This window comes from Microtus pennsylvanicus, chromosome 18 (assembly GCF_037038515.1).
Source record: "Microtus pennsylvanicus isolate mMicPen1 chromosome 18, mMicPen1.hap1, whole genome shotgun sequence".
In the NCBI taxonomy this organism is placed as follows: domain Eukaryota; kingdom Metazoa; phylum Chordata; class Mammalia; order Rodentia; family Cricetidae; genus Microtus; species Microtus pennsylvanicus.
Window position 1 is genome coordinate 33,964,427 of NC_134596.1, and position 72,089 is coordinate 34,036,515.

At 35.4% G+C, this 72,089-nt stretch overlaps 6 protein-coding genes across 6 annotated transcripts; all 6 read left to right on the plus strand.

The window, feature by feature from the left end:
* The first annotated feature begins 7,496 nt into the window (after positions 1-7,496).
* Positions 7,497-8,500, plus strand: LOC142837461 (olfactory receptor 14A2-like). Its single transcript, XM_075952544.1, is given in 2 exon segments — positions 7,497-8,436; positions 8,439-8,500. Coding segments are annotated over 2 exon segments (1,002 nt in total).
* A 9,440-nt stretch (positions 8,501-17,940) lies between these two features.
* LOC142837462 (olfactory receptor 14A2-like) lies at positions 17,941-18,945 on the plus strand. Its single transcript, XM_075952545.1, has one exon. It carries the CDS (start codon positions 17,941-17,943, stop codon positions 18,943-18,945), a length of 1,005 nt encoding a protein of 334 aa, XP_075808660.1.
* Positions 18,946-29,832: 10,887 nt separating this feature from the next.
* On the plus strand, positions 29,833-30,837 carry LOC142837463 (olfactory receptor 14A2-like). The gene has a single exon (XM_075952546.1). It carries the CDS (start codon positions 29,833-29,835, stop codon positions 30,835-30,837), a length of 1,005 nt encoding a protein of 334 aa, XP_075808661.1.
* Positions 30,838-45,993: 15,156 nt separating this feature from the next.
* LOC142837464 (olfactory receptor 14A2-like) lies at positions 45,994-47,001 on the plus strand. The gene has a single exon (XM_075952547.1). The coding sequence runs from the start codon at positions 45,994-45,996 to the stop codon at positions 46,999-47,001; it is 1,008 nt and encodes a 335-aa protein (XP_075808662.1).
* Positions 47,002-52,528: 5,527 nt separating this feature from the next.
* Positions 52,529-53,536, plus strand: LOC142837629 (olfactory receptor 14A2-like). Its single transcript, XM_075952816.1, has one exon. The coding sequence runs from the start codon at positions 52,529-52,531 to the stop codon at positions 53,534-53,536; it is 1,008 nt and encodes a 335-aa protein (XP_075808931.1).
* Positions 53,537-62,375: 8,839 nt separating this feature from the next.
* Positions 62,376-63,302, plus strand: Or6f1 (olfactory receptor family 6 subfamily F member 1). Its single transcript, XM_075953148.1, has one exon. It carries the CDS (start codon positions 62,376-62,378, stop codon positions 63,300-63,302), a length of 927 nt encoding a protein of 308 aa, XP_075809263.1.
* Positions 63,303-72,089: the final 8,787 nt, after the last annotated feature.

The following is a 72,089-nucleotide window of genomic DNA, read 5'->3' on the forward strand; positions in this document are numbered from 1 at the left end:
GATATTACCCAGAGTGAATCTTGAAAATCACAATTTGAGGCGATTAAGAGATGAAAATAAAGTCACAGCTCTTTGTACATGTTCACTCTTGAAATGTTTCAAAGAACTCAAGCACAAAATCTTTCTGGAATACATAGAAATTAGAATTATACCTATACTCCTTAATGTGTTTCACAAAATAGAAACAGAAGAGTCATTGCCAAACTCGTTTTATGAAGCTACAGTCACCCTGATACCAAAACCACACAAAGACTCAACCAAGAAAGAGAATTACAGACCAATCTCACTCATGAACATCGATGCAAAAATTCTCAATAAAATACTGGCAAACCGAATCCAAGAACACATCAAAAAATTATACATTATGATCAAATAGGCTTCATCCCAGAGAGGCAGGGCTGGTTCAACATATGAAAATCTATCAATGTAATCCATCATATAAATAAACTGGAAGAAAAAACCATATCATTTCTTAAATGCTGAAAAAGCATTTGACAAAATTCAACACCCCTTTATGATAAAGGTCTTGAAGAGACTAGAGACACAAGGTTCATTCCTAAATATAATAAAAGCAATATACAGCAAGCTGACAGCTAACATTAAGTTAAATGGAGAGAAACTCAAAGCCATACCACTAAAATCAGGAACAAGACAAGGCTGTCCACTCTCTCCATACCTCTTCAGTATAGTGCTTGAAGTTCTAGTAATAGCAATAAGACAGCATAAGGAGATCAAGGGGATTCGAATTGGAAAGGAAGAAGTCAAACTTTCGGTATTTGCAGATGATATGATAGTGTACATAAGCGACCCCAAAAACTCTACCAAAGAACTCCTAAAGCTGATAAACACCTTTAGTAACGTGGCAGGATACAAGGTCAACTCCAAAAAATCAGTTGCCCTCCTATACACAAAGGATAAAGAAGCAGAGAGGGAAATCAGAGAAGCACCACCTTTCATGATAGCCACAAATAGCATAAAATATCTTGGGGTAACTCTGACCAAGGAAGTGAAAGATCTATTTGACAAGAACTTTAAATCTTTGAAGAAAGAAATTGAAGAGAATACCAGAAAATGGAAGGATCTCCCTTGCTCTTGGATTGGGAGGATCAACATAGTAAAAATGGCTATTCTACCAAAAGCAATCTATAGATTCAATGCAATCCCCATAAAAATCCCAACAAAATTCTTCTCAGTCCTTAAGAGAACAATAATCAACTTTATATGGAAAAACAAAAAACCCAGGATAGCCAAAACAATCCTATACAATAAAGGATCTTCCGGAGGCATGACCATCCCTGACTTCAAACTCTATTACAGAGCTACAGTAATGAAAACAGCTTGGTATTGGCACAAAATATTCACTTTATATAGGGAAGAAGTGTAAGTCAGTTACAATTTGTAGGTGAAGATGATAAAGAGAAGTCACCCCTAATTCCTAAATATAGTAGTCCAACTAAAGAGATGGAACATAATCTGTCTTTGGATGACAGCAAGAAAGATCTGATGGCAAAACCTTGCCTATTAAAGGCTCCAACTTGTAAAAATGCAAATTCACTTCATAGGAAATAATTTGAAAAAAGAATGCTATAGGATTTCTGTATTCACAGAAGGCCATCTAGGACAGTGTCTCTTAGATGTTCGCGTCAAAAGTATATAGAGAATATGTAAGCATATGTAAGGAGGCTAACTTGACAAAGTTCTACTTGTGGTACTGTGCTGAGGAAACTCCTGCAACCAATTGCCTTTTAGATACCAGCCCATTTGGGGCATGATCTCAGGTACTATAAGTGTAGATGAAAAATATATGTGGACCCTTTTTCTTCTGGATTCAGTTCCCAGTTTCCAGTGCACGCAGAGGATTGCAGATACCTACCCGTACTATGAGTTTATACCCAAGTAAATAAAACTTTCTTATACTCTATTTCAAGCTATTGTGTAATTCTTTGATATGCCTATATTTTGGCACCCAACATGGCCTGAGTCTATGCCTTTGCTCCCTTCTCTGCCATATGAAGCTGAGCTATCATTCTGACAGAGCTGTGTGCTCTTTGCTTTGCCAGACCTGCCCTGTGGCTTAGCAGTTTACTGCTGTACCATACCTACGTGGAATACCACACAATCATATAGTTCAGACAGTTATAGAAGGATCAAATTGGACTATAAAGTTTATGTTAAATAAACAAAAAGAAATGATAAATAATCCCAGAAATAGATTGCATAATGCTTTATTAACCTTGAATTTTCCTAATGCTAATGAGAAAGGAGCAACAGCTGTGACGACACATAGGATAAAAGAAAAAAATTCTGAATTAAATCAGCTGGTGTAATTCAAGAATACCTTGACCTCAGAATGGAAACCAGGAGTTGTACTACTTGGAGGAATGGGATTTACTCTTGCTTCCACAGGATAAGAAAAGCTGTGGATATCATAAAAATTAATCAACATCCAGTTTGGAAAAAAAAGCCTCTTGATAAGAAGAAATGGCAGCTGATCCACAAAGATGAGAATCCTACTGGTCAGAAGGAAACCTCATAAAGGTTGGGTCAGGGTTGTATTCCTGGCTTTCCAGGAAAATATTCATATTCAAAAAGTCATGAGACCCTGGAAATCTAATGTCTAAAGAAGAAAAGATATCTATCTAGAAAAAAATATGTTCAAGCTAAGAGAAACCTGACTTATGATACCAGTATCCTCTGCAGGGTAAAATTCTCACTACCTAAGCATAAATGTAATGGAGGTCACGACTTACTAAAAAAATCAAAGCTGTCTTTGCAGTTGGACAGTGGCTCTCCTTCTCTAAATTTAAATGTTTTTAAAATAAAAATTCAGAGTTTCTGTTCCATATCAGAAGCCACATGGAATGGGACCAAAGAAAGATAAAATCTATTAACGAAGGTTATCAAAACTCTTTTCAAAATTTTTCCTTCTTTCCTTACTTTTGTCTCTATGGTATTTTTGTTTAAATACATGTCTCTGGAAATCCAAACTTTCTATTTTTATATGAATGATGTTTAAGTATCCACGATGAATAAAACATTTTTGTATAGTAATCTTTAAGTGTCCAGTAAGAAGACAGGTCCCCACAACAATAATTCTACCTGCTTCATATGATGCCATTATGCTGGTAGCACCATTCTAAGCTCAGGTTTGGACTACAAACTGCTCAAGAAGATTTCAACATGACAAGTGCAGATGGTGCACGTTCTTACAATAGTCTGACTAGAACTGCAAATAAGAACTTCATAAAAACCATACCGACTACTCAGAGACTATCTGCAATTGTAACAGACAGTAATCTTGAAACTTAATCATCATTTTAGTTTTTTGCAGAATCCCATAGAAATAACATCACCTCCATGACAGGTAGAATTCAAGAAAGCGATATCCCCTCTTAAACCAAGTTTGTCCACAGGGTTAGGAACAACTGTCATCTGTTAGGGGTTGGTTATATGTGCTATAGGGTTGGGTGTGAAAATGAAGTAGGATCGGGGTTTTCTTTTGTATATTGATTCAATTTTAGGATATATTTATCATATTGCATGACACATTTCTCCCTCTGATTAAGAAACTTTATATATTGTTTACATTTTGAGGTCATTGACCTCATTTGCTGAACATTTGTTTAAAGATTGTTTAATAATTTTAATGTGAAGCCTTACTCTTAAAGCTATATAGGTATAAAGAAATACAGGTCAATTGATGTGGGATTCCCCTCCACGTGCTGTGAATATTATTATTTAATAAAGAAGCTGCTTTGTGCCTAATTACAGCACAGAGTAGGGCAAGATGGGAGTTCCAAGCTGATAGAGAAGGAGAGAGTAGGCGGAGTCAATGAGAAGCCACGTAGTCACCACAAGAGCTAGACACCGAATGCTTGAGGGAACCTTACCAGTACATCACAACCGCACCACATGGCAATACAAAGACTAATAAAAAATGGGCTAATATAAGATATAAAAGCTAGCCAAAAAGAAGTGTGGGCTAATAGGCCAATCAGTGCTGTAATAATACAGTTTCTGTGTGATTGCTTCAGGTCCGGGTGACTGGGAAGCAAACAAATAACCTCTGCCAACTGAATAGTACCCAAATGACTAGGGCTAACCCATGCAGCAAGCCACACACGTTGGGTACGAGTGCTTGTATGCCTGCTAGGGGTTAGGAGGAAAGTAGCTGAGAACACATCTGCCACTAAAAATACTGTCTTGGTCAAGCAGCTGGATTGGGTCTGGTAGGTGTGCACAGGCAGGAGGGCATGGTGGATTCCCAACACTATACACTGGTATTTTTTAGTTCACACAGTGTGCTGCATGGCAGATTTAGATTTTCCACAGATAAAAAGGATATGTATGCAACACAGTGCTATCCAGAGATGAGCTAGTGAGGACAGCTCCCGACCAGTTGTCCCAGAACTGACAGCTAATGACCTCCACCATTTTAAAAGGCCAAGAGAGGAGAAACTAGCATCCAGGGATGTGATGACCAAACTAAATACCATTTTAAAAACGCATTCTGTCAAAAAAGGATTTTAGATACACAATAGGACAGATGCATAGATAAAAAACCTCTAAATGATACACAGTCTTAACACGTGTCTTCTGGGCTTCATAATAGGTACAATGTGACCAGCCACCCCAAACTCCTGGCATCATGGAATCACTGCCACCATGTACTTGTATACTCAAAAAAACATGAACCCAGATAAGCAGTGGTTTCCTTAAGTTGTGTTTCACTTTTCAGGTATCTTTTTACAGGAAAATAACTAATAACTTGAAAATATGACAAGAGTCCCTAGGCAAGTTTTCTGCTTATATTCTAATATTCTACTAACTACTATAATAATATTGTCTATAAATTTATAGTCAGTAAAGTATTTAGTTTAATATAATTCTCATTTACTGTGAGCCATGTTATTCATGATCTATTCTGGTGTATTTTTCAGGGAACTTATCAGTTCCTCCTAGATAAAGCTCTAATTATATAACACTAATTGTCTTAAGAGAAAGTAAATAATAAGGAAGTCTATTTGGAAAGATTTCCTTTGGGTAATCTTGAGATGGTAGCCAATTGCTTTAAAAGATCTGCTAGAGACCTTTGTATTACATGCAGTTTCAATGGAAAGCTAGCCAAAATTTATAAGACGGTAAATGGTTTTTAATCTTTGTATTTGTTTTATTACATTTTAAGAAGTCATTACAGCTTAGCAAAGACTTTTGACTCTTAATCAGAAGACTAAATTTTAAGAGCATGTTATGATTACAAAGTTTGTAAACTTTAGGTGATCCATTAAATCATAATATTAAAGTGTATGAAAAAAGTTTCCTCCTCAATTGGACCTGCAGGAAAATCTTCCTACATCTCTCTAAGGACCAATCCTTTTCCTTGAACTTTAGGGAATCTGAATTGTTTTAAAGTACAGACTGCAATTTTCAGTTGATAAAAATACTAAAATATTCTGCTAATATATATGTAATGTTGTATCCCTTTGCAAGGAAGAATAAGTCAGTTCCCTAAGCCTAGTAAGCAGCAATGTGCCAACCAATACAACTTGAATATACATAGGAGAACACAATATTTTGTACATTACTAAAAAGTGATTTCAGAGAAATATTGAGGAAATATTTTGATGTAGTGGTCTCTCAAGTTTCTTTTACAAACAAAACACCAGAAAATCCTGACATGTCTCTAGTACAATGTGTAACTTAACGATACAATTTTTTAATTCATCTATTTTATTTCTTTAATATGCAGCTATTATTTTATTTCATATTTATTTTTTTCTGCATTTATGTTTATTGACATTGTGCCTTCATGATTCAGAGATGAGAAATAGATATTCGGTCTTGTAATAAGAGTTATGGAGCCACAGATAATTTTATGCCATACATGTAGATTGTGAGAAGCAGGCTTACATTATTTCCAAGAGGACTAATGGGTTTTTTTCTTTTTGAGAATATAATATAATTACAACATTTCTCCTTTCCCTTCACTTACCCCAAACTCTCCCACATCACTCTCTCCTTTTTAAATCCATGGTCACATTGCTGCAGTTGTTATTTTGCTGATAGGTACTGCATGCACATATGCTTGTGTGTATGTTTGTACTCACACACGCACACACACACACACACATATATATATCATGTATATATTCTCTTTACTGGGGAAGGCCACATTCCTATTCCTCATGAGGTCCCAACCCTCATTTCTTTACTCAACAAACACAGTATAATAGTTTGTGACCATATAAATTTGAGATGATATAATATCGAACAACAAATATATGTTTATGTTAACTTAGGTACACACATTATGAGAGAAATATCTATTTGTATATGTTAAAAGCTGTTTAATATAACCATAACTGGAACATTACAAATACAACACATGACTATTTTATACATAAATGGAATGTGATGGATAATATTGTTCTCCCAGACAAAAGAATTTGTATTATTTGTTGTGAAAATATTTTGCCATGGGAAGCCTCATTTTGGAGAGTTAAAGCAAACTAAGAGATGTTGATCACTGCAAGAAAACAAAATCAATTGTAAAGATCAGGAATGGAGTTTGATAAATAAAAGCATATATGTTAACTATATAATTTAAAGTAGTGAGAAGAACTCCAAGACTATTAGGAAAAAACAATAAGAGCTATGGATGCTCAAGCTTCTTTTCACACTGTGACCTGGTTAATTGTTGCCTCAATTCTGAATATATAGAATCTTATCAGTAAGAAAAAAATGGCTTAGGTTCATTTAGGATCAATCATCATTTGATTCAGAGAGAATGCTTCTGCTTCAAAGGTGAATGTTCATTTGCAATGCAAGGTATTTTTCTATCAGATATGTGATCTGGAAAGGACCTAGGAGATGATCATTTCTGTACAGTCTCACCGTTAAAGGATTTGCTTGAAAAACCTCTGTACAAGAAAGATTGGAGCCAATGAGTATAGGTATCAGATGTCATTCAAAGGATCCAGAACGCACGATAAATTGTGGAAGACAGCACACTTTTGAAAATATTATAGGTACTCTTGTCTTTAGCTTTGGAGAATAATTTTTATTAACTTTAGGTGAAATCCCTTTGCATTATAAGTGTGGCTATGAGAGGTTAAGCAAAGGAAATAAAACAATGAAAGATGAGACACGAAGGTTTTATTCTGCTGTTTGTTATCTACTAGACAAGTACAGTATCAAGTGAAGAGTCCATTCTATTAAGGAAAGCACCACATATTTCTGTTGTTGTTTTTTTTTTCAAATTTGTTGCACAACATGGTACAATAATTTGCCATACATGATAAATTAGTTCAACATAGTATCAAATGAAAGTACTACCTTATGGTAATATAAGGTGGGTGCAAAAACAATGGAGAGCTACCTAGGTACTCTCCTGGCTCCTTTTCCACTGAGCATTCCCGTACATTAGTGTAAGTGTTTGGGTCTGTGTCAATGTATGTGCGTTTCTCCTACCAGGCAGGTCATTTGAAGAATCTAGAATGCCCAACTTCAGTAGAATAACAGGATTCATTCTTACGGGATTTTCAGACATCCAAGAGTTACAAACTGTCTGTGGAGTGTTCTTCCTGGTAATGTTCCTAGAAATCCTGATGAGTAACTTTCTCATCATCACTCTTATCACCCTGGATCTGAAACTTCAAACGCCCATGTACTTCTTCCTGAAGAACTTGTCCCTGTTTGATGTCTTCCTTGTGTCCGTACCAATCCCAAATTTCTTTGTCAACAGCCTAACTCACAACAATTCCATTTCGGTTCTGGGCTGTGCCTTTCAGATATTTTTCATGACTTCTTTTTCAGCAGGTGAGATATTTATTCTTACTGCCATGTCCTATGACCGCTACGTTGCCATCTGCTGTCCCCTGCATTATGAGGTCATTATGAGTAGTGGAACTTGTGTGCTGATGGTAGTTGTTTCCTGGGTCACTGGGGTACTCTTTGGAACTGTATACACAGCTGGCACATTTTCCATGTCTTTCTGTGGCTCCAATGTGATCCCACAGTTTTTCTGTGATATACCCTCATTGCTAAGGATTTCATGCTCTGAAACACTTGGTGTAATTTACACAAGTATTGGAATAGGCATGTGTCTGTGTATGTCTTGCTTTATCTGTGTGATTATCTCTTACTTTTATATTTTCTCTATGGTGCTTAAGATCCCTACTACTAAAGGTCAATCAAAAACATTTGCAACATGCATCCCCCATCTCACTGTTTTTACTGTTTTCATTGTTACTGCTTGTTTTGTCTATCTGAAACCACCCTCAAATGTACCATCAATCACAGACAGGTTTCTTTCTGTGCTCTATACTGTGTTACCTCCAGCCTTTAATCCTTTAGTCTACAGCCTGAGAAACAGTGATGTCAAGTATGCTATGAGGAGGTTGCTACAAAATCACTTCCCAAGTGGTTCGTGTCATTTAACATCTCAATCTGTCAGTGATATAGTGCCTCACAAGTTACAGGCAAAATTTGTAGTTCTTGACATTGGAAAGACAAGGGGTTGATACTCATTTTTCCCAGAGTAAATAACCACTCGGAATAAAGATAATATGATCTAATATCAGAAAATTAGATTGTATGATACTAACATATGAGATCATGGTAGTGTTTTCTGCTCTTGTATACGAAAGCTGCTCTCATTTGGAAACAACAACTGTACAAAATTATTGGTCATGATCTTCATTGTTAGGTTAAACAACTTATCATTTGATAACCTCTTACACGATTTATTTACCAACAAAATAAGAATTACAACAAGAAAATAACTTAAATGGTAGAGGCATGTGAACAGTCAAGGTAAATTCACACCTGCTTTCTGTGATAAACTTTCTAGTAACTAGAAAGAATAGGCAAGAAGTTAACCCAATTGCCCTAGTGTCTAATTGGCTTAATCCTTAAAGAAGGATCAAACGCTTAGCAAAGACAAACATGGAGGAAGTTCATGTGAAACAAATTCTAAAAGAAAAGTAGTAGCCACTCAGGTTGAGGGCATTATTAGAAAGACACTGAAGAGGGTGACATTTCTGTGGATGATTTTCTGTAGTTCCTTCTGCATTAAAACATTGTGGGTGAAAGAAGGGAGGCTCCTGAGTCAAGAGAGTGCTTCTAAAGAATCTTATGTGATCTAGTGAGTTTACAAAAACAAATTCCATTTCCAATATTATAGAAGGATTAATTATTTGCTGAGGAAAGAAGACTCTCTGGTTATATTATCCTAGAGGCCTGGAAGGGGACTTGTTTTAAGTGAACCTATTTGAACTTCGTTTATCAAGCAGTAGGCATTCAACTACTGTGAGTTGTCACCAATCCTGGGAGTTGAAGATTTGAATGCTGCAGCTGCCTCTGAATAATCCATGTTTTTGTAAGTAAGTAATCTCAATAAATACATTGGTTTGCCAAACTGAACTTTGGTCAAGTTACTTGGGTCTTTCTTTCTTTGACAAGTGTGAGTAGGTGTATCTCTACAAATGTAAACATTAAAATCATCCACGCATGTTTCTCGGCTTGACTATAGTGCAGAAACACATGACTTCTAACTACTTGCAGGCGAGTGCTCTCATCGGTGTCTTGGAAGAAATTATGGAACCAACTACAATTGCAAATAACAAGAATCTCTTGTCTATTAAATATTTCTCAAGTTGAATTTACCAGTGTCTTCCAACACGAAGTCTTTTCTTTGTCATGTCTTAAATCTCTCTGTAGATTCTAAAGTTTATCAGAATCATAATCTTTCCTTTATATTTATTTAGTTTTCATTACTAGAAAAACTAAAATATTTTTCATGAGGCTTTCATGATGTACAACCTCTTCATAGTGATTTATAATCACGTTGACAAAAGTTACTACAAGCGAAATAAGAAGTGAAGCAATATCCACATCCCATATAGCCTACTCTATTGTACACACACACACACAAACACACACACACACATACATGTGAGAGGAGGGTTAAATTAATATGTAAGAATTAGCCAATAAGAAACAAGAACTAATGGGCCAAGCAGTGATTTAATTAATTCAATTTCTGTGTGATTATTTCAGGGTTAAGCTAGCCAGGCAGCCAGGAAGATCAATTGGGTCCCCTCCTCTTACAATTGGCACCCAACATGGGGCAGCAGCCCTCTCCTTGCAACACATACATTAAGGCAAATTACTTAACCCTCTCATTCAAACAGGAAACAAATATACTCACCCTGATACTATACACTCTGTAATCCTTAAAACCACTGCCCATATGAAATCTCTTGAGTAATGTGCAGTTCACTAAAAGCTCCATTCACTGAGAAATATATAAAGTTCTAATAGAAAAACTTCATAATAATAAGCACAATACAGAGAAATCTAAAATGGCTGAAAGACACTTAAGGAAATACTCAACATCCTTAGCCATCAGAGAAATGAAAATCAAAACAACTCTGAGATTCCCTCATACACCTGTAAGAATGGCCAGTATCAAAACCGCTGATGACAACTTATGCTAAATATACTTTTTTTTTACAGGGGGCCTAAAACAATAAAAAAAATTACAAGAGTTTCATCTCATTGGTCAAAAGCACATTTCTTTGGGTGAGCAACAGGGGCAGAGCCCTTTCCCAAGACAATGCAGAGTTTCAAGTTCTCTGGAGTAAGAGTGTTACCAGAGGGTAGGGTTAAATTGCCCATTGAGAGATGCCATGAGAAATAGTTCTTTTATCCTCTGGACAAGGAAAAGTAAGAATTGGCATGATTTTTCAGGCTTCTTTGTGTCGATGACTTTGGTCACACACCTGAGACTCTTAACTTTGTATCAGTGTAAAGTTTTAAACTTATGCATTTACAAAATCCTATAGGTTAGTTTGACATTATTCTGAGGTAAAAACAAGAAAATTGTGTGCTGTTTGTCTTAGACTAAGAAGAAATTCTTATTTTCTTGTGTTAATCTGAGAAAAAAATGAACAAAGAATGCATCTAAGTGTCTCACAGTCCTCACTGGACAATAGATCTAGTGGCAAAGCATATCCTACAATATTTTTATATATCAGAATTACACAGAAATATGGAAAGCCATCTTTATGACCATCAACAGCTATATGTGTGTCAAATAAGTGTAAAATAAATTCCAAAGGGATGTGGATAGAACTCTACAGTTGTTCTTATTAGGGAGATATAGGAGTGGCACATGAGAAAGTTGTGGACAGGAGCAACAAGTCATGTATCATTAATAACCCCATGGCTTTTCCACGTGGGCCTTCCCAACAGGATGTACACAAGTGGCGGGGTGACTTCTTCAGTACAAATTGTAAATGCTGAACAATCTCATGGCCTCTTGCAGTTAGAATCTCTCAGCAATCCTCTTCATATACAAATGTAATTTTATCATAGATAGTTATATAAATTCATATTTTCTATAAATATATTGCTTAACTAGTGTTCTCCCACATCTTCTTTTTCACTAGGTCACTTATTCATCTCACTTCCTTTTTCTTTGTATAAATTAAAACATCTTAGAGTAAAACATAATTAGAACAAATAAACAACTTAATTCTTGCAGTAATTTTAAATTTGAAATTGTCATTTTTAATGTTGAGAGAATGATCACAACATAAAAAAGTAAAGTTTTTAGTTCAAAGCATTGGGATTTGGGGGTACTAAGTACAAAGTAGTCATATGTATCACAAACTTCCTATTTACCCTTGTTTACTCAAATTGTTACTTTGAGTTCTCATCCTGGAATCTCTCCAGTTGTCTCATATTAATAAAATACAAAACTATTTTTATAAATGATATTAACAGAATATTTATAATACAGTAGCTGAAATGAGTACTAAAATATTTATTTTTCTATGTTTATGTGATACCATGAATGGCACCCATAAAAGAGACCAAGCTTTATTAATTTAAATGCCTAACTGGAAGTACTTCATGAAAAACAACTTACAAGTTTCTATAACTTTTACCTATGCATTTTCATTAGATTTTGAATAATTTTGAGATTTTTCAATTTTTTTTTGAGATTTTTCAATTTTTTGATCATATTCATACACCACCTATTCCCAAATCTATGATACATAGTATCCACTCAACTTTATGTTATTTTTTTAAAGCACTACAAAACCAACTTGTGCTGTCCCAAAACTTCTTGTATATGTGATCTAGCACCAGTGATTGGCTAACCTACCAAAGATTACACTCTTAGAGAAAACTAACTACTGACTTCTCAGCATCTATGAATTTTCAGTACTACTTCTGCAAGGGGTAAAATTTTATATTCAGTTCCTCTTTTAATGCTGTAATTGTTTAGTATTTGACAAGTTGTGTAAATGCTGCCACAACCTGTATAAGTTTGTATACATAGCCTCCTTTCTGTGTTGAGAAAATATTTCCACTTTGTCATCCAATAAATCTTGCTTTTTTATATATATTTTCCATACCCTCTAAGCAATGATCCCTGAGGTCTGAGACCTGAGAGTGAAGTGTATATCTTCCCCTTAGGGTTGAAAATTCTGTAGACTCTTATTTTCTTCACCTCAGCCAGTATTAAGCATCTGTGTGAATACCCATCTATTCCAAAGAAATACTATTTTTCATCATGGTTGACACATGTTTTTATCTAAACAAATTACCATAAAGCATTATAGGGCATTTTAATTCTTTGTCCAATTAGAAACATCTTAGTAAAAGGCTTTCCTTCAAGAGATATGAACTGTTTTGCTAGAAGTTCTAACCACTTGCAGAAGATAAAACTTCTTTATATTTATTTTTAAAATAATCTTATTTTACATAGCAATACCCATTCCCTCTCCTTCCTTTCTTTCACTCCTCCCACCTTCTCCACACCCCAGCCCCATCCACTTCTCAGAGAGTGACCTCCCATGGCGAGTCAACAAAGTCTGCCCCTTGAGGCAGAACCAAGGTACTCTCCTCGCTTGTATCTAGGCTGACCAAGTTATCCCTCCATAGGGAATGGGTTCCAAAGAGTCAAACTATACTCTAGGGATACATACTGGTTCCAATGCTTGCGATCCTACAAACTGTCTATGGCCGCCACACAACTGTCACCCACATTTAGAGGATCTAGTTAGGCTTTATGCTGGTTCCCCAGCTCTCAGTCAGGGTCGGTGAGCTCCGACTAGCTCCAGTCAGCTGTTTCTGTGGGCACTCCCATAATGGCACTTCTGCTTAAAATATTGCTCCTCTCTCTTCATGACTGGATTCAAGGAGTTCGGTCCTGTGCTTAGCTGTGGAACTTTCCATCTGCTTCCAACAGTTACTGAATGAAGGTTCTATGAGGACAATTAATGTAGTTAAAAAATCTGATTACAGGGGAAGAGTAGTTTAGGTATGCTTTCCACTACTGCTTAGCTTCTTAGCTGGGGTTTCCCTGGTGCCTGATTTCTCACTAACCCCACAGTAGCTACTATTTTCATGGTAACTTTTTTCTTGCTCTACCTCTCTGTCCTTTACCCAACTAAATCTTCCTGATCTCTTATGTTCTCCTCCCCCAATTCCTTACCACCATGCCCCACATTGCCAATTAAGGAGATCTTGTCTACTTCCCCTTCCTGGGTGTATCCATGTATGTCTATTTTAGGGTTCTCCTTGTTTCCAGTGTTCTGTGGGGTTGCAGAATATAGAGCGGTTAGTTATCCTCTGTTTTACGTCTAAAATCCAATTATGAGCCACTTTTTTTCTTCCTGGGTCTGAATTAACTCACTAAGGACGTTTTTTTCTAGTTCCATCCATTTGCCTGCAAATTTCAAGATGTCATTGTTTTTAACCACTGTGCAGTAATCCACTGTGTAAATGTGCCACATTTTCTTTATCCATTATTCCATTGAGAGGCACTTAGGTTGTTTCAAGGTTCTGGATATTATCAATAACGCTGCTATGAACATGGCTGGGCAAATGTCCTTGTTTTATCAGTATGCATCTTTTGGGAATATGCCCAAGAGTGGAATTGCTAGATCTTGAGATAGATTATTCCCAATTATTTAAAAAACTGCCATACTGATTTCCAAAGTGGCTGTACAAGTTTTCACTCACACCAGCAATGGAAGAATGGTCCCCTTACTCCACATTCTCTCCAAATTCTTTCTAGTCTTTCTGAAATTAGCGTAAGTATATTCAATATTTATAAAATTATAACTCATTAATACATAAATGGAAATAAGTCAAAACTAAAACTGAAAATTTCTCCCTAAACTTATTTTCAAAATACCTTAAAGGTAAAATAATAATTATTTATATTACATGATTTTTTTATTCTAATCAGACTTAATTTTAAAGTAATGGTGAGTTAATATTTTATATCTCAATTGTAGAAAACTTACATAGTTTGTCCAGAGCCTTAATAAACTTCTGAGGCCATGATAGAAGGATAGAAAGGGATAGGAAGATGGAAAGGGGAAGAGAAAAACATGAAGGGAAGAAATTCGAAAGGCGGTGAACAAGGAAAGGGGAAAATAAGGATAAACATTTATTCACATAATGTATAAAAGGAAGATTGAGAGTAGGATGTTATGAAAGGGGGGAGAGAAAAAACAGTTTATGAAAAAATGTGTCATATTTTTATATTAGATAGATGATTGAATTGATAGATTTTCTTCTTTTGGATATGTGCTTTTTTATTGATTTGTATTGGGCTCTACATAAACTAATGCTAATACTTGGGACATTCATAATATTTACCCAGATCATGTCTCCTAAACTATGTAGTATGTCAGTGTTACTTCAGTAACCAGATTCATCTTTGTGGGATTCTCTGACATCCATGAGATACAGACTTATTTGGAATTAACTTTCTAGTGATTATTTGCAACCTTCAATGAGTAACTTCTTCTTACAACTCTAATATTGTCTTTAACTCTATGCACTGTCAAGTTAGGAAAATATATAAATGTAATTTAGAGAAAATTATGACTATGTTCTTTGTGACCTATTCCAGTGTATTCACTGGGACCTGATAAATCTCATTTTTAATAACAGCAATTATTACAACACTAATTGTCTTAAGACATGGGTTAAAAATATCAAGAAAGATTTACCTTTTGGGACTACCAGGATGTAACCAAGAGACTGAGAGAGGTCTGTTAGGAATATACTCATTATATATTTTGTCAAATGAATCTATATCAAAGTATATAAAAGGTAATATATTTTCCTTTTTACTAATATTTGGTTTCTTGGATAAGACATAAAGACAGTTTATCTCAGAGCTATCAGTTTTATAACAGCCTTAAAAACAGAATCAGATATTATTTCAAAACTTACCAGAAAGAGCTGTATGTACAATTCTCTTTTCAGGTGATCCAATATTAAATTGAGCTCTTGTGTATGTAAAAAAAAATATTTCCCAACAGGAACTGACCTGCTAGCAATTCTAAAGAGTAAGTCTTTTCTAGGAATGTGAAGAATCTGAATTGTTGTCAGGTACAAGATTCAACTTTTCATTGGTAAAATGTTAAAATAGGCTCTCTAAAACAAATGTCTAAGATTTTATGATAAGGATGAAATTGGAAAATTTATTGAAAGCAAGATAATTTAGTAGAGATTTGTTTTTTTTACCTTTATATTGAATATTTGCATTTTTTCTGTATTTCTCCAGTCTGAGAAATGCAATAGCCTGGCCAGTGTCCAGAATCTCACCCCTCTACTACACATTTTTTTCCTGTCTACACAGACAGCTTTTCTGTAAGTATTCCAAACTGGATTCATCTTACATTGAATTAGAGGTGTGCTTTTCTAAAGTCCATCTGTAAGGAATTTTAACCTGTGTACTTATCCTGTGACATTGATAGAGATTCCTTAAGTTTAAGCAGCAAGATGAATAATGACTAAATTATAATCATTGATTTCAATAAATTGTGCCAACTGAAGATTGTAGACCTTTTGTTGTTTAGAAAAATATTTGCATATTCTTGTACATACTTGTACATCTTTGTCGCAGCAACTAATGAAAAAATGCCTTGCATAATCCATATTTGTTTCCATCATTAAGTCATAGAACAGACATGGACAAACACACACACACAAACACAGAGAAAAAGAGAGACAGATTGTCTACTGGTTTTTTAATAAACAATAGTTATTTAAATGGTTTTGATCGAGTAACCAAATAAGTGTATTTGAACATGCAAGGTTTAAAACTTGAATCAGGAATACCAGGTAATGTTCAAAAGTGAATTTCAAGCAATAAGAAATTTGGAAGAAAAATACTCAAGAAACAAGGGAATATTGGTTTGGAATTTTTTTTAATGGATTCCTGAGCTATAGGAATCTTTGCTTTCAAAAATTACAACACATTAGCAATATCTGATCTCCAAAGAAATCAAACAGTAAACAAATTAATGGAAGTTAGGACAGAGATTTCGGGAATATAACTGTATTGGATAGCGTTATCTTCTGAGTAGTGACAGGAACACCAACATCAAATAGGAAAAGCATATATTAACTACTGGGTTAGGCTGTGGTCTGGTTGATTCTTATCTTAGTCTGATCATTCAGTGTCTGAACAGGGCCCAGATAATTACAGTTGACTCTTCTTAGAGAGCAATCTGTGTTTAATCTAAAGGGAAATGTCAGGGTGAACGATCTTTAATTGCTTTGCAGACTGTATTTATGACATGTTTTCTTTGTAAGATTTGATATTTTATTTCAAGTTTGGTTATTACTCCGTCTTATAAGGTCAGTCTTACCAGTGTGTCTTTAGTCAACAATTTTCCATTGTACAGAAAAGCTTAATGAAAGGAACTTTGTGGTTCATTTTAGATATTGTAAAAGATAGGTGTTAAAAAATTGGAACATCTTAGTTAATCAAACATTTCTGTAGCCTTTAAGAGAGAACATTACTGTCTGGATGTAGACACAGTGCTTCTCTGAAGAGTTAAGCATCAATTTCTCTTAGAGTTTAAGACAACCAAAAGCAAAATAAATTATGGAAGAAATGCTAAGGTTCTATCTCACTCTAAGCCTTCATTGGACATTGCAGTGGTTTTAATTAAAGCAGTAGCAAAATCTTGGTTGCTATTTTATTAATAATATACTTATGACTAAAACTATTAGAAAGAGTTGACATGAGCATTCAGTAAATTATTAAAATTTTATTGTTCAAATTCAAAGCCATCTAATACAAATGCAACTTCATATTTATAGGATTAAAAACATTATATTCTATTTTTATATTTTATGGATTTTATTTTCTGCATTTTTCTTTTTCATGCATATTAATGTATAGTAGTTTTATACTATATATAGTAATATGATCTATGGATACATGTATAATTATCATACTGAGTTAAATTTTTAATATATATTTAAATTATTTATCATGATTCTGTTGTTAAACCTTAAAAATCTTTCTTACAGGCTACAGATAAACTCTATATTCAAAGAAGAATAAGTTACTAATACTTAAAAGGAAAGAAGACTTTCCCAATGCCATGGAAACTTTTTCCTTACGTAATTATGAACATAGAGTTAAAATTATAAGATTAATTTATATCAAATGTTAATTATAGTGCCCAGAAATCTTAGGCTTTATAGCTGAATCATAGAGAACCAAGTTTGCATATATAGATCTGTAAGGACAATCTAACTCTAAGTCAAGAGAGAGAGAGTGAGAGAGACAGAAATAGAGACTGAGAGAGAAAGGAACAGGAGAATTAAAGTTAGGAAAGAAAGGAGAGAGTGTGGGAGGGAAGGAATATAGAGATACGCACACAAACACAAACACTAAGAATAGAAGGTAGGGAAAGAGTGAGGCAATGTTATGAAGGCGAGGTGGAATGAAGCAAGAATTCTTTGGAAATGAATCTGCACCGTATTTGTAATTATTTAATGCATTTCCTCTGAGCATATCTGTACATCATAGTTATTACTTACAACACTGGCAATACTTATTCATTCATTTTTTTCCATGGTGATAGGATCTGAATAGAATCTAGTATGACCAATGGCATTGCAGTAACTGGATTCATCTTTATGGGGATCTCTGACGTCCAGGAGCTACAGACTCTGTGTGGAGTGTTCTTCCTAGTGATGTACATGGCGGCCCTAATAAGTAACCTGATCATCATCACTCTCATCTCCCTTGACCTGCAGCTTCAAACACCCATGTACTTCTTCCTGAAGAATTTGTCCCTGCTGGATGTCTTCTTTGTGTCAGTTACCATCCCAAACTTAGTTGTGAATAGTCTAACACACAACAATTTTATATCCATTCCTGCTTGTGCAGTTCAGGTATTCTTATTGAGTTCTTTCTCTGCAGGGGAAGTATTTATTCTCACTGCCATGTCCTATGACCGCTATGTTGCCATTTGCAGTCCCCTGCACTATGATGCCATCATGAATGCTACTACCTTTGTGGTGTTGGTGGGTGTTTCTTGGGCCACTGGGGTATTCTTTGGAACCATGTATATAGCTGGCATATTTTCCGGGCCTTTTTGTGGTTCCAATGTGATTCCACAGTTTTTCTGTGATGTCCCCTCATTGCTAAGGATTTCCTGTTCTGAAAGACTACTGCTCATTTATACAGGTCTTGGAATTGGTCTATTTCTAGGCATGTGTTGCTTTACCTGTGTGGTGATCTCTTACTTTTACATTTTCTCTACTGTGCTTAAGATTCCTACTACTAAGGGTCAGTCCAAAGCATTTGCCACATGCGTCCCCCACCTCACTGTGTTCACTGTTTTTATTGCTACTGCTTGCTTTGTCTATCTGAAGCCACCGTCAATAGTACCTTCGATCACAGACAGGCTTTTTGCTGTGCTCTACACTCTGTTACCTCCAGCGCTCAATCCTTTGATCTACAGTCTGAGGAACAACGATGTCAAGTGTGCTCTAAGGAGGTTACAGCAAAATCTTTGTGCAAGATATTCTCTTCATTTAATACTTCAAAATATCTGTCAGTGGTATAGTGTCTCACATGCTACAAGCAAGTTGTTCAGTTGATGACATAGAAAAGGAAACTGTGGATAGTCATTTTTATCCTGACCTAATAAACAATTAGAATAAGTATGATATGATCTAATAACAGAAATTAGATTTTTATGATATTAACATATAATGTCATGATACCAGTTTCTTCTCTTGTATGCTAAATTTTTCTCACTTGGAAACTATAAATATTTAAACAATTCGTCAGTTTTTCGTTGTAATATTAAATATCTTATTTGCTAACTCTTATAAGGCTCATTTACACACTAAAATAACAACGTCATTTAAACTGTGGAATCTCATGAACAGTCCAAGTAAATTCACTCATGCTTTCTGTGCAAGTCTTCCTAGTAATTAAAAAATATAGGCAAGAAGTCAACCCAATTGGCCTGGTATCTAACGGCTCTAATCCTTACAAAATTATTAATTCCATAAAATAAAGATAAAACTGGATGAAGACTATCTGATACAAATTTGAAAAGAGAAATAGTAGCCACTCAGGTTGAGGGTATTAGGAGAAAAACAATGGAGAGGTTGAAATTGTGTAGGGTTTTTTTTCTGTAGTTTCTCCTGAATAGAAACATTATAGGTGAGAAGTAAAAGGCTTCTGAGTCTAAGGAACATGTCTAAATAATCTTATATAGTCTAGAGAGTTTAAAAACACAATTCCCTTTTCAGTGTTATAGAGATGTTAAACATCTGCTAAAGAGAGGAGAGACTCTCTGAGTATCCTAGTAACTTGGGATAGAATTTTGTGATCTGTGAAGCTATGTGAAATTAATGCAGCAAGCAGCAGGCAATCAGTTACTGTGACTTGTCACCAATACTGGGAATTGAAGATTTTGGTGCTGCAGCTCGCTTGAATCTTATATGCTCCTGTAAGTAATTCCAATAAACAAATTAGTTTACAAAGTTTGACTTTCCTGGAATTCCTTAGGTCTTCCTTCCTTCCTTCCTTTCTTTCTTTCTTTCTTTCTTTCTTTCTTTCTTTCTTTCTTTCTATCTTCTCTGAGGTTCCTCTACAGGAAAAAGATAACACAAAGTCATCCATGTATATTTTTCAGCCTGCATATAGTGCAGAAAGGCACACTTGTACCTACATGGAGGTGAATGTTCTCATCACTGTCTAGGAGGAAGTAATGAAACCTATTATAATTGCAAAAGACAAGAATCACTTGTCCATGAAGTATTTTCTAGGTCAATTTACCAGTGTCAACCAACACAAAAGATTTTATTTGCCATGTTTTAAACCATTGTGTAGATTCTATATTTTATCAGAATAGTTATCTTTCCTTTATATTTAATTATTTTTTATTACTAGAAAAACTAACATTTTTTCCTATGAGGTTTTCATAATGTACAACCACTTTCAATTATATTAGCAGTGATTAATAATGACTTTGACAAAGGTTACAAAAATCAGTGTAAGAATTGAAGCAATGTCCAATCCCATATAGCCTTCCATCTTAAACATACATACACACATACAAAAACACACATTAAGACTAATCACCTATCTCTCTCTTTCAAGCTGAAAACAAATATACTCATCTTTCTGGAATAGGCTCTGTGATCTTTAAAACTATTGCCCATAACAATTCCTTTGAGTAATATGCAGTTACTTAAAACCTCTATCCACTAAGCTGTATGTAAATTTCTACCAGTAAAACCTTATTATAATAAGCACAATGTATAATAAATTGACTTACTATGCTTAATTCAACTAGCTGTATATGATTCACTTGATTGCAACTCAATGTAACTTGTGACCTAAATTACAACAACAAACAAAGGAGACAAAAGCTGCATCAAACTACAGAACCGTTAACTTTAGCAGACCAAAAAGCAAAACCATTCTTTCTGGCCTAACATGGTCCACACATGATCTCCCTCCATCTTCCTCTCTCTCTCTCTCTCTCTCTCTCTCTCTCTCTCTCTCTCTCTCTCTCTCTCTCTCATTTGACGTTCATATCTCAACTGTTTTTACTTTTTTTACTTTACGAATAATATTTTCTTTACTACTTATTGTGTCCTTTTGTCAAGTAGTTCATGGGTGAGTCCAAATACCTGAATGTCATCTGTCTTTACGTGCCAAAGTTCCCCACATTTTGTGGTCTAGTCTATAATACCCATTTCCTGCATTACTGTACAAAACCTCCTGAACTCACACTAGTCAAATTTTTGCCCTTCGATTACCATCCAGGTATGACAACTACTTCTTTTTCTTTGTATCTTTGTGTTTTGTCTTGTCGACCACTTCTTACGTCATGCTATGGACTTTTTCTCTGGGTTTAAACTCAATCGACATTTATTTTAAGCATAAGACAATGAAAATTAATGCCATTTTCTTTATTCACGTAACCCATGCAAGAGACTTGAATGGAGAGGAGGTTCGATAAACATCAATAATAGGATGCAAAAGGAGATAAAAAGATAGAGACTGCAATTCTTCTCGACAACTGGCGACATGGCAAAAAGGAGTACCCTTGTAAAAATGGGCTCATTTGTCAATAATGCAAAAAGAGGTGTGAAGGCTTTGGGGCTCAAGAATATTGAGTCTTGAAAATATTTTTCATGGGGCTGGAGAGATGGCTCAGCAGTTAAGAGCATCGCCTGCTCTTTCAAAGTTCCTGAGTTCAATTCCCGACAACCACATGGTGGCTCACAACCATCTGTAATGAGGTCTGGTGCCCTCTTTTGACCTGTGGGCATACATGCTGACAGAATATTGTATACATAATAAATAATAGATAAATAAATATTTTTTTAAAAAAAGAAAATATTTTTCAGGAATCATACAAATTTAGAAGGAAATGTAGGATATTTAAACAAAGCAATGTAATAGAAGTAATGAAATTTAAAACATCACTCTTTCTAATACAAAAAAAAAACCTTGTAGATAGTTGGATCAGAGGATGCAACCAAGGAAAAGAAGTAGTATAGATGACGAGTACAGAGTTGCTTTATAAATGTCAAAGGATTCAATTTAAGATCAAAACTTTAAACTGCTACAGAAAATACTTCATGTTAGAGGCATAGGTAGAGATTTCTTTGACAAATTTCTTATTTTAATTTTCCAGAATTCTGTGTGTGACCATGATATTCATATAATTTCCACTATATCCTTTCCTACCTTTGTCTTCTTGAATGTCCTTTTCTTACTTCCTCTCAAATATATGGCCTCTTTTTAAAAAGAGTAATTGCTTTGAACACACACAAAAGAAACCACATACACTGCCACTGAAATTACCCTCACTATTTTATTGCTGTGATAGAAACGAAAATTTAACGTGCTTCCATGCCTGGACTTAGTAGTTTCTTTCATGTATTATGTTAAAGAAAAAAGAGTTAAGCACAGGAAACAAACTTGTATTGTAGAAAAACGTATCTCATGTCAATTTTTCTATTAAGAAATCAAAACTGGGACTGCAAATCTCTTCTTAATGTTTCCAAAGCCTAAAAAAAGAACATGATCATCTGGAAACAAACGGTGAACCCATGATCCTGTTTGAATATTTTATAATCAAACCCTAAGAGATAATTTATATCACAAAATCTGTAAGAATTCATTTTATGAATGACCCAAAACTCATACCCAATTGTTGGGTCAGTAGCTAGAGTCAAGGCTCAAATTAAACCTTTGCTTATACGTTTTCTTTATATGGCAGTTTATGACAACCTCTTTTGGTAGCTTGCAAGTCTAACTCACAAAACTAACACCCAGGGTTCATTGCAGAGGCTACATCTTAGTAAAGGAAACTTAGAAATTTCTAGTCTGAGGAATTACCAAATGAACTCATACATATGCTTTTCGAGTCATGAGCTTTACGCTTCAGCTTCTCTACCTCTCTTGTCCTAATTTTCTATAGTATCTTAGCTCTAATCCTTTAGTTCCAATTCTGTAGTTCTAATTCTTTTTCTAATTTTCTGTTTCATGTTGTTAAGGAGAATGATTGTTGGTTTCCAGCTACTCACCCCTGAAATAACCATACAGAAACTATATTAATGGCCCACTAGCTCTAGCTTTTTTGTTTTGTTTTGTTTTTGTTTTTCAAGACAGGGTTTCTCTGTAGCTTTTGTTTTTCTCTTAGTAGTGACTTTATTTTCTTTTTTTTAATTTATTTATTTATTAAGGATTTCTGCCTCCTCCCCACCACCGCCTTCCATTTCCCTCCCCCTCCCCCGATCAAGTCTCCCTCCCTCATCTGCTCTAAGAGCAATCAGGGTTCCCTGACCTGTGGGAAGCCCAAGGACCGCCCACCTCTATCCAGGTCTAGTAAGGTGAGCATCCAAACTGTCTAGGCTCCCCCAAAGCCAGTACGTGCAGTAGGATCAAAAACCCATTGCCATTGTTCTTGAGTTCTCAGTAGTCCTCATTGTCCGCTATGTTCAGCAAGTCCGGTTTTATCCCATGCTTTTTCAGACCCAGGCCAGCTGGCCTTGGTGAGTTCCCGATGAGCCTGTCCTGGAACTAGCTCTTGAAGACTAGACTGGTCTTGAACTCACAGAGATCCGCCTCCCTCTGCCTCCCGAGTGCTGGGATTAAAGGCATGTGCTACTACTGCTTGGCTTAGCTCTGGCTTCTTATTGGCTAACTTTCACATCTTAATTTAATCCATTTCTATTAATGTGTGTATCACCATGAAGTTGTGACCTACCAGCAAAGTTTCAGCATGTCTGTCTCTGGTGGCTGCTCCATGGCATCTTTCTGACTCTGCCTCTTTCTTCCCAGCATACAATTTCCTTTTCCTCATAACTCTGTTCTACCCTATCAGGGCAAGCCAGTTTTCTTTATTCATTAGTGGTAATAACAGCATACAAAGGGGGTATCCCACATTAGTTTTAATTCTTTTTACTAATATTTTCACCTGGAATGTATACATCATTTTACAAATGCTTGAAGTAATAATAAAAAAAAATCACAAGAGTTCCATCTCATTGGTCAAAAGCACATTCCTTATACTGAGTAAAAATGGCAGGTCCGTTAACCATGCAACACAATATTTCAAGTTTTCTGGAGGAAGATTATGTCCAGAGGGCATGGGCTCATTGTCTAATGAGATAAGCTAGGAGACTTAGTTCTTATATCACCTGGACTTGGCAAGTTAAGAATTGCCATGATTTTTTATGGTTCTTTGTGTCAATAAGCATGGATAGACACTTGAAACACTGACCTTTTATAACAGTAAAGTTTTAAATTCATGCAATGAGAATCTCTCAGCAAACTTTTTGATTTATAAATATATTATCATCTATAGTTATATAAACTTATATTTTCTATAAAGTTATTGCTTATCTAGTGTTCTCCCACCAATTCTTTTTCACTAGGTCACTTATTCATCTCACTTTATTTTTCTTTGTATAAATTAAAATATCTTAGAGTAAAACATGATTAGAACAAATAAACAATTTAATTCTTTCAGTAATTTTAAATTATGTATTGTCATTTTTAATGTTGAGAGAATGATAATGAGATAGAAAAGTAATGTTTTCAGCTCAAATCATTTTTCCAAAAATTCAACATAATGTTGACATCTATTATGAATCATAAAACCAAACAATGAATGTGTATCAAAATTAATTTTTTCATGCTAACTGGCTTTCATTAATGAATAGGTTTTCTCAAGGCATCATGTGTTTCTGTACTAACAAACGTTTAAATATATAAATGTCATGGATTTTACCTAAACAAAATCAAAATGTATGATCAAGAATAAAGTACATTAAGAATAGCTGTGATGTTGATTGTTGCTTATAAACTTTCCACAATTAAAATCACATAAGAAACAAACCTCTTAGTACATTTCCATGGAGGTTTAACTGATGTGGAAAGACTTATCCAAGTTTTTGTTGGATTGAATTTTGTGGTCTAGGATCTCATACTGAATAAAAGAAAGTGGTAACTTGGGTGGAAGAATGCAACTCTCACTGTTTCTTAACAACAGATAGTTTGGGAACATCTAACTCATATAACTAAGGGCATCCCTTTTTGAATGTGATGGACTATATGGACAAATAATGAGGCATATTAGAAATTCCTTCACTAATTGACTGTTTTAAGTATTTTGTCACAGTAGTCTGTAATTATTACATAAAATTCATAGTAAAGAAGTGAGAGCCTAACTATGTTTAACATAAGTCTGTGTTTCTGAATATTTTGAAATTGATTTGCAGAAAGAAAATGAAGGAATTTTGAGCAAAGGTTTGAGGAAGTCTAAGTATACAGAACTTAACAAGCCTTCTGGTGACTTCCTAAATACTGAAAATAGTGGCTAATTGGCTCATGAGGCTTCATACAGGAAACAGGGGCTCTATATGGTATAGAAAATTGGACACAATGTCATTTGTATCCTTTAATGGACTCTTTTTTATCATGGGAAGTATTTGTCCTAGCGACTATATTATATAGCTGATATGTTGTCATCTCTTTTCCCCTGCAATATGATGCCATCATGAATGGTATCACATGTGTGTTGATACAGGGTGTTTGCTGGTCTACCTGTATACTCTTTGGAGTGATACATAGAACTGGCACATTTTGCATGTCTTTCTATGGTAACATTTTGATCTGAATTTTTTCCTTTGATGCCTGTCATTTTAAGTAAAGAAACCTAAATAATGGATATAGATTTCTTGATAAAAATCTGCTAAGAAAGAGTTGAAAAGACCATCTTCTGTTCTCCAGGCTCATAGTCATCTAATACAAAGTTAGGTCTAGGCTACAGGATTAAATGAAACTCAAACGTTTAATTTTATATTTGTTGTACTTTAACTTCTTCATCTCATTTTATTTAAATTATGCATATTGATGCAGGAAATCGTACCTGTATTGATTATTCTATACATGGGTACATGAGTAATGATCATCTTGAGGTGCTTTTTCAGTACAAGCATTCAAAAGTCTTTCTAGTCTTTCTGAAATTAGGGTAAGTATACTAAATATTCATAAAATTATAACTTATTAATGCATAAATGGAAACAAGCCCAAACTAAAACTGAAAAGTTCTCCCTAAACTTATTTTCATAAGATCCTAAAAGTGGCAGTGGAACTGATCTATTGGGAGCTCACCAAGGCCAGCGGGACTGGGACTGAATAAGCATGGGATGAAACCGGACTTTCTGAACGTGGTGGACAATGAAGGCTGATGAGAAGCCAAGGACAATGGCACTAGGTTCCGACCCTAATACATGAACTGGCTTTGTGGGAGCCTAGCTTGTTTGGATGCTCACCTTCCTGGTCTTGGATAGAAGTGGGAAGACCTTGGACTTCCCGCAGGGCAGGGAATCTGGACTGCTCTTCATTCTCGAGAGGGAGGGGGAACGGAGTGGGGGGAGGGGGAGATGTGGAGGGGAATGGGGGGAGGGGGTGATTTGTTCGAGGAGGGGGAGGGAAATGGGAAATTTTTTTTTGCAACAACTAAAAAAAATAAAATAAACAAAAAAGAATTATTTACATTATATAATTTTTATTCTAATCAGACTTAATTTTAAAATAATGGTGAGTTAATATTTTATATCTCAATTGTAGAAATATTACACAGATTGTCCAGAGCCTTAATAAACTTCTGAGGCCATAATAGAGAGATACAAAGGGAGACTAAGATTGAAAAGGGGAGGGGAGAAGGAAGACGAAGAACATGAAGGGAAGAAATTCAGAAGGTAGTGAGTGAGGGAAAGGGAAAAGAGGGACAAAAAGTTAATCACAAAATATTCAGAAGGAAGATTGAGAGTAGAATGTTATGAAAGGGAAGGAGAGAAATAACAGTTTATGCAAAACTGTATCATATTTTTATATTAGGTAGATGATTGAATGGACACATTTTCTATTGAGTATTTCTATACACTAATGCTAATAATTAATTTGGAATATTAATAATATTTATGCAGATAGTGTCTCACACACGAGAAATGTAGTATGTCAGTGTTACTTCTGTAACCAGATTTATCTTTCTGGGATTCTCTGATATCTATGACATACAAACTTATTTGCAATTATCTTTCTAGTGATTATTAGCAACCGTCAATGAGTAACTTCTTTTTTATAAATCTAGCATTGTCTTACTTTATGCACTGTCAAGTTAAGAAAATACATAAATTTAATTCTGAGAAAAATATGACTATTCTTTTTTACCTATTCCAGTGTATTCCCTGGGACCTGATATATCTCATTTTTAATAGCAGCAATTATTACAACACTAATTGTCTTAAGACATGGGCTAAAATTAAGTTTATCAAGAAAGATTTGTCTTTAGGGACTACCAGGAAGTAACCAAGAGACTGTGAGGGTTTTGTTAGGGAAATGCTCATTATATATGGTGTCAAATGAATCTACATCAAAGTATATAAAAGGTAACATATTTTCCTTCTTGCTGATATTTGGTTCTCCTGGATAAGAAATGAAGACAGTTTCACTCCGAGTTTTCAGAGTTGTAACGGTCTTAGAGACAGAATAAGATGTGATTTCAAAACTAACCAGAGAGAGCTGCATGTACAATTCTCCTTTGAGGTGATTCAATATTAATTTGAGCTCTTGCATATGTAAAAATATTTCCCAACCCAAACTGACCTGCAGGAAATTCTAAAGAGTAAGTCTTTTCTAGGATGTGAAGAATCTGAATTTTTGTCAAATACAAGTTTCAAATTTTCATGGATAAAATGTTAAAATAGGCTCTCTAAAACAATTTCTAAGATTTTATGATATGGATGAAATTTGGAAATATATGAAAAGCAAGATAATTTAGTAGAGACTTGTTTACCTTTATATCTAATATTTGCTTTCTTTCTGTATTTCTCTAGTCTAAGAAAGGCAATAGCCTGGCAAGTACCCAGAATATTACGCCTCTGCCACACATTTTTTTCCTGTCTACACAGAGAGCTTTTCTGTAAGTATTCAAAACAGGATTCATCTTATATTTAATTAGAGATGTGCTTTTCTAAGTTCCATTGTTAAAAATTTTAGCCTGTATACTAATCCTGTGCACGTTGGTAAAGATTCCTTAATTTAAGCAGCAAGATGACTAATGACTAAATTATGATCATTGATTGCAACAAATCGTGCCAACTAAAGATTATGGAACATTTGTTGTTTAGGAAAAATATTTGCAGATTCTTGTACATACTTGGTACATCTTTGGCTCACCAACTAGAGAAATAATGCTATATAGTCCATATTTGTTTTATCATTAAGTCATGGAACAGACATGGACAAACACACACAAATGCATGTACACACACACACACACACACACAAACACGCACACACAACAGAGGAAAAGAGAGACAGATTGGTTGCTGGTTTTTTAATAAAGAATAGTTATCTAAATGGTTTAGAATTGAGTGACCAAATAAGTGCGTTTTAAACATACACTGCTTTATTCGAATCAGGAATAGCAGGTAAGGTTCAAAAGTGAATTTCAAGCAATAAGAAGTCATAAAGAAAAATACTCAAGAAATGAGGGAATATTGTTTTGGAATTTTTAAATGGATTTCAATGCTATAGGCATCTTTGCTTTAAAAAATTACAGCACATTAGCAATATCTGATCTCCATAGAAATCAAACAGTAAACAAAATTGTAAGTTAGGACAGGGATTTAGGAAATATAGCTGTATTGGATAGCCTTATCTTCTGAAGTAGTGACAGGAACACCACGATCAAACAGGGAAAGTGTGTATTAAGTACTGGGTTAGGCTGTGGTCAGGTTGATTCCTATCTTAGTCTGATCATTCAGCGTCTCAACAGGGCTGGATAATTACAGTCGACTCTGCTTAGAGAGGCAATCCGTGTTTAAAGGGAAATGTCTTGATGAACATTCTTTATTTGCTTTGCAGTCTGTATATATGACAGATGTTTTATTTGGAAGATTTGATATTTCTTTCCAGTTTGATTATTACTCCTTCTATAGAGTCAATGGTATCAATGAGACATTTACCAACAATTTTCTATTGTACAAGAAAAATTTAATGAATTTTTATCTGTTATGTATTTTATTTTCTGCAACTTTCTTTTATTTGCATATAAATGCATAGTAGTTTAATACTATATGTAGTAATATGATCTTTTGATACATGTATAATTATCATACTGAGGTAACTTTTGGTTTTTATTTAAAACTATCTATCATGACTCTGTAGTTAAACATTAAAAATTTTTCTTACAGCCTACTGATAGACTCAATAGTCAGAGAAGAATACTCTACTAATACTTAAAAGAAAAGAAGTGGTGGCACACGCCTTTAATCCCAGCACTCGGGAGGCAGAGGCAGGCGTATCTCTGGGAGTTCGAGGCCAGCCGGGTTTACACGAGCTAGTTCTGGGACAGGCACCAAAGCTACAGAGAAACCCTGTCTCGAAAAAAAGAAAAAGAAAAGAAAAAGAAAAGAAGACCTTCCCAATGCCATGGAAACTTTCTCCTAAACTAATTATGATCATAGAGTTAAAATAATAAGATTAATTTATATCAAATGATGTTTATGGTATTGAGAAGTCTTCGGCTTTGTGGTTGAATCATAGAAAACCTAGTTTGCATATGTAGATCACTAAGGACAATCTAAATCTAAGCAGAGAGAGTGTGTGAGGGAGACAGAAATAAAGACTGAGAGAGAAAAGAACAGGAGGATTAAAGTGAGGAAAGTAAGAGAGAAGAGAGTGTGGGAAGTGAGGAACATGGAGATACACATACACACAGACAAACACCAAGAATAGAAAGTAGGGAGAGAATGAGGCAACGCTTGATGATAAGGGGTATGAAGCAAGAATTTTTGGAAATGTATCTGCATCGTATTTGTAATTTCTTGAATTCTTTTGCTTTGAGCTTATCTGTACATCATTGTCATTACTTACAGCACTTGTAGTACTTATTCATTGTTTTCTTCCATGGTGACAGGGTCTGAATGGAGTCTAGTATGGCCAATGTCACTGCAGTAACTGGATTCATCTTTATGGGGATCTCTGACGTCCAGGAGCTACAGACTTTATGTGGAGTGTTCTTCCTAGTGATGTACATGGGAGCCCTAATAAGTAACCTGATCATCATCACTCTTATTTCCCTTGACCTGCAGCTTCAAACACCTATGTACTTCTTCCTGAAGAATTTGTCCCTGTTGGATATATTCTTACCATCAGTTACCATCCCAAACTTAGTTGTGAATAGTCTAACACACAACAATTTTATATCCATTCCTGCTTGTGCAGTTCAGGTATTCTTATTGAGTTCTTTCACAGGTGGAGAAGTATTTATTCTGACTGCCATGTCCTATGACCGCTATGTTGCCATTTGCAGTCCCCTGCACTATGATGCCATCATGAATGCTACTACCTTTGTGGTGTTGGTGGGTGTTTCTTGGGCCACTGGGGTATTCTTTGGAACCATGTATATAGCTGGCATATTTTCCGGGCCTTTTTGTGGTTCCAATGTGATTCCACAGTTTTTCTGTGATGTCCCCTCATTGCTAAGGATTTCCTGTTCTGAAAGGCTACTGCTCATTTATACAGGTCTTGGAATTGGTCTGTTTGTAGCCATGTCTTCCTTTACCTGTGTGGTGATCTCTTACTTTTACATTTTCTCTGCTGTGCTTAAGATTCCTACTACTAAGGGTCAGTCCAAAGCATTTGCCACATGCGTCCCCCACCTCACTGTGTTCACTGTTTTCGTTGCTACTGCTTGCTTTGTCTATCTGAAGCCACCGTCAATCGTACCTTCGATCACAGACAGGCTTTTTGCTGTGCTCTACACTGTGTTACCTCCAGCGCTCAATCCTTTGATCTACAGTCTGAGGAACAACGATGTCAAGTGTGCTCTAAGGAGGTTACAGCAAAATCTTTGTGCAAGATATTCTCTTCATTTAATACTTCAAAATATCTGTCAGTGCTATAGTGTCTCACATGCTACAAGCAAGTTGTTCAGTTGATGACATAGAAAAGAAAACTATGGATAGTCATTTTTATCCTGACCTAATAAACAATTAGAATAAGTATGATATGATCTAATAACAGAAATTAGATTTTTATGATATTAACATATAATGTCATGATACCAGTTTCTTCTCTTGTATGCTAAATTTTTCTCACTTGGAAACTATAAATATTTAAACAATTGGTCAGTTTTTCATTGTAATATTAAATATCTTATTTGCTAACTCTCACTAAGGCTCATTTACACACTAAAATAACAACGTCATTTAAACTGTGGAATCTCATGAACAGTCCAAGTAAATTCACCCATGCTTTCTGTGCAAGTCTTCCTAGTAATTAAAAAATATAGGCAAGAAGTCAACCCAATTGGCCTGGTGTCTAATGGCTCTAATCCTTACAAAATTATTAATTCCATAAAATAAAGATAAAACTGGATGAAGACTATCTGATACAAATTTGAAAAGAGAAATAGTAGCCACTCAGGTTGAGGGTATTAGGAGAAAAACAATGGAGAGGTTGAAATTGTGTGGGGTTTTTTTTCTGTAGCTTCTCCTGAATAGAAACATTATAGGTGAGAGGTAAAAGGCTTCTGAGTCTAAGGAACATGTCTAAATAATCTTATATAGTCTAGAGAGTTTAAAAACACAATTCCCTTTTCAGTGTTATAGAGATGTTAAACATCTGCTAAAGAGAGGAGAGACTCTCTGAGTATCCTAGTAACTTGGGATAGATTTTTGTGATCTGTGAAGCTATGTGAAATTAATGCAGCAAGCAGCAGGCAATCAGTTACTGTGACTTGTCACCAATACTGGGAATTGAAGATTTTGGTGCTGTAGCTGGCTTGAATCTTATATGCTCCTGTAAGTAATTCTAATAAACAAATTAGTTTACAAAGTTTGACTTTCCTGGAATTCCTTAGGTCTTCCTTCCTTCCTTCCTTCCTTCCTTCCTTCCTTCCTTCCTTTCTTTCATTCTCTCTTTCTCTCTTTCTCTCTTTCTGTTAAGTTTGACTTTCCTGGAATTCCTTAGGTCTTCCTTCCTTTCTTCTTTCTTTCTTTCTTTCTTTCTTTCTTTCTTTCTTTCTTTCTTTCTTTTTATATCTTCTCTGAGGTTCCTCTACAGGAAAAAGATAACACAAAGTCATCCATGTATGTTTTTCAGCCTGCATATAGTGCAGAAAGGCACACTTGTACCTACATGGAGGTGAATGTTCTCATCACTGTCTAGGAGGAAGTAATGAAACCTATTATAATTGCAAAAGACAAGAATCACTTGTCCATGAAGTATTTTCTAGGTCAATTTACCAGTGTCAACCAACACAAAAGATTTTATTTGCCATGTTTTAAACCATTGTGTAGATTCTATATTTTATCAGAATAGTTATCTTTCCTTTATATTTAATTATTTTTTATTACTAGAAAAACTAACATTTTTTCCTATGAGGTTTTTATAATGTGCAACCACTTTCAATTATATTAGCAGTGATTAATAATGACTTTGACAAAGGTTACAAAAATCAGAGTAAGAACTGAAGCAATGTCCAATCCCATATAGCCTACTCCATCTTAAACATACATACACACATACAAAAACACACATTAAGACTAATCACCTATCTCTCTCTTTCAAGCTGAAAACAAATATACTCATCTTTCTGGAATAGGCTCTGTGATCTTTAAAACTATTGCCCATAACAATTCCTTTGAGTAATATGCAGTTACTTAAAACCTCTATCCACTAAGCTGTATGTAAATTTCTACCAGTAAAACCTTATTATAATAAGCACAATGTATAATAAATTGACTTACTATGCTTAATTCAACTAGCTGTATATGATTCACTTGATTGCAACTCAATGTAACTTGTGACCTAAATTACAACAACAAACAAAGGAGACAAAAGCTGCATCGAACTACAGAACCGTTAACTTTAGCGGACCAAAAGGCAAAACCATTCTTTCTGGCCTAATATGGTCCACACATGATCTTCCTCCATCTTCCCCTCTCTCTCTCTCTCTCTCTCTCTCTCTCTCTCTCTCTCTCTCTCTCTCTCTCTCTCTCTCATTTGACGTTCATATCTCAACTGTTTTTACTTTTTTTAATTTATGAATAATATTTTCTTTACTACTTATTGTGTCCTTTTGTCAAGTAGTTCATGGGTAAGTCCAAATACCTGAATGTCATCTGTCTTTACGTGCCAAAGTTCCCCACATTTTGTGGTCTAGTCTATAATACCCATTTCCTGCATTACTGTACAAAACCTCCTGAACTCACACTAGTCAAATTTTTGCCCCTTGATCACCATCCAGGTATGACAACTATTTCTTTTTCTTTGTATCTTTGTGTTTTGTCTTGTCGACCACTTCTTTTTTTTTCCCTTAGTTTTTTTCAATCTTTCTTTTATTGAGAAAATGAGAAAAAAAAAACAAGTTTCCACCTCCTCCCAGCCTCCCATTTCCCTCCCCCTCCTCCCACCCTTCTCCCCCTCCTCCCACCCTTCTCCCCCTCCCCCCACTCCTTTCCCCCTCCCTCTCCAGTCCAAAGAGCTGTCAGGGTTCCCTGCCCTGTGGTAAGTCCTAGGTCCTCCCCCCTCCGTCCATATCTAGGAAAGTGAACATCCAAACTGGCTAGGCTCCCACAAAGCCAGCACATTAAGTAGGATCAAAACCCCTTGCCATTGTTCTTGGCGTCTCATCAGCTCTCATTGTTCGCAATGTTCAGAGAGTCCAGTTTTATCCCATGCTTTTTCAGTCACAGTCCAGCTGGCCTTGGTGAGCTCCCAGTAGATCAGCTCCACTGTCTCAGTGGGTGGGTGCACCCCTCGTGGTCCCGACTTCTTTGCTCTTGTTCTCCCTCCTTCTGCTCCTCATTGGGACCTTGGGAGCTCAGTCCAGTGCTCCAGTGTGGGTCTCTGTCTCTATCTCCATCCATCACCAGATGAAGGTTCTATGATGATATGTAAGATATTCGTCAGTATTGCTATAGGATAGGGTCATTTCAGGTTCCCTATCCCCAGCTGCCCAAGGAATTGACTGGGGACTTCGGCTTGGGCACCTGGGAGCCATTCTAGGTTCAAATCTCTTGCCAACCCTAAGGTGGCTCCCTTAACTAAGAATTGTGCTTCCGTGCTCTCCTATCCAACCTTCCTTTATCCCAATCCTCCTTTTTCCCCAAGTTCCCCCCTTCCTCCCCTTCTCCCTTTTCTCTCCCCATCTCCCCTTACCCCCATCCCACCCCACCCCCAAGATCTCAATTTTCTCCCCAGCAACTTTGTCTACTTCCCATAGCCAAGAGGATAACTATATGTTTTTCCTTTGGTTCACCTTCTTACTTAGCTTCTTTAGGATCACCAATTGTAGACTCCGTGTCCCTTATTTATGGCTAGAAACCAATTATGAGTGAGTACATTCCATTTTCATCTTTTTGGGTCTGGGTTACCTCACTCAGGATAGTGTTTTCTATTTCCATCCATTTGCATGCAAAATTCGAGAAGTCATTGTTTTTTACCGCAGCATAGTACTCTAATGTGTAGATATTCCACACTTTCTTCATCCATTCTTCCATTGAAGGGCATCTAGGTTGTTTCCAGGTTCTGGCTATTACAAATAATACTGCTATGAACATAGTTGAACAAATGCTCTTGTCATATGATAGGGCATCTCTTGGGTATATTCCCAGGAGTGGTATTGCTGGGTCCAGGGGTAGGTTGATCCCAAATTTTGGAAATCAGTGTTTCGGTTTCTCAGGAAATTTGTCGACCACTTCTTACGTCATGCTATGGACTTTTTCTCTGGGTTTAAACTCAATCGACATTTATTTTAAGCATAAGACAATGAAAATTAATGCCGTTTTCTTTATTCACGTAACCCATGCAAGAGACTTGAATGGAGAGGAGGTTCGATAAACATCAATAATAGGATGCAAAAGGAGAAAAAAAGATAGAGACTACAATTCTTCTCGACAACTGGCGACATGGAAAAAAGGAGTACCCTTGTAAAAATGGGCTCATTTGTCAATAATGCAAAAAGAGGTGTGAAGGCTTTGGGGCTCAAGAATATTGAGTCTTGAAAATATTTTTCATGGGGCTGGAGAGATGGCTCAGCAGTTAAGAGCACTGACTGCTCTTCCAAAGGTCCTGAGTTCAATTCCCGACAACCACATGGTGGCTCACAACCATCTGTAATGAGGTCTGGTGCCCTCTTCTGACCTGCGGGCATACATGCAGACAGACTATTGTATACATAATAAATAAATAAATAAATATTTTTTAAAAAAAGAAAATATTTTTCAGGAATCATACAAATTTAGAAGGAAATGTAGGATATTTAAACAAAGCAATGTAATAGAAGTAATGAAATTTAAAACATCACTCTTTCTAATACAAAAAAAAAACCTTGTAGATAGTTGGATCAGAGGATGCAACCAAGGAAAAGAAGTAGTATAGATGACGAGTACAGAGTTGCTTTATAAATGTCAAAGGATTCAATTTAAGATCAAAACTTTAAACTGCTACAGAAAATACTTCATGTTAGAGGCATAGGTAGAGATTTCTTTGACAAATTTCTTATTTTAATTTTCCAGAATTCTGTGTGTGACCATGATATTCATATAATTTCCACTATATCCTTTCCTACCTTTGTCTTCTTGAATGTCCTTTTCTTACTTCCTCTCAAATATATGGCCTCTTTTTAAAAAGAGTAATTGCCTTGAACACACACAAAAGAAACCACATACACTGCCACTGAAATTACCCTCACCATTTTATTGCTGTGATAGAAATGAAAATTTAACGTGCTTCCATGCCTGGACTTAGTAGTTTCTTTCATGTATTATGTTAAAGAAAAAAGAGTTAAGCACAAGAAACAAACTTGTATTGTAGAAAAACGTATCTCATGTCAATTTTTCTATTAAGAAATCAAACTGGGACTGCAAATCTCTTCTTAATGTTTCCAAAGCCTAAAAAAAGAACATGATCATCTGGAAACAAACGGTGAACCCATGATCCTGTTTGAATATTTTATAATCAAACCCTAAGAGATAATTTATATCACAAAATCTGTAAGAATTCATTTTATGAATGACCCAAAACTCATACCCAATTGTTGGGTCAGTAGCTAGAGTCAAGGCTCAAATTAAACCTTTGCTTATACGTTTTCTTTATATGGCAGTTTATGACAACCTCTTTTGGTAGCTTGCAAGTCTAACTCACAAAACTAACACCCAGGGTTCATTGCAGAGGCTACATCTTAGTGAAGGAAACTTAGAAATTTCTAGTCTGAGGAATTACCAAATGAACTCATACATATGCTTTTCGAGTCATGAGCTTTACGCTTCAGCTTCTCTACCTCTCTTGTCCTAATTTTCTATAGTATCTTAGCTCTAATCCTTTAGTTCCAATTCTGTAGTTCTAATTCTTTTTCTAATTTTCTGTTTCATGTTGTTAAGGAGAATGATTGTTGGTTTCCAGCTACTCACCCCTGAAATAACCATACAGAAACTATATTAATGGCCCATTAGCTCTAGCTTTTTTGTTTTGTTTTGTTTTTGTTTTTCAAGACAGGGTTTCTCTGTAGCTTTTGTTTTTCTCTTAGTAGTGACTTTATTTTCTTTTTTTTAATTTATTTATTTATTAAGGATTTCTGTGCCTCCTCCCCGCCACCGCCTCCCATTTCCCTCCCCCTCCCCCGATCAGGTCCCCCTCCATCATCTGCTTGAAGAGCAATCAGGGTTCCCTGACCTGTGGGAAGCCCAAAGACCGCCCACCTCTATCCAGGTCTAGTAAGGTGAGCATCCAAACTGTCTAGGCTCCCCCAAAGCCAGTACGTGCAGTAGGATCAAAAACCCATTGCCATTGTTCTTGAGTTCTCAGTAGTCCTCATTGTCCGCTATGTTCAGCAAGTCCGGTTTTATCCCATGCTTTTTCAGACCCAGGCCAGCTGGCCTTGGTGAGTTCCCGATGAGCCTGTCCTGGAACTAGCTCTTGAAGACTAGACTGGTCTTGAACTCACAGAGATCCGCCTCCCTCTGCCTCCCGAGTGCTGGGATTAAAGGCATGTGCTACTACTGCTTGGCTTAGCTCTGGCTTCTTATTGGCTAACTTTTACATCTTAATTTAATCCATTTCTATTAATGTGTGTATCACCATGAAGTTGTGACCTACCAGCAAAATTTCAGCATGTCTGTCTCTGGTGGCTGCTCCATGGCATCTTCCTGACTCTGCCTCTTTCTTCCCAGCATTCAATTTCCTTTTCCTCATAACTCTGTTCTACCCTATCAGGGCAAGCCAGTTTTCTTTATTCATTAGTGGTAATAACAGCATACAAAGGGGGTATCCCACATTAGTTTTAATTCTTTTTACTTCTATTTTCACCTGGAATGTATACATCATTTTACAAATGCTTGAAGTAATAATAAAAAAAAATCACAAGAGTTCCATCTCATTGGTCAAAAGCACATTCCTTATACTGAGTAAAAATGGCAGGTCCGTTAACCATGCAACACAATATTTCAAGTTTTCTGGAGGAGACTATGTCCAGAGGGCATGGGCTCATTGCCTAATGAGATAAGCTAGGAGACTTAGTTCTTATATCACCTGGACTTGGCAAGTTAAGAATTGCCATGATTTTTTATGGTTCTTTGTGTCAATAAGCATGGATAGACACTTGAAACACTGACCTTTTATAACAGTAAAGTTTTAAATTCATGCAATGAGAATCTCTCAGCAAACTTTTTGATTTATAAATATATTATCATCTATAGTTATATAAACTTATATTTTCTATAAAGTTATTGCTTATCTAGTGTTCTCCCACCAATTCTTTTTCACTAGGTCACTTATTCATCTCACTTTATTTTTCTTTGTATAAATTAAAATATCTTAGAGTAAAACATGATTAGAACAAATAAACAATTTAATTCTTTCAGTAATTTTAAATTATGTATTGTCATTTTTAATGTTGAGAGAATGATAATGAGATAGAAAAGTAATGTTTTCAGCTCAAATCATTTTTCCAAAAATTCAACATAATGTTGACATCTATTATGAATCATAAAACCAAACAATGAATGTGTATCAAAATTAATTTTTTCATGCTAACTGGCTTTCATTAATGAATAGGTTTTCTCAAGGCATCATGTGTTTCTGTACTAACAAACGTTTAAATATATAAATATCATGGATTTTACCTAAACAAAGTCAAAATGTATGATCAAGAATAAAGTACATTAAGAATAGCTGTGATGTTGATTGTTGCTTATAAACTTTCCAAAATTAAAATCACATAAGAAACAAACCTCTTAGTACATTTCCATGGAGGTTTAACTGATGTGGAAAGACTTATCCAAGTTTTTGTTGGATTGAATTTTGTGGTCTAGGATCTCATACTGAATAAAAGAAAGTGGTAACTTGGGTGGAAGAATGCAACTCTCACTGTTTCTTAACAACAGATAGTTTGGGAACATCTAACTCATGTAACTAAGGGCATCCCTTTTTGAATGTGATGGACTATATGGACAAATAATGAGGCATATTAGAAATTCCTTCACTAATTGACTGTTTTAAGTATTTTGTCACAGTAGTCTGTAATTATTATGTAATTATTACATAAAATTCATAGTAAAGAAGTGAGAGCCTAACTATGTTTAACATCAGTCTGTGTTTCTGAATATTTTGAAATTGATTTGCAGAAAGAAAATGAAGGAATTTTGAGCAAAGGTTTGAGGAACCTAACAAGCCTTCTGGTGACTTCCTAAATACTGAAAATAGTGGGTAATTGGCTCATGAGGCTTCATACAGGAAACAGGGGCTCTATATGGTATAGAAAATTGGACACAATGTCATTTGTATCCTTTAATGGACTCTTTTTTATCATGGGAAGTATTTGTCCTAGCGACTATATTATATAGTTGATATGCTGTCATCTCTTTTCCCCTGCAATATGATGCCATCATGAATGGTATCACATGTGTGTTGATAGAGGGTGTTTGCTGGTCTACCTGTATACTCTTTGGAGTGATACATAGAACTGGCACATTTTGCATGTCTTTCTATGGTAACATTTTGATCTGAATTTTTTCCTTTGATGCCTGTCATTTTAAGTAAAGAAACCTAAATAATGGATATAGATTTCTTGATAAAAATCTGCTAAGAAAGAATTGAAAAGACCATCTTCTGTTCTCCAGACTCATAGTCATCTAATACAAAGTTAGGTCTAGGCTACAGGATTAAATGAAACTCAAACGTTTAATTTTATATTTGTTGTACTTTAACTTCTTCATCTCATTTTATTTAAATTATGCATATTGATGCAGGAAATCGTACCTGTATTGATTATTCTATGCATGGGTACATGAGTAATGATCATCTTGAGGTGCTTTTTCAGTACAAGCATTCAAAAGTCTTTCTAGTCTTTCTGAAATTAGGGTAAGTATACTAAATATTCATAAAATTATAATTTATTAATGCATAAATGGAAACAAGCCCAAACTAAAACTGAAAAGTTCTCCCTAAACTTATTTTCATAAGATCCTAAAAGTGGCAGTGGAACTGATCTATTGGGAGCTCACCAAGGCCAGCGGGACTGGGAATGAATAAGCATGGGATGAAACCGGACTTTCTGAACTTGGCGGACAATGAAGGCTGATGAGAAGCCAAGGACAATGGCACTAGGTTTCGATCCTAATACATGAACTGGCTTTGTGGGAGCCTAGCTTGTTTGGATGCTCACCTTCCTGGTCTTGGATAGAAGTGGGAAGACCTTGGACTTCCCGCAGGGCAGGGAATCTGGACTGCTCTTCATTCTCGAGAGGGAGGGGGAACGGAGTGCGGGGAGGGGGAGAGGGGGAGGGGAATGGGGGGAGGGGTGATTTGTGCGAGGAGGGGGAGGGAAATGGGAAATTTTTTTGCAACAACTAAAAAAAATGAAATAAACAAAAAAAGAATTATTTACATTATATAATTTTTATTCTAATCAGACTTAATTTTAAAATAATGGTGAGTTAATATTTTATATCTCAATCGTAGAAATATTACACAGATTGTCCAGAGCCTTAATAAACTTCTGAGGCCATAATAGAGAGATACAAAGGGAGACTAAGATTGAAAAGGGGAGAAGGAAGACGAAGAACATGAAGGGAAGAAATTCAGAAGGTAGTGAGGGAAAGGGAAAAGAGGGACAAAAAGTTAATCACAAAATATTCAGAAGGAAGATTGAGAGTAGAATGTTATGAAAGGGAAGGAGAGAAATAACAGTTTATGTGAAACTGTATCATATTTTTATATTAGGTAGATGATTGAATGGACACATTTTCTATTGAGTATTTCTATACACTAATGCTAATAATTAATTTGGAATATTAATAATATTTATGCAGATAGTGTCTCACACACGAGAAATGTAGTATGTCAGTGTTACTTCTGTAACCAGATTTATCTTTCTGGGATTCTCTGATATCTATGACATACAAACTTATTTGCAATTATCTTTCTAGTGATTATTAGCAACCGTCAATGAGTAACTTCTTTTTTATAAATCTAACATTGTCTTACTTTATGCACTGTCAAGTTAAGAAAATACATAAATTTAATTCTGAGAAAAATATGACTATTCTTTTTTACCTATTCCAGTGTATTCCCTGGGACCTGATATATCTCATTTTTAATAGCAGCAATTATTACAACACTAATTGTCTTAAGACATGGGCTAAAATTAAGTTTATCAAGAAAGATTTGTCTTTAGGGACTACCAGGAAGTAACCAAGAGACTGTGAGGGTTTTGTTAGGGAAATGCTCATTATATATGGTGTCAAATGAATCTACATCAAAGTATATAAAAGGTAACATATTTTCCTTCTTGCTGATATTTGGTTCTCCTGGATAAGAAATGAAGACAGTTTCACTCCGAGTTTTCAGAGTTGTAACGGTCTTAGAGACAGAATAAGATGTGTTTTCAAAACTAACCAGAGAGAGCTGCATGTACAATTCTCCTTTGAGGTGATTCAATATTAATTTGAGCTCTTGCATATGTAAAAATATTTCCCAACCCAAACTGACCTGCAGGAAATTCTAAAGAGTAAGTCTTTTCTAGGATGTGAAGAATCTGAATTTTTGTCAAATACAAGTTTCAAATTTTCATGGATAAAATGTTAAAATAGGCTCTCTAAAACAATTTCTAAGATTTTATGATATGGATGAAATTTGGAAATATATGAAAAGCAAGATAATTTAGTAGAGACTTGTTTACCTTTATATCTAATATTTGCTTTCTTTCTGTATTTCTCTAGTCTAAGAAATGCAATAGCCTGGCAAGTACCCAGAATATTACGCCTCTGCCACACATTTTTTTCCTGTCTACACAGAGAGCTTTTCTGTAAGTATTCAAAACAGGATTCATCTTATATTTAATTAGAGATGTGCTTTTTTAAGTTCCATTGTTAAAAAAATTTTTATGCATGCTTTTTCTTTTTTTATTTATTTATTAAAGATTTCTGTCTCTTCCCCGACACCGCCTCCCATTTCCCTCCCCCTCCCCCAATTAAGTCCCCCCCCAGCCCGAAAAGCAATCAGGGTTCCCTGTCCTGTGGGAAGTCCAAAGGACCCCCACCTCCATCCAGGTCTAGTAAGTTGAGCATCCAAACTGCCTAGGCTCCCACAAAGCTAGTGCATGCAGTAGGATCAGAAACCCATTGCCATTGTTCTTGAGTTGTCAGTAGTCCTCATTGTCCGCTATGTTCAGAGAGTCCGGTTTTATCCCAGGCTTTTCTAGACCCAGGCCAGCTGGTCTTGGTGAGTTCCCAGTAGAACATCCCCATTGTCTCAGTGTGTGGGTGCACCCCTCGCGGTCCTGAGTTCCTTGCTCGTGCTCTCTCTCCTTCTGCTCCTGATTTGGACCTTGAGATTTTAGTCCTGTATTTTAGTCCTGTGCTCCAATTTGGGTCTCTGTCTCTGTCTCCTTTCATCGCTTGCTGAAGGTTAATATTCAGGAGGATGCCTATATGTTTTTCTTTGGGTTCTCCTTATTTAGCTTCTCTAGGATCACTAATTATAAGCTCAATGTCCTTGGTTTATGGCTAGAAACCAAATATGAGTGAGTACATCCCATGTTCCTCTTTTTGGGTCTGGCTTACCTCACTCAGGATAGTGAGTGAGGTAAGCCATCCATCCATCTGCATGCAAAATTCAAGAAGTCCTTGTTTTTTATTGCTGAGTAGTACTCTAATATGTATAAATTCCCTACTTTCTTCATCCATTCTTCCATTGAAGGGCATCTAGGTTGTTTCCAGGTTCTGGCTATCACAAACAATGCTGCTATGAACATCGTAGAGCATATACTTTTGTTGTATGATAAGGCCTCTCTTGGGTATATTCCCAAGAGTGGTATTGCTGGGTCCAGGGGTAAGTTGATCCCGAATTTCCTGAGAAACCGAAACACTGCTTTCCAGAGTGGTTGCACAAGTTTGCATTCCCACCAGCAATGGATGAGTGTACCCCTTTCTCCGCAACCTCTCCAACAAAGGCTATCATTGGTGTTTTTTTATTTTAGCCATTCTGACAGGTGTAAGATGGTAGCTTAAAGTTGTCTTGATTTGCATTTCCCTGATCAATAAGGAAGTTGAGCATGACCTTAAGTGTCTTTTGGCCATTTGAAGTCCTTCTGTTGAGAATTCTCTGCCCCATTTTATAATTGGGTTGATTAGCCTTTTACGGTCTAGTTTCTTGAGTTCTTTATATATTTTGGAGATCAGACCTTTGTTAGTTGCGGGATTGGTAAAAATCTTCTCCCAGTTAGTGGGTTGCATTTGTGTCTTAGCGACAGTGTCCTTTGCTTTACAGAAGCTTCTCAGTCTCAGGAGGTCCCATTTATTCAATGAGGTCCTTAATGTCTGTGCTGCTGGGGTTATACATAAGAAGTGGTCTCCTGTGCCCATGTGTTGTAGAGTACTTCCCACTTTCTCTTCTATCAGGTTCAGTGTGTTCACACTGATATTGAGATCTTTAATCCATTTGGACTTGAGTTTTGTGCATGGTGATAGATATGGATCTATTTTCATTCTTCTACAGGTTGACATCCAGTTTTGCCAGCACAATTTGTTGAAGATGCTCTCTTTTTTCCATTGTATACTTTTAGCTCCTTTATCGAAAATCAGGTGTTCATAGGTTTGTGGGTTAATGTCAGGGTCTTCTATTCGATTCCATTGGTCGACTTCTCTGTTTTTATGCCAATACCAAGCTGTTTTCAATACTGTAGCTCTGTAGTAGAGTTTGAAGTCAGGGATGGTAATGTCTCCAGACGCTCCTTTGTTGTATAAGATTGTTTTGGCTATCCTGGGTTTTTTGTTTTTCCATATAAAGTTGATTATTGTCTTCTCCTGATCTGTGAAGAATTTTGATGGGATTTTGATGGGGATTGCATTGAATCTATAGATTGCTTTTGGTAGAATTGCCATTTTTACTATGTTGATCCTCCCAATCCAGGAGCAAGGAAGATCTTTCCATTTTCTGGTGTCCTCTTCAATTTCTTTCTTCAAAGACTTAAAGTTCTTGTCAAATAGATCTTTCACTTCCTTGGTCAGAGTTACCCCAAGATATTTTATGCTATTTGTGGCTATCGTGAAAGGTGATGCTTCTCTAATTTCCCTCTCTGTTTCCTTATCCTTAGTGTATAGGAAGGCCACTGATTTTTTGGAGTTGATCTTGTATCCTGCCACATTACTAAAGGTGTTTATCAGCTGTAGGAGTTCTTTGGTAGAGTTTTTGGGGTCGCTTATGTATACTATCATATCATCTGCAAATAACGAGAGCTTAACCTCTTCTTTTCCGATATGAATCCCCTTGATCCCTTTATGTTGTCTTATTGCTATTGCTAGAACTTCAAGCACTATATTGAAGAGGTATGGAGAGAGTGGACAGCCTTGTCGTGTTCCTGATTTTAGTGGGATGGCTTTGAGTTTTTCTCCATTTAATTTAATGTTAGCTGACGGCTTGCTGTAAATAGCTTTTATTATATTTAGGTATAACCCTTGTATCCCTAATCTCTCCAAGACTTTTATCATAAAGGGGTGTTGAATTTTGTCAAATGCTTTTTCAGCATCTAATGAAATGATCATATGGTTTTTTTCTTTCAGTTTATTTATATGGTGGATTACATTGATAGATTTGCGTATGTTGAACCAGCCCTGCATCTCTGGGATGAAGCCTACTTGATCATAATGGATAATTTTTCTAATGTGTTCTTGGATTTGGTGTGCCATTATTAAAAATTTTAGCCTGTATAATAATCCTGTGCACGTTGGTAAAGATTCCTTAATTTAAGCAGCAAGATGACTAATGACTAAATTATGATCATTGATTGCAACAAATCGTGCCAACTAAAGATTATGGAACATTTGTTGTTTAGGAAAAATATTTGCAGATTCTTGTACATACTTGGTACATCTTTGGCTCACCAACTAGAGAAATAATGCTATATAGTCCATATTTGTTTTATCATTAAGTCATGGAACAGACATGGACAAACATACACACATAACTGAGGAAAAGAGAGACAGATTGGTTGCTGGTTTTTTAATAAAGAATAGTTATCTAAATGGTTTAGAATTGAGTAACCAAATAAGTGCATTTTAAACATACAGTGCTTTATTCGAATCAGGAATAGCAGGTAAGGTTCAAAAGTGAATTTCAAGTAGTAAGAAGTCATAAAGAAAAATACTCAAGAAATGAGGGAATATTGTTTTGGAATTTTTAAATGGATTTCAATGCTATAGGCATCTTTGCTTTTAAAAGTTACAGCACATTAGCAATATCTGATCTCCATAGAAATCAAACAGTAAACAAAATTGTAAAAGTTAGGACAAGGATTTAGGAAATATAACTGTATTGGATAGCCTTATCTTCTGAAGTAGTGACAGGAACACCACGATCAAACAGGGAAAGTGTGTATTAAGTACTGGGTTAGGCTGTGGTCAGGTTGATTCCTATCTTAGTCTGATCATTCAGCGTCTCAACAGGGCTGGATAATTACAGTCGACTCTGCTTAGAGAGGCAATCCGTGTTTAAAGGGAAATGTCTTGATGAACATTCTTTATTTGATTTGCAGTCTGTATATATAACAGATGTTTTATTTGGAAGATTTGATATTTCTTTCCAGTTTGATTATTACTCCTTCTATAGAGTCAATGGTATCAATGAGACATTTACCAACAATTTTCTATTGTACAAGAAAAATTTAATGAATTTTTATCTGTTATGTATTTTATTTTCTGCAACTTTCTTTTATTTGCATATCAATGCATAGTAGTTTAATACTATATGTAGAAATATGATCTCTTTTGATACATGTATAGTTATCATACTGAGGTAATTTTTGGTTTTTATTTAAAACTATCTATCATGACTCTGTAGTTAAACATTAAAAATTTTTCTTACAGCCTACTGATAGACTCAATAGTCAGAGAAGAATACTCTACTAATACTTAAAAGAAAAGAAGTGGTGGTGCTCGCCTTTAATCCCAGCACTGGGGAGGCAGAGGCAGGCAGATCTCTGGGAGTTCGAGGCCAGCCGGGTTTACATGAGCTAGTTCTGGGACAGGCACCAAAGCTACAGAGAAACCCTGTCTCGAAAAAAAGAAAAAGAAAAGAAGACCTTCCCGATGCCATGGAAACTTTCTCCTAAACTAATTATGATCATAGAGTTAAAGTAATAAGATTAATTTATATCAAATGATGTTTATGGTATTGAGAAGTCTTCGGCTTTGTGGCTGAATCATAGAAAACCTAGTTTGCATATGTAGATCACTAATGACAATCTAAATCTAAGCAGAGAGAGTGTGTGAGGGAGACAGAAATAAAGACTGAGAGAGAAAAGAACAGGAGGATTAAAGTGAGGAAAGTAAGAGAGAAGAGAGTGTGGGTGGTGAGGAACATGGAGATACACATACACACAAACACCAAGAATAGAAAGTAGGGAGAGAATGAGGCAACGCTTGATGATAAGGGGTATGAAGCAAGAATTTTTGGAAATGTATCTGCATCGTATTTGTAATTTCTTGAATTCTTTTGCTTTGAGCTTATCTGTACATCATTGTCATTACTTACAGCACTTGTAGTACTTATTCATTGTTTTCTTCCATGGTGACAGGGTCTGAATGGAGTCTAGTATGGCCAATGTCACTGCAATAACTGGATTCATCTTTATGGGGATCTCTGACGTCCAGGAACTACAGACTTTATGTGGAGTGTTCTTCCTAGTGATGTACATTGCAGCCCTAATAAGTAACCTGATCATCATCACTCTCATCTCCCTTGACCTGCAGCTTCAAACACCCATGTACTTCTTCCTGAAGAATTTGTCCTTGTTGGATGTCTTCTTTGTGTCAGTTACCATCCCAAATTTAGTTGTAAATAGTCTAATACACAACAATTTTATATCCATTCCTGGTTGTGCGGTTCAGGTATTTTTATTGAGTTCTTTCACAGGTGGAGAAGTATTTATTCTCACTGCCATGTCTTATGACCGCTATGTTGCCATTTGCAGTCCCCTGCACTATGATGCCATCATGAATGGTGGTACCCTTGTGCTGATGGTGGGTGTTTCTTGGTCAACTGGGGTATTCTTTGGAGCTTTATATACAGCTGGCACATTTTCCGGGCCTTTTTGTGGTTCCAATGTGATTCCACAGTTTTTCTGTGATGTCCCCTCATTGCTAAGGATTTCCTGTTCTGAAAGACTACTGCTCATTTATACAGGTCTTGGAATTGGTCTGTTTCTAGGCATGTGTTGTTTTACCTGTGTGGTGATCTCTTACTTTTACATTTTCTCTGCTGTGCTTAAGATTCCTACTACTAAAGGGCAGTCCAAAGCATTTGCCACATGCATCCCCCACCTCACTGTGTTCACTGTTTTCGTTGCTACTGCTTGCTTTGTCTATCTGAAGCCACCGTCGATAGCACCTTCGATCACAGACAGGCTTTTTGCTGTGCTCTACACTCTGTTACCTCCAGCGCTCAATCCTTTGATCTACAGTCTGAGGAACAACGATGTCAAGTGTGCTCTGAGGAGGTTACAGCAAAATCTTTGTGCAAGATATTCTCTTCATTTAATACTTCAAAATATCTGTCAGTGCTATAGTGTCTCACAAGTTTCTAGAAAGTTTTGTAGTTTTTGACATAGGAAAGAAAATTGTAGAAACACATTTTACCATGACTAAATAAACACTTAGAATAAGGATGATATGATCTAAGTTCAGAAATTAGATTATATGATTCTAACATATGAATTCATGGTACCAGTTTCTGCTCTTGTGTGCTAAAGTTGGAAATATTTTTTCAGGAATCATACAAATTTATAAGGAAATTAGAATATTTAAACAAGACAATTTAATAGACGTATTGGAATTTAAAATATCACTTTAATAGAAAAGACCTGTAAACAGTAGGATCAGAAGATGCAACCAAGGAAAAGTATTATAGATTATAAGAACAGAGACTGTTAATATATAACAGCTGAAATGAGTATTAAAATATTTAATTTGCTGTGACAATACCATGGACAACACACATAAAAATCATAAGTTTTATTCATTTAAATGCCTTACTCAAAGTAGTTTATAAAGTGCAGCTAAGCAAGTCTACATTTACTTTACATTTATTTACTGCCTTTCCATTTTTTTAGAGAATTTTGAGTTTTTCCAATGTTTTTGATCATATTCATGGCCCAATGTCTCCCAGATCTATGACACAATACTTCAAGACCAATTTGTACTGCCCCAAATTTCTTGTATGTGTAATATAACACTTGATATTGGTTTACATACCAGAGCCTACATTTGTAGAGAACCTAACTTTTAAACTCCTGGCATCTGTAAATTTTAACATCTCTTCTGATAGGGTAAGATTTTGTATTCTATTCCCCCTTTCATGCTGAAATTTGGTCTTTCATACTTTACAAGTTGTTAAGAGCTGCACAAGCTGTTTGAGTTATATGGATAGCATCATTTTTGTGTTGAGAAAAATTTTCCTCATAGTAATCCACCTAATCAGTCTTCTATACATTTTCCATACCCTTTACGCAATTAATTCTGAATCTCAAGACCTGAGGATGAAGTTTATATAATTCCTTTAGGGCTGAATATTCTGTAGACACTTATTTTCTTAACTTCATTCTCTTTTATTCATCTGTGATAATCAACATCTGCTTTAAACTGAAACTTTTTTGATCATGGTTGGGAGATGTGTTGACCTAAGGGAATTACCATAAGGAATTATAAGGCATTTAAAAATTTTGTCCATTTTGGAACATCCTTGTAGAAGGCTGTCCTTCAGGGAATAGGAAGTGTCTTGCCAGAAATTCTTAGTATTTGCAGAAGGTAAAACTGTTTTTGAAGAATATAGCTAAAAGAAAAATTCTGCATCACTTTTAAAAATCGATTAGGATCCGTACCTTATAACAAAACTATGGAAGTTTATCACTGCTAATTTTGCTTTTCAAATAACTGACTTTCATTATTGATCAAGATTATTTAAGGCATCATGTTCTGTGACCTCTTTTTACCAACTGTTTTCCCCTGAATATGATCCCATCAGGGTGATGATATGTGTGTGCCGATGGTGGATGTGTCCTGAGCTACCAGGGTGATTTTTGGAGCCATTTAAAGAGCTGGCACATTTTCATTGCATTTCTGTTTATCCCGTGTGATTCAACAATTTTTCTGTAATGCCCCCTCATTTTAGGCAAAGGAGTCCTTAAATGTTTGTTATAGATCTCTTCTGATTTCTTGATTAAAAGAGAGAGAGGGAGAAGTCCATTAAGATAGAGTTAAAATGACAATCTTCTGTGGCCCAGACACATAACCATCTTACACAGAGGCTAGGTTTAGGCTACAGAATGAAATGAAATTCCTATATTTTATTTTTATATTTTTTGTATTTTATTTTTCTTCATCTCATTTATTTGTTTATGCACTTTGATGCAAGGTAATTGTGCATGATATGGTGGTAATGTGATAATTTGGTATATATATAAATTAGTAATGATCACTTTGAGGCGAATTTTGAGTTCAAACATTCAAAATTGCTTTTAATCTTTCTAAAGTTAACCCAAGTATAGTCAACATTTATGAAAGGATAATTCATTGATACATAAATGGACAGAAGCCCAAACTCAAACCATGAAAATTTATTCCTAAACTCGTTATCAAAATGTATTAAAAATAAAAGAGGAATGGAAATAAAACTGAGAGAGAGAATAGGAAAGGAGGAAAGTCAGAAGTGAGAGAGCAAGAGAGGAGGAAAAGGGGCAGAGATATATTCAGAAAAGCTATAGAAGAAAGAGTGAGTAGGGAATAATGTGTATGGTAAAGAGAAAGAAATGACCCTGTATGCAAAAATGTATTGTTTTATTCTTTAGGCAGCCAATTGACACATTTTCTATTGAGCATTTCTGTACACTAATGTTATTATTTGAGACATTGATAATATATACCCTGATAAAGTCCAGGCACTATAAATGGAGCATTTCAGTTTCACTTCAGTAACCAGATTCATCTCATGATATGCATGAGATAGAAATTTGGAAATTTCCTTCTAGTGGTTATCTTCAACCTTTAATGAATAACTCATTTTTTCACTTCTAACATTGTCTCCAACTATATGCACTGGGCAGCTAAGCAAATACATTTTTTATTTAATTTTGAAGAAAATATGATCATGTATTTTTTACTTATTCCAGTATATTTTCACGACCAGATAAATCAAAGTTTTAAAACAACATTTTTTTTACAACACTAATTGACATAAGACATGGGTTCTTAATAAGGCTATCCAGAAAGATTTGCCTTCTGGGACTAGTAGGAAGTAACCAAGTGACAGTGAGAGGTCTGCGAGGAATATGCTCATTGTGTATGGACTTAAATGAATCCGGAGCAAAGTTTATAAGAAGGTGAAATATTTTCCATGTTGTTAATATTTGCTTCCTCAGGATGAGAAATGAAGACACTTCAACTCAGAACTTTGAGTTTTATAACAACCTTAAAGACAGCAGAATATTATATGACTTCAGAACTTACCAAAGAGAGCTGCATTTTCTATTTTACTTTAAGGTGATCCAATACTAACACGATCTCTTGAAGATGTAAACTATTTCACATGCTCAGGCTGACCTGCTGGAAAATTGAAAGAGTAGCTCTTTTGTAGGAATGTGAAGAATCTGAATTTTTGTCAGGTACACATTTCAAATTTTCTCTGGTAAAATGTTAAAATAGGCTCTCTAAAACAACATTTTAAAATGTTACGGATATGAAAGAAATTGGGAAACATATTAATATCAATGTAATTAGTAGTGATTTATTCGCATGTATATCTCTTATTTGTCTTCTTCCTGTGTTTCCCCAGCCTGAGGATTGTAAGAGCCTGGCAAGTGTCCAGGATCTCACATCTCCACCACACCTTTTGTCTGTGCACAGACAGTTTTTCAGTAAATACTCCTAACAGGAATGATGTTATGTTTTATTAGAAATATGTTTTCCTAAGTGTCATCTTTTGGATACTTTGTCCTGTACACTTATCCTGTGCACATTGGTGAAAATCCCTTTAGTTTATGTTCTCTGATTAATGAATAAATCATAATCACTTTTTGCAGTAAATCATGCCATCTGAGGACTGAAGCCTTTTTGGTGTTTAGAAAAATATTTGTGCTTGCTCTTATATGCTTATCTTTGCCTTGTAGGGTGAAGAATAAAATGTCTGCATATACTATATATTAATCTCAGTCACATAATCAGGAAACGGACAAGTGCAAATACACTCGTACACACAAAGAGTTATTTGTCTTCTGGTTTTTAAATAAAAAATAGAATTTCTAAATAAATCTAACCTATTGTTTAAATATTATTTGAACATAAAGAACTTGACCTGTGTCAAGACATACTAGATAATATTCAAAAGTGAATTTCAAGAAACATGACATTATAAAGAGAAATACTCAAGGAAATGAGGCAATATTAAGTTGGAGTTTCTTAAATGGATTCCTATGCTATAGGGATCCTAGCTTTTGGAAATAACAGTGCATTAGGAATAAGTGACCTCCACAGAAAGCAAACATTAAACACGATAGTGAAATTAGGACAGTGATATAGAAAATATCAGTGCACTGGACAGCCTTATTTTTCAATGCACCAACAAGAATTTCAAGGTTAAACAGGGAAGTGAGTAATAACTTCCAGGTCAGACTGTAGACTGGGAGAGTCTTATCTCGGTCTGATTGCACAGTGTCTCAACAGTGACCATAAAATTATAGTGGGCTTTTCTTAGAGAGGCAATAACTGTTTAATCGAAAGATAAATGTTAGGATGAGAAACCTTTATTTGCTTTGCAGACTGTATAGATGCCATGAGTTTTATTTGGAAGATTTGAGGTTTCTTTCCAGTTGGTTTATGACTCCCTTTTTAGAGGGTCAGCCTCATCAGTGCCTATAAAACTACCTACAATACTCCACTGTTAAAGACAGGTTTAGGGAAAGGGTTAAGGGCTCCTTGCTGGTCATTTATAGATGATGTAAAAGATAATTGTTGATACATTGGGAATACGTTAGTTATTCGATCTTTTCTTCTGCCTTTAAGGGACAGCATTACTATCCAAAGGTAGACACATTGCCTGTCCTCAGAGTAGAGCATAAGTTTCTCTTAAAGTTTAAGACAATCAAATGAAAGGTAAATTATGGGATAGATGCCACATCTATCTTACCCTTAGATTTCCATTAGACATTTGAAGTGATTTTAAGTAAAGCAGCATGAAATATGGATTTCATTTCATTAATATTTTTTAATTAAAACTGTTAGGAAGGAGTTGTCAGAAATATTCATTAAATTAGTCAAAATTTTACTGTCCAAACTATAGCCATCTAGTACAAATGCAAGTTTGTGTCTAGAGGATTTAAAAAAACACATTATTCTATTTTTACCCTTTATGTGTTTTATTTTTCTGCATTTTTCTTTTGTTTATTAAATTGATACATAGTAATTGCATATTATAAGGAGTAATATTATGTTTTAATGCATATGCAATTATACTACTGAGGTAATTTTTAGATATATAATTAACAAGATGTTATTGTTCAAACATCCAAAATCTTTCTTAAAACCTACTGGCAAACTCAGTATCTATAAAAGAATAATATAATACTACTCAAAGGGAAACAAGACCTTTCTATTGCCATGGAAATTTTTGCCTAAACTAATTATGGCAATAAACTTAAAGTGGTGAGAATTATTTATGTCAAATATTGGTTTTGCTACTCAGAAGACTGAAGATTCTATACCTGAATCTTAAAAAACTAAGTCTGCATATATAGAACCTTAAGGATGTACCAATGATGATTATAGAGAAGGGAGAGATAGAAATAATGGAAAGGGGAGATAAAAATGAGGAAAGTCAGAGAGAAGAGAGTGAGGGAAGACAGAAAGATGAAAATAGAAACACAAAAATACAAGGAATATGAATTAAAGAGAGACAGAAAGTAAGGATATGAGGGGAAGTTGGAATGAAATGAGATTTTTGGGGGGAAATATGTGTACCTTCTACGTAGTTTCCTGGATATTTTTCTCTGAGCATATCTGTACATAAATGTTATTACTTATAGCAGCCCCAGTAATTATTCATTATTTCTTTCATGGTGACAGGCCCTGAAAAGAAGCTAGTATGGCTAATGTCACTGCAATAACCGGATTCTTCTTTATGGGGATCTCTGACGTCCAGGAGCTACAGACTTTATGTGGAGTGTTCTTCCTAGTGATGTACATGGGAGCCCTAGTAAGTAACCTGGTCATCATCACCCTCATCTCCCTTGACCTGCAGCTTCAAACACCCATGTACTTCTTCCTGAAGAATTTGTCCCTGCTGGATGTCTTCTTTGTGTCAGTTACCATCCCAAATTTAGTTGTAAATAGTCTAATACACAACAATTTTATTTCCATTCTTGGTTGTGCGGTTCAGGTATTCTTATTGAGTTCCTTCACAGGAGGAGAAGTATTTATCCTGACTGCCATGTCCTATGACCGCTATGTGGCCATTTGCAGTCCCCTGCACTATGATACCATCATGAATGGTGGTATATGTGTGCTGATGGTGGGTATTTCCTGGGCTACTGGGGTACTCTTTGGAGCCATAAATACAGCGGGAACATTTTCTATGTCATTCTGTGGTTCCAATGTGATCCCACAGTTTTTCTGTGATGTCCCCTCATTGCTAAGGATTTCCTGCTCTGAAAGACTTGTGCTCATTAATTCAAGTCTTGGAATTGGTCTGTTTCTAGGCATGTCTTGCTTTACCTGTGTGGTGATCTCTTACTTTTACATTTTCTCCACTGTTCTTAAGATTCCTACTAATAAAGGTCAGTTCAAAGCATTTGCCACATGCATCCCCCACCTCACTGTGTTCACTGTTTTCATTGCCACTGCTTGCTTTGTCTATTTTAAGGCTCCCTCAAATGTACCATCAATCGCAGATAAGATCTTTTCTGTGCTCTACACTCTGTTACCTCCAGCCCTCAATCCTTTGATCTACAGTCTGAGGAACAATGATGTCAAGTGTGCTCTGAGGAGGTTACAGCAAAATCTCTGCCACAGGGGTTCACTTCATTTAACACTTCAACATATCTGCCAGTGGTATAGTGCCTTGCAAGATGAAAGCAAGATTTGTAATTTTTGACATAGGAAAGAGAAGTGTGGACACTCTTTTTTGCCTTGGTTAATGAACATTCAGCATAAGGACGATATGATCTAAGATCAGAAATTTTATTATATGTGACTAACATTTGATGTCATCGTACCAGTTTGTGGTTCTGATATGCTAAATCTGTTCTCATTTGGGAACAATTCTTATCTTAAAGACTGATCACTTTGATCATGGTAAGATTAAATAACTTATCATTGGACAACTCATTATATGATTTATTTACAAACAAAAATAACAGTCTCAAAAAATCAGCTTATGCAGCGGAAGCAAGTGATCAATCAAGGTAAATTTAAATCTATTTTTTTCTCTGCTAATCTTTCTAGTAATTATAAAGAATAGGCAAGAAATCAACTCAACTGGTGTAGTTTCTATTAGGCTTAATCTTAAAAGAAATATCAAATGCTTAAAGCAAAGGCAAAACTGGAGGAAGATGTTGTGATACAAATTCAAAGGGAGAAATAGTAGCCACTCAGGTTGAGGGTATTATAAGAAAGACACTGGAGAGGTTGAGATTTGTGTGGATTTTTTTCTGTAGTTTCTCCTGAATAGAAATAGTATAGGTGAAAGGATGAAGGCCCCTGATTCTAAAGCTTGTGTCTAAATTCTCTTTTATGCTCTAGATAGTTTAAAAACATAATTCCTTTCCAAAATTATAGAAATGTTAAATATCTGCTAAGGAGAGGAGGAACTTTCTGACTTTCCTAGTAGCCTGGAAGGGCTTTTGCAATCTGTGAAGCTATGCGAACTTCATGCATCAAGGAGCAGTTATGCAGCTACTGTGAGTTGTCACTAATAATGAGAATGGAAGGTTTGGGTATTGCAGCTGTATTTGAGTCTTCCATGCTCCTGTAAGTAATCCCAATAAACACAGTGGTTTACCAAAACAGAACTTTGTTGGTGTTTCATAAATCTTTCTGTGTTTCTCTATCTGGTCTGGGGTGGTGTTACTCTACAGATAAAGATAACACATAGTCATCCATGTATCTTTGTCAGCCTGCACACAGTGCAGGAATGCATTAGATCTAACTATATGCAGGTGAGTGTTCTCATCAGTGTCGGGAAAGAAGCTACGGAAAAAGCAACAGTTGCAAAAGACAAGAATCACTCGTTCATAAAATATTTCTTGAGGTGAATTTACCAGTCTCTTTCAACACAAAATATTTTCTTTACAAACTTTTAAATCTTTCTGTACATTCTGTACTTTATCAGAACAATTATCTGCCCTTTTAATTTAATTGGTTTTCCTTGCTAGAAAAACTAAAATATTTTCCAGGAGGCTTTTATAATGTACAAACAAATTTAATTACAGTAGTAATGAAGTATAGTTATTTTGAAAAAGGGTTAATATAATCAGTGTAAAGGATTAAGACAATGTCCAAGTTTCTTATATCCTATTCCATCTGAGACACACACATAATGAAACAAATCACTTTTTTCTCTCTTTCAAACAGAAAAAATATATACTCACCCTTCTGGAATATACTTGTGATCTTTAAAACCATTATTCATAACAATTTCCTTGAACAATGTGCATGTCCTTAAAACCTCCATCCACTGAGCTACATAAAGTTCTGCTAATAAAACTAAAGAAGTACAATATAAAAGACTATGCTCGACTCAACTAGCTGTGTATGATTTTTCTATATTGCACCTCAGTATAGTCAATCTCAAGACCTAAATTACAAAAATCAAAGGAGACAAATAAACTACACCAAACTATAGCACCATCAACATTTGCTGTTCTATAAACAAAACTCTTCTCCATACCTTAACATGGTCCACAAAAAATTACTCTCTCCGATATGTGATGCGCAGATTGCAACTGTTTTTTACTTCACAAATAAACTTTGGTTTACTTGTCTTTTGTGTCTGTTTAACAATTTGTTCATTGATGAGGCTAAATTCATAGATCTGCCAGAGACAGATGCTGGGAATTTTACCAGTAAGCCACTGCCATGTGGCAATACAAAAATTAATAGAAATGGGTTAAACTAAGTTGTAAGAGTTAGCAAATAAGAAGTTAGAGCTAATGGGCCAAGCAGTGATTGAATTAATATAATATTTGTGTGGTTATTTTGGGGCTAAGCTAGCCAGACAGTCAGGAAAAAACAAGTGGCTCCTTACCATGCAACAAAACAGCACAACCCAAGTATAAGAGAAATCAATTATCTTGCTTGATTCCAATGTTAGAAAACAGGATAAAGGAGGAGGTTGTGTATGAATGTGGAAGAAAATATGAAGGAAATAGATTACTGAGAAAGACTGCAAATCCCTTTGACCATGGACTACGTGTAACAAATACCGCATACATAACAAAGTATGTAATATGTAAATTGTCTATAAAGAACACAGTGTGCGGTATGTAAATGAGGCATAAACATTCTACAAGGCTCCAGGTATGGGGCCACTGAAATTTTGACTATTTCACCAGTTTTGATTCATTTCCCATCTCCTAAGTAATTTTCTCTTAAGAAACTTGTCTCTGTTTCTGCTACTACCCCACATATCGCTGGTTTAATTTCTTATTCCAGGACTCACCAATCTGAAAATTAAATCAGGTATCCTCCAGACCCTAAACTATGGCTTTAAGCAGTGGTTTGAGCCACCAGCCGGGATGTATTTTTTTCACTTTTCTTTTTATATATTCTTCTCTTATATAATAATACATCCCAAACACAACATACCCTCACTCTGTTTTTACCAGTCCTCTTTACAAGCCTCTCCTCAGATACACTACTCATTGAATTCCTTCAGAAAAGTGCAGGTCTTCCAGAGTTATCAACTAAACATGGCAAAAAAAGCTATAATTAGAGTAGGCACAAACCCTCATATCAATGCTAGACAAAGCAACTCAGGAGGATGAAAAGGTCCAAAGCAAAGGCAAAAGAGTCATTGCCCTATTAGGAGTCCCAGAAAACCCTGAACTAAACAACAGCAACATGTTTTCAGGGGATATAGTAGAGACCATGCAGACTCTGTGACTATTGCTTCAGTCTTTGTGAGTTTCTATAAGCCTTATTAAATTGATTCTGTGGGCCATGTTCTTGTGGTGTCTCCAACCCTTTCACTGCTACGATCTTCCCCCTCCTCTGTTGGGGAGTGCTCTAAACTCCACCTAGTATTTGGCTGTGTGACGGTGCATCTTCTCTGATCAGATGCCCAATGAAACCTCTCCGGTGGTGATTGGATTATGTATTGATCGGTGAGAACAGTAGAATATCATTAGGAATCATTTCATTAACCTTTTTTGGTCAGCTGTATTGGTTTCTATCCTAGGTCTCTGGCTACAACTCCAGTTCCTGGCCATGGACTGTCTCTCCTGGCCTGAGCCTCAAGTTTGACAAGTTACTGGTTGACCACTCCCAGAAGCTCTGAGAGACCACTAACTCTCCATCAAATATAGGGTACTACACAAAATAAAGAAAGAACTAAAAAAACTAAACATTAGTTAAACAAATTATATGTTAAAACAAAAAATTCTCAATAAGAATTTTCAGATGACTGAGAAACAATTGAAAAAAATAGTCAACATTCATGAAATAGAGGAAACTCTCACTTGAGGAATCTCAAGTAGATGGGAAAAACTTAAAGTCATGTTCAATATCCTTAGCCCTTAAGGAAATTCTAATCAAAACTATTTTGAGATTACATTTCACATCTGTCATAATGCCTAAGATGAACAACATAATAAACAGATCAGCATAGTCGCTATATGGGGCAAGGGGGACACTATTACTTTGCTGGTGGGAGTGCTAACATCCATAGCTATTATTTAATCAATAGGGAAGAACTACAGAAATTTGGAATCGATCTACATCACAATCCAGCTATAGCACTTTTTTGGAATACTCCCAAATGACTTTCAATCTTAATACAAGGAAACTTGCTAAAATATGATCACAATGACATTATTCATAATAGCCAGAAACTTGAAACAATCTAGATATCCCTCAATAAAATAATGAAAATGTGGTATGTTGGCACAATGGAGAATTACTCAGCTATTAAAAAAAAAGTGACATCATGAAATTTGCAGACAAATGGGAGGAAAGAGAAAATAAAGTCATCCTTATTAAGGAAACTCATACACAGACTGACAAACATGATGTGTATTACCAAGTGGATACTAGTTGTTGAGTAAAGGCTAATCACACAACAATCCACAGTTGCAGAGAAGTTAGATTAAAAGGTTTAGCAGGGATGTGCCAATCTCTCTAGGAAGGAAAAATAGAATATATTTTGGAGTTGGTCTGGGGATAAGTGGGTATGGGAACAGGAAGGATCAGATGGAAAAGGGAGATATTGAGATGAGCTTTTGGGAAGAGATTCCTGAAATTTGGGGATGTTTATGAGGTAATATGGAAACCTAGCTCAGTGAAAACTTCCTGGATCATGTGCAGGTAACACCAGTGAGTATTCCAAGTAAAGTAGTATATGGAGCCTAAACAGATCATCTTCTGTAACCAGCCAAGGGTTTCAGTGATGGGACTAGGACACGCATCCTACCACAAAAAGAAAAACATATATGGCGGGGAGGGCCTTGGTCCTGCCTCAAAGTGATGCGCTAGACTTTTTTGACACCCTAAGGGAAGCCTTACCCTCTCTGAAGAGATGGGGGTGGAGTGGGATGGAAGTTAGGGAGAATGGAAAAAAGGGAGGGAGTGAAAACTAGGATTGCAATGTAAAATGAGAGAAGATTGTTTTAAAAATATATAAAATGAAATAATGGGGATCTAGACCAAAGCAGCCACCAAAAGGGATCATGGATGTATGTGATCATAGTCTTAAAACATACAAACTCTTGTTCCATCACAGAATTGCATACCATCACCATTCTTTTGACATTATTTATTTTATTTTTTTAAAAAAATCATTTAATATAGGTTTATCATATTACTTCCCCCAACTTCTCAGAATATGCTCTAACACACACTTAACTTCATGCTTTTTTGTCACACCACACATACACACACAAACACATGCAAACACACATAACCAAAACCCAAAATGCACAGAACAAAAGTTTCTCATGGCCATCTAACCTGCAAGGTTTACTGAAAAAAAATAGAGCCTCAATATATATAAAATATGAATAAGCTAAAAATTCTGAAGTCTCCATTTTCAAAGGTTTAGCCAGAGGTCACAGTTTTGTAAATGACCCTAAATTCTCAAGAGAAATTAGTAACTCCCTCCCGAAGGTTTCATCTCTACCTAAGCAGTTACTTAAGAGCAAATTGCTTTTAGCAGGAATCTTATTATCATGAGGAGAGGAAGACATCAAACACCAAACTGAAAGTTTTACCACAAAAAGGTCAAAAGGAAACTAAATATATGGAGAGTTTCAAAGACCATGGAGGATGGCATTTATTTAACAGCAATGAATTCAAAACGAAGTAAAGTAGACCATACAATGCAATGTAATAACCCTAAGGGAGGAAAGGCAGGCCACACAAACACATACTAGAGAGAGAGAGACAGAGATAAGAATAAAATGTAGTCCTTTATGCAAAGAAAAGCATTACACTATGAAGACGAGAAAGGTGAGTTTGGAAGACAATGTGTGAGCTTTATGACATTTATGGCAGAAAGAACAACTGGTAAGCAAAGGGATTATATTGAATTCAAAGCATTCTTTCCGAACTCTGGTTTGTTTTGTATTGATAATTTGTTATGTGACAGAGCCACGGTGCGTTTCATTAATACCTCAAATATGTAAATCAGAAATAACCCAAATGTATTATCTTCAGTTAAAATTATTTATTTTTATAAGAAAGGTAGTATCTTATATCTTCAAACTTTGAAAATTCTACCCATGAGAAATTTAAACTACAAGATGCCCTTAAGAATTGCTTAAAACAATATGTTTCCATGAAATAGGATAATTAGTTTCAACTTGTAGCTAATTTTCAAAATCACAGGATATTTTAATTATAATATTTTGAATATATTTTCTTCCCCTTCTCTCCATTTTCTATGGCAAGCACCTTTGGGTGCCCCCAAGATAACCTTGAACACAAAAATGCTCCTCCCTTCTTATGCTGAGTAAAATGATTTCACATATTCAACATCAGTATCATATATGTTTGTGGGTATTAGCATATTAAGATAATAAGTTTGTATTATAATGGCATATTTTTACCCATTTTAATTGCATTTGATCTTTTATCTACTTCATTTCCTTATCCTCCTATCTCCCTTTTGTTGGCAGAATATGACCAAGTTTTATTTAGGTGATCTCAGAATTAGTACTAAATCCATTCAACTATTAAGCACTATACACAGGCCTTAAAAACATAGAAAAAGATAATCACATATCAAACAAATATTAGTTCATAATAGAGTAAAATTGTACTGCATGTATTAAAGTATCATCTCTTTTGACCTAAGAATCTGATGTTAGAAAGACCCTTGTAAAGGTCACTGAAAATACAGTTTAAACGTTGTCTGGGACTGTAGTCAAGCCTCTAGAAATAATTTTCACAGTTCTGTTTTTGGAAACTTCTTTGGCTTCTGTTTTTAATCATCACTGTCTATAAAATAGAGTGATTTCAGCACAAGGGCAACTCTCAATTCAACTGGTATAAAAGATTATTTTAGACAACATTTGAGAGACCGGGATCTAGGACCACATTTCTACTTTACCTCAAATAATGTTTCCTAACGTGGCAACACTTTTCTGAATTTCTTTACAATACAGAAAAAAGAAATCCACAAATAAAGGGATCTTTCAAATACATTGCTAGGAACATCTGATGGCAGGTTAGAGCAACACTGGAATACCTTTGCAATAGCCTTCAAATGTTGTTTGATGACATTCTGGGCATTTGGGCTGATGGATGCTAGGGACCTCAACAAACAATTTTTAAAAGGATTTAATTGACAGTTACTAGAATATTAGCTAAAAAACTGTGGTAGGAAATACATGACTATAAAGAGGAAACACTAATTGCCTAAGATAAGTAGTCTCTGACCCTGTAACGTTCTACTCTGCAAGGACACAGACATCCTCATAAGTCTATGAATACTTTGTAGAATCTTTAACACGACCCCTCCTCACCATCACCAATCTTCAGTTCACAATATGAGCAAAAGAATGTTTATAGGTTTATGAAGATGATGTTAGATATGAAGTGTGACTGAAATACCAACTTTCACTTAGCATTGCAATTCTCATGATTGGCCTTCCAACAACAAGAAGATATTAGAAAGAGCGAGTGTAACAATATGTATTTAAGATTTATGACAGGGAGACACTCAACAATTAAGACCAAGATACCAAGAGAAATGATGTATATTCTTGAATCTCATGATGAAGTATGGTGTGAAGAAAACAGATACAATGGTAAGAAGTAGATGAGAAATTGGAGTGTGTTTGGTGAGAATTCACTTGCTTACTTGGTGTGCTATTTCTTCACTGTAGAGACAAGAAAGAATCTCCACATATGTGGATTTTCAGGATGAAAGAATTACAGCTAATGACCCTCCAAGTTCTGCAGTTTTCTGTACTGCTTCTGTGTTTAAACACCTTTCTTGCCAAGACTTCATATTTTAGAGAATCATATTCAGATACTTCACAGTACTGGTAGCCGCCAATATAAATTTGATTTGTTGCTCCTTGACTACATTTTACAAAATAAAAAAAATGAATAACATCAAAAGATACTAACTTTTGGCTTTAGGGTTTCAACAACTAAACAATTATAATTTTTGTAACCCATTCTACCTATCAATCTGCAAGATACACAGGATGACACATAGTTAAGAATCATTTTAACAATTTGGAGGGGGTAAAAACTTAATTAGCATTTATCCCTGATGATCTTATTCTATTTATTTTTCTCTTTTGCATCAATGACAACATCTAGCACTATTTTTATTCAGATAGAATAATTAATAATTTATATATTATATATTTTACTACTGCAGTGTAAGAAAATTAAAGCTATTTTTCCTTTGCTCCTCGTAGATTCACCGGCTGGAACTATACAATTAGACAGAAAATTATGAATGAAACAGAGCACGAAGAGGTACCTGTCTTAAAAAGACAACCCCATACACCAAGGACAGACAAAAGAAACAGGACAGAGTTTCACATTTATTTGCTTACCCATGTTATCACTGAACTATTTACAATATCTGGGAAATGGAAAGGACTTAAGCTTGTATTTTTGAGAAAGAGTTTCAAATTACATTATAGTCTTCACCTACTCTCAATTACTGATGTTACTGATGCAGAAACCCATTTTCTCCCAATTGTTTCATATATATTTACTACTACTATCATTATCATCATCAAGATCATTAGATGAAACAATACAGACCAGGAAATATAAATACTACTTCTGTACACTATGTTTAAGATTTAAAAAAGAACTTTAACTCTGTAACTGTCAAATGTGGTTCCAATTTAAGTTGTTGGACCAATTTCAGAACAAATAGATGCTTGTTTTCTATTGGAAGCTATTTTACTTTCCCATTTGTCACACAGGTAAAAATTTAAAATACAGTGAATGAATCACCTTGAAATAGTTATCCTTTTGAGTTCTGGATAAGTCGGGCAGAGGCAGGATTTAATTCTTGGGACTCAGGATAACCACAGAAACAATCTGTAATATAGTTAACATGATGACTTTAGTGAATATTCAGGAAATTTTTGCACATTAATTTCCACACCAGTTGACAGTGATAACACATGCTTGATGGTCTAAATGTCAAACTTTCATGACATTACTTCTTTTCATCTTTCTAGGACTGCACTACCAGTCTAAAGTCCTAAGTGAAGAAAGTCTGTTTCTGGTTTGAAGTTAGCACAATGGTCATAGAGAATGCGACTCTAGCTCAAGCCTTTCTTCTCTTGGGCTTCCCTGGGCCACAGACCCTACAGCTTTCTCTCTTCATGCTGTTTCTGGTGATGTATCTCCTTACCATTGGTGGTAATATGGCAATCTTGGTATTGGTCAGTACTTCGCACCAGTTACATACCCCTATGTATTTCTTTCTGAGCAACCTGTCATTCTTGGAGATCTGGTATACCACGGCTGCAGTCCCCAAAGCTCTGGCCATCCTGGTGGGAAGAAGCCAGACCATATCATTTTCAGGGTGTCTTTTGCAGATGTACCTGGTTTTCTCCCTAGGTTGCACAGAATACTTCCTCTTGGCAGCCATGGCTTATGATCGCTATCTTGCCATCTGCTCTCCACTACACTACCCGGCTATAATGAACAGTCTACTCTCAGCACAGTTGGCTCTTAGCTCCTGGATTTGTGGCTTCCTGGCCATCTCTGTGCCGACAGCCCTCATCAGCACCTTGTCCTTTTGTGGCTCTCATGCAATCAATCATTTCTTCTGTGATATTGCACCCTGGATTGCCCTGGCTTGCACCAGTACACAGGCCGTGGAGACGGTGGCTTTCGTGATTGCTTTTGTGGTGATCCTGAGCTCCTGTCTCATTACTCTGATTTCTTACATTTACATAATTAGCACCATCTTGAGGATTCCTTCTGCAAGTGGCCGAAGCAAAGCATTCTCTACCTGCTCCTCCCACCTCACTGTGGTGCTCATCTGGTATGGTTCCACCATTTTCCTCCATGTTCGAACCTCCATCAAGGATGACTTAGATCTGACCAAAGCGGTCCATGTCCTCAATACAGTGGTAACTCCAGTTCTCAATCCCTTCATCTATACCCTTCGTAACAAGGAGGTCAGAGAAACTCTGATGAAGAAATGGAGGAGAATGTGACCCTCCTGAAGTGCCATAGACATTTCCTTCAAGAACACAGGGCTGAATACTTTGTAATATATTTTTATCATTTACAGGAAATTTTTTTCATAGAGTTGTGTGTGATGTGCAAAATATGAATAGTTAGAAATGTTTATAAAGATATAAAAATGGGAATGTAAATTTATTTTGAGACACAATTTGCTCTTTGAATGTATATATTTAAAACGTATTATTTGACTCTGATAGTCACAAAGTAAAACATTAATTTTACAAGGACGTGGGAAGAATAAGCCAAGATATTGCAGGTAAAGTGTAGATGAAGAAGCATATGTGAAGTTACAAGATACTTTCATGCTCCCTGTACAGTAATATACAAGCATTACAGGAGAAAAATAATAGATTATGATCATTTCCAAGCAGTAGATTACAAACAACCAATGTTCGTTAATGAAATACAGGTATTTTTCCTAAAATTAAAGATCAGTTGCTATTTCTAAACAAAACAAGCAGAAGATTAAAATTAACGAAAGGAAATGGTTGTATGTACTGTTTTGTCCAAAACTAGATATAGAAATATTCTACCATATCCCTGACAGCATTACAGTTGAAAGGAAACAGAAACAAATTCAAGAAAAATCAATATTTAAGCTCAGTTATGACATAAGTTGCAAGAATTCTGAGATAAATCTATTCCTGGAAAATGAGTGCTTTCTTTGGTGGTATACCGGACCTGAGGTATATTTTCCAGAGAAGATTATAATATTTTAAGGTCCTTTAATAATTTCTTTTACTCCTTACCTATTCCTCATCCTCAGGGGATTTGCAGTAATGTATCATCAACTGGTGAACTGTATTTAGGCTTCATTAATGGCACCTGAAATAAAGAAGCAATAACAAAGAACTATATGCGTCTACTTGAAAGGAATATTATGCACCAAATTTTTAGGAGCCTACTGGATGTTGTGAGATTAGAAGAACTTTAGTACCAGGAGGCCATCCAATATATAATCTTTCTCTGTAACCTATGGTTTTACTTACTTTCGGGAGTGCTGTTACAGGTGATTGCTTTTTTGTTGGTGGTGGTTTTTGAGATATGTTTCAGCTGTAAAGTCTAAGTTGGCCTTGCACTGGTTTGGCACCAGTATAATTTAGGCGGTAAACAGGCTACTGTTACTATCAACTATTTCCCATGATACTAACCTATAAGATCATCATTTAGGCAGTTATTGGTGGTAAATGCCTTTAATATTAGGACTTTGGAGGCAGAGGCAGACAGATCTCTGAATTTGAGGCCAGGATCATCTACCAAGCAAGTTCCATGAAGCAGGAATACAGAGAAACCCTGTTTAGAAAAAAATGAGCATTTAAAGATGTTAAGACAGGTAGACATTTTTAAAAACTTAGTTATGAAAATCTAATATATAGAAAAATACAAGAAATTGTCTTAAGTTTAATGGATATATTAATATCTCATTTGAAACTTGTAGATCTTTTCTTTCTACCTTGTCTCCTCATGGTTTTAATGCTGCAGGACGTGCACAAGATCAAGCCCATTAGCATTTCATCATGGATATGTGAGGAGCTCCTGAGCCTCAACATCCAGCTGAAGCACTGGGAGCTGATGCATGCTTTGCAGAAGAAAGATCTTTTTTTCCCGAAATATGTTTTAATGTTTTTGTAATACTGTTTAAATTTAAATATAAAGATAAAAACCCAAGAAAATCTGAATATAAAATTACTAATGTTTCTTTGATATTCCTTTGAAACACTGAAGGAACAGAAACACAAATCTATGCGTTGTATCTATACACACTTTATTTTTATATAACTACAATAATAAAAGTGTTTTCACCCCAAAAGAAATTTTATACATATGTAGTTTATTTTTAAAAAAAGAAAACAAACTATCTTTCCAACTCCTTCCCCTCCTCCCATTCCCTATACATACCCTCCCAACATACCCCCATTCACTCCTCAGAGAGGGTAAGGCACATTGCTTCAAGGCCCTCCCTACTATATCTAGGCTGAGCAAGGTATACATCCAAAGAGAATAGGTTCCCAAAAAGCCAGTACATGCAGTAGGGATAAATCCTGGGTCCACTACCAGTGGCCCCTCAGTCTGCCCCAGCCATACAACTGTCAACCACATTCAGAGGGACTAGTTTGGTGCTATGCTTGTTCCTTCCCAGTCCTGCTGATGTTGCTGAACTCTCATTAGCTCAGGTAGACTGTTTCAGTGGGTGAACCCATCACGGTCTTGACCTCTTTGCTCATATCCTCACTCTTCGACTGGACTTTGAGAGCTCAGTCCAGTGTTCCTATGCAGATCTCAGCCTCTGTTTCCATCAGTTGCTAGATGAAGGTTCTATGGTGATATTTAAGATATTCATCAGTCTGACAAGAGGGCAAGGTGATAGATATGGATCTGCTTCTTTTTTTTTTCTAGAGCTTTCAGCTGTGCTGTTAAGTCTCTAATGTGAGCTTTCTCTGTTTTCTTTATGTGGGCACTTGGTGCTATGAACTTTCCTCTTAGCACCGTCCCCATAGGTTTGGGTATGTCTTGTCTTTATTTTTGGTGAATTCAAGGAAGACTTTAATTTTTTTTATTTCTTCCTTGACCCAGGGGTGGTTCAGTAGTTGACTGTTCAGTTTCCATGAGTTTTTAGGCTTTCTGGGGGTGGAATTGTTAAATTCTAACTTTACTCCATGGTGATCCGATAAGACACAGGTGGTTATTCTAATTTTTTTTGTAGCTGTGGGGTGTTTGCTTTTTTACCAAGTATGTGATCAATTTTTGAGAAGGATCCATGAGATGCTGAGAAGAAGGTATATTCTTTCCTGTTTGGATGGAATGTTCTATATATGTCTGTTAAATTCATTTGATTCATTACATCTTTTAGCTCTCTTATTTCTCTGTTAAGTTTCTGTCTGGTTGACCTGTCCATTAGTGAGAGAGGAGTGTTGAAATGTCCTACTATTAGTGTGTGGGGCTTGGTGTGTGATTTGAGTTCTAGTAATGTTTCTTTTACATATGTGCGTGCTTTTATTTTAGATATCAGGATTGAGACTTCATCTTGATGAATTGTTCCTGTTATGAGTATAAAGTGTCCTTCTCCATCTCTTCTGATTGATTTTAGTTTGAAATCAATTTTATTAGCTATTAGTATAGCCACATCCACTTGTTTCTTAGGTCCATTTGCTTGGAAAACCTTTTCCCAACCCTTTACTCTGAGGTAGTGTCTGTCTTTGAGGTTGAGGTGTGTTTCTTGTAAACAGCTGAATGTTGGATCCTGTTTTTGTATCCTTTCTCTTAACCTGTTCCTTTTTATAGATGAATTGAGTCAGTTGATATTAAGTTATATTAATGACCAGTGGTTGTTAACTTCAGTTATTTTTTTTTTTGGTGGTAGTGTTTGTGTGTTTCCCTTCTTTGAGTTGTGCTGGTGGAGGGTTGTCAGATATCTGTGCTATTGTGGGTGTTGTTGGCTTTCTTGGTTTGAGGTTTTCTTTCTAGTAATTTCTCTAAGGCTGGGTTTGTGGATACATGTTGTTTAAAACTGTTTTTATCATGGAATATCTTGTTTTCTCTATTGATGGTGAAAGAAAGCTTTGCTGGGTATAGTAGTCTGGGCTTTCATCCATGGCGTCTTAGTATCTGCAGCACATCTATCCAATTATCTTAATTATCAGAAACAAAACTGCAAAGTATCAACAGAAAACATAACAAAAATCTTCCATAAAGTTGTTCTGGCCTCTAAAAACAGTCTGTGGCTAGATAAGACTGAAATTTTAAATAGCAAATAAGCCAAGCAGTAGGGTAAACTAATATCCTATCAATATAACAAAAAGGATTAAAAAGCTATATGTCTAAAAAATGATTTAAATTTATAATGTGTAATAAACTAAAATAATGCACTAGTAAAAAAGTACAAACTTTAAATGAAAATAGACAAAGGGTCCAATATACAGGCTAAAAAAGCCACATATACATGTCCAAGAGATATATGAAAGTTCTTTAAAATCACCAATTATCATGGAAATGTAATCATAAACCAGAATAAAATATAACCTTCATAGTTGTTAGCTTATCTGTTGTCAGACAGAAGAAAATGACTAGCATCCATTAGAGGTGAGAAAAAAAACAATTTCCTCACTGAAGTTAGAAATGTAAACCATTACAGTCAATTTGGTATATGCTATAGAGTTTTCTCAATGATGTAATTTTATGTTATCTAAAAAGTAAATAAAGTAATAAAAAATTAAATGATAATCAATTAGTTACATGATGAGTATCCTTTTCTCAAAGGAAAAAAAACACATATATCAAAGAAATTTCTTCAGCAGAATACAGACTTGCGCATTATACAAATAGATAATGCATAGAACCAAATTCTTATAATAAATAATACATAAACTATCTAAAATCTATCTCTATTCTCTATCATCTGCTTATCTATCCAACTACATATATATATATATATATATATATATATATAATCTATTTATTTCTATTATCTATCTAACTATCCATAAATAATAGCATGGGCTTGGAACCAACAAATTTAAATAGTTGGTTCAAGAGCAGTAGTGATATTTATTAATTAAATTTCTTTCCTTATATCTCCTTAAACACATTTTTCAAATAATTCAGATTGCTTAGTTATCATAATGTATATTGTATTATACAAATGTCTACAATGATAACATAATTTTATTATATAAAATACAGTCAGTTATTTTACTTTTAAAAGTAATACCAAAACAAGGTAAATCATTTTCACTGACTCAAAAGTAACTATTCTTTAAAAAAATGTTTTATTTGTACTTGATGTTTGACAACTACATAAAACTCCTGTTTCTTGTTATATTGAAAATATACTTTATTTAGATATAGCACATCATTATAAATACAAGCCATTCAATTCAGCCAGTAAAGTACTGAAGTACTAAGGTGTCTGTGGAGATGATATAACATTCACTCCGGTACAGTTACCCTGGCATAAACAAATAGAATAAATCTCTATGTTAAACATGAAAATGCATGCTCATGTTCAATAATTGTTTATAACAGTAAAAATATCAAGCAAACAGGCCAGAGATGCCATGACCTTGACATGAATCTGTCCCACAGATTGGTTGGGCTTCTGGAATACAAACATAAACAGCAATGAAAGAATGAATAGATTTATAAATGATTCATTTCAGGAAGGCATTGCACTTAAGATTGTTCACTATATTTAACTAAATAATAATTTGGCCCAACAATTTTTTTGTAGATCGCTGATTGTTATTTTATAGAGGACTAAATTGAAAATACTTATACACTGCCTTAATCTAAGAATTTTTTCCTATATATTGCTCTTTTTATACATTTTTGTAAAAATTACGTTTTAAAAAAACTTGAAAATTTACTTTTTAAAAATCCATGGCTTTTGATATTGCAGGCAAGGGATCTACCATTGAGTTACATGTTTATTCTAAGTTCTATTGGCAGAGACAAAAGCTCTCCAGACAGTAGCCACCCAATAACCCCATGCATCACCTGTGTCTCTAATATTTCTCATTGTTTAAGCCCCTAACCTATGTTCTTATAGTGCCTTTTGTGTGGCATGAGGCTACATAAAAAGCAAGTCATTTAATTTTGTGATTATTAATCAGGTTAGGCATGTTTTAATTGTCCCTCTGAGATCCACTTTAATGGAACCCTAAACAAACTAACTCAAGGTACTCTCTCTCAGGAATCCTGAGTTTGAATGAGAGCTAGCAATCTTGATATACCATAAGTGAGGAGAAACTTATATATAAGAAAGCACAGAGAGATACTTAGAAACTGATGGTTACTACTGTCTCTTTTGAGTTTTCCTGTTGATTTAATACAAGATTCCACTCCAATATGATACAACCCAGCCAAGCACTTAAGTGAGTATTTGTGAGAGTGCTAGTGATCAAATTATACCATTAATCAGGATATTTATGAATTAAATAATTTATTTATTCAATTCAAAAACAGCATGAAAGATCTATCCATAGTTAGTAATCCAATTCAAACAAAGGAGAATTTCTAATGCATGTATTTTTATTGTCTGGATGACTTCTCAGTTGTTTCAATTTCATATAAAATATGAATAAATCAGTCTTACAATATTGCCCAATACCTCTGGTTTCAATCCTCAGAATAAAAACAAAACAAACAATAAGACAAGAAACTGGAGCTTAACAGAATGACCACTGATGAATAGAATATCAACAATGTGAATGGTTGGAAAATTGCTTAACAAAAACTCTTTAAATTTCCTTAAATTTAATGCATAAATTAATTATGCATTTTAATTTTAAACACCTCTCAAGGAAAAAATGTTTGTGTAAGGATTTCATCGCTCATTTGATGTACATATCCTACTTGCTCTAGTTAAGGATGTGATCATTCTGGAACAAAAAATGGAGGAATTTTAAATGAACTCAAATCACTATCTCTTTCTAAATATAGAGGACAAAACGTTTTGGAATATTGTATACCGTTGCAATTTACAGAAACAGGTATAACATTGGTCTGGGATCTCCATTGTTGTCCAACTGTTCTAATATCTGGAGTCTGAAATGTCTTTTTGTGCAGACGACGCTTCAATAGCAAAACATGGACAATTCTAGGATTACCATCTTATGATTGCTTATAGTAAAGAAAAGGTATGTAAGTATTGTCATACTCACATTTTACCTTTTGGTTTTAAGGGAATTTGAGTTAAACGGTGTGGCTCAGACTGTCTTGAAATGTTATTTAGTCTAGGCTGGTCTTAGACTTCTGATGATCCCGTGGCTTATCTTCCTGAGTAGTGTGGTGACAGGTCTTTATCAAGATGCCCAGGATACAATGTTTTATATTTTTATGATGCATAGATTTCCTGTTTAGTCAGGATTTTCATTCTTATCTTTCCTTGGTCATTTTGAAATCGATAATAATTATAAATGCCTACTTTTCATCTCTGTTTCAGTACTTTAGCATTGGCAGAAGGTAGGCTAAAGACAATATTACTTTTTACACAATTCTTGAACATATTTGATTTATCAGTGGATTTATCAGTGTTAATTAGAGAATTGCCTAGACAAAAGGGTCTGACAGAAGTCATTCAGGAATAGAACATAGAAAAATTTCTACCATCAGATTCTCATGAAGCTCAAAGGCTCCTTCGACGTGTTCTGAAGAAATGGCAGAAATTATGCAGCATGATTTAGACATAAAAATTCTCAATGATATTGGAGCAAAAACCACATGCCATTAGATGACAAGGATCATGATATCCATGCCATCGTGCTAACTCTATGATATGAGTATGTCTGTTAGCTCTATCAATATCAAAAATCATTCCTCATATACAATAAGAGCAATAATATTATAGGTTTAATCTTACTCTCAAGATTAAACAAATACCATGATGAATTACACAAAAATTATGACTATGTAGTATAAATTATTGTTTAATAGTCTCTGTTCAAGTGTCATTAAAAAGACTTAGACTTCAAAATTACTCATTGCGAAGACATTGCTTGTATTCAGGATTGTTCCTTCATTCTGAAAAACAAAATGATCCTGTTTAAATCATCTCTGTATGTAGTTATAGGTATTGCATAACTTTATTTCCTGAGGGTCTTAATAAATAATGAAAGGTAAAGAATAAGCCATAGTTAGATAAATTATTTTTTTTTATTTTTCGAGACAGGGTTTCTCTGTAGCTTTTGGTTCCTGTCCTGGAACTAGCTCTTGTAGACCAGGCTGGCCTCGAACTCACAGAGATCCGCCTGCCTCTGCCTCCCGAGTGCTGGGATTAAAGGCGTGCGCCACCACCGCCCGGCTAGATAAATTATTTTTTCCAAAATGCAGAAGCAGTTGTTAAGTATGGAATCAGATCAAGATGGATAACATACAGGTCTCCTCTAAATTAATCCTATATGCTAGCATCAGGGATATTTGTCTAAATTTAGGAAATACTACATATCAGTTCTTCTCTTAGAAGTGTTATATATCCCTGTAATACGAGGCCATTTGTTCGTTTCCTGGCCACCCAGACTCCCAAAATAACCACACAGAAACTGTAGTAATTAAATCACTGCTTGGCCTATTAGATCTAACTTCTTATTAGCTAGCTTTATATCTTAATTTAACCAATTTTCATTATTTTATATTTTACTACTAGGCTCGGTGGCCTAGCAGCAAAGTTCTGGAGTGTTGGTCTTCTTCAGCGGCTCCATGGCTTCTCTCTGATTCTGCCTCCTTTCTCCCAGCATTGGGGTTAGTTTTCCCCACCTAGCTCTATCTTACTCTAACACAGGCCTAAGACAATTTCTTTATTAACCAATGGTATTCAAAGCATACAGAAGAGAATCCCACATCATATCCCTATTGACTATACATAAGATAATTTCTTGAAATTTAGTTTTCTCATTGCATTCAGTCTTGATATTTCACATACATACACTTATGTATATTTAAGATGTTACCATTTACTTAGGACACCATTTTGCCACATCCTGAACTCACTATATTTCTAACTTCCTTATTTATTCATTTTAATACCTTTCTTGCAGTTTATTTCTTTTAGTCTCTTATCTTCATGATCTTCAAAATATCCTTCAAAACTTGTAAAAACAATATTACATTTATGTGGCCTCAGAACAGAGTAAGACAGAAGAAAATATCTCTGTATGAAGAAGTCAAGCAGGAGTCATGGAGAGAAGTGTAATTGGTAAGGAAGTATGAAATATAGTGAGTTACATAAGTCAGTATTTAATAATCAAAGTACTCAATGGAGC

Bases quoted from the DNA above. Each gene is read 5' to 3' on its own strand.
- LOC142837462 (XM_075952545.1), top strand. From the start codon at position 17,941: ATGACCAATGGCATTGCAGTAACTGGATTCATCTTTATGGGGATCTCT.
- LOC142837463 (XM_075952546.1), top strand. From the start codon at position 29,833: ATGGCCAATGTCACTGCAGTAACTGGATTCATCTTTATGGGGATCTCT.
- LOC142837464 (XM_075952547.1), top strand. From the start codon at position 45,994: ATGGCCAATGTCACTGCAATAACTGGATTCATCTTTATGGGGATCTCT.
- LOC142837629 (XM_075952816.1), top strand. From the start codon at position 52,529: ATGGCTAATGTCACTGCAATAACCGGATTCTTCTTTATGGGGATCTCT.
- Or6f1 (XM_075953148.1), top strand. From the start codon at position 62,376: ATGGTCATAGAGAATGCGACTCTAGCTCAAGCCTTTCTTCTCTTGGGC.